Source organism: Neoarius graeffei, chromosome 1 (genome assembly GCF_027579695.1).
Source record: "Neoarius graeffei isolate fNeoGra1 chromosome 1, fNeoGra1.pri, whole genome shotgun sequence".
Lineage (NCBI taxonomy): Eukaryota > Metazoa > Chordata > Actinopteri > Siluriformes > Ariidae > Neoarius > Neoarius graeffei.
Genome location: NC_083569.1, coordinates 1,195,873 through 1,267,961, shown reverse-complemented (window position 1 = coordinate 1,267,961; position 72,089 = coordinate 1,195,873). Strand labels below are relative to the sequence as shown.

General features: G+C 43.2%; 1 protein-coding gene across 1 annotated transcript; it reads left to right on the top strand.

Annotated features, from left to right (window-relative positions):
- The first annotated feature begins 22,392 nt into the window (after nt 1-22,392).
- On the top strand, nt 22,393-68,486 carry prkci (protein kinase C, iota). Its single transcript, XM_060927652.1, has 18 exons — nt 22,393-22,737; nt 44,034-44,155; nt 46,706-46,795; nt 55,629-55,679; nt 55,847-55,932; nt 56,018-56,152; nt 56,403-56,460; nt 56,629-56,684; nt 56,830-57,006; nt 57,097-57,194; nt 57,312-57,398; nt 57,694-57,829; nt 57,921-58,008; nt 58,089-58,214; nt 58,312-58,391; nt 61,216-61,305; nt 61,468-61,583; nt 66,705-68,486. Exons 1-18 carry the CDS (start codon nt 22,658-22,660, stop codon nt 66,790-66,792), a joined length of 1,764 nt encoding a protein of 587 aa, XP_060783635.1. The 5' UTR covers nt 22,393-22,657; the 3' UTR covers nt 66,793-68,486.
- The last annotated feature ends 3,603 nt before the right edge of the window (nt 68,487-72,089 follow it).

Below are 72,089 nucleotides of genomic sequence, written 5' to 3'. Positions count from 1 at the left end.
AGTATTTTATAAACAATACAAAATTTGATATCATATCTGGCATGGTGGCGTAGTGGTTAGCACTGTCACCTCCCAGCAAGAAGGTTCTGGGTTCAAGGACGGGGGCCTTTCTGTGTGGAGTTTACATGTTCTGCATGGGTTTCCTCTGGGTGCTCCGGTTTCCCCCACAATCCAAAGTCAAGTTTGTTTGTATAGCACTTTTAACAATAGACATTGTCCCAAAGCAGCTTTACAGAATCTGAATGACCCAAGACATGAGTCAATTTTATCCCTAATCTATCCCCAATGAGCAAGCCCGTGGTGACAGTGGCAAGGAAAAACTCCCCCAGACGACACAAGGAAGAAACCTCGAGAGAAACCAGACCCAAAAGGGAACCAATCCTCACCTGGACAACAACAGACAACATGACTATAACATTAACAGTTTTAACATGAAGTCAGTTTCGTTGATGTTATAACTCTTCATTAATGGAAACTTGAATGCAAAACTGTTCATGACAACCGCAGTCCTAAAGTTAGCAAGCCAACTGTAGTCCTCAGCCACAAAAGCATTACTGTAAGTGTCCAGAGTGTCTTCCAAGTGTGACTTTCAACTGTCCATATGGGGCCATCCTCCACAGGAGCAATGTGATGAGACTCCAACCAGACACAGGGCACCAGGATGGATCAGGCAGGTCCGAGGAGCAGAAGAGGTCAGCATCTTGATCCCAGGATTGACATGTAACTCAGAGGGACAGATGGGGGCGGATTGACTGCTTGATTTTGTTTCATGCGCACACAATCCACTCTCTCTGCCTCGTCTTCTCTTCCAGAAAAAAACAACCCTCTGGCTTCACGCGCACAACCCACTTGCTCCGCCTCTTCTGCTCTTCCGGAAAAAGCCAATCCACTCTCTCTGCCTCTTCTCCTCTCTCGGAAAAAGGTAAAAGCTTCTTCCTGAACCGGTCCCATTGTTACAGTTCACTGCACAACAATAAGGCATGTTTTTTCTTTGGAAATTCCTGAGCACATGTCTGCACTCAAGCTGAACGGCAATGTAAGTAAACGGAAGTGGAATCAACTCAAGCAGTTTGTTTGGCTTAAATGACGTCACGTGCTGAGTGGTCACGAAAATAGCCGATAGAAATTCGCCACGATCCGCGCTAACTTATTTTAATTATTACTTATTAACAATACTTCTTGGGACCAGAAGAAAATTACAGAGGGTTTTTTTTAACATATAAAGTTTCAAATGTGCATAAAATTAAAACCGTTGCCAATGAGCTTTAAGTACCCTTGAGCAAGGCACCTAACCCCCAACCGCTCCGGCAAGAGTGGTGGTGTACCTTGTGTCTGATAAACCAACTGATGATGCAGATTATCAGTTCGGGCATTGAACCCAACCAACCAATCATTAATTAACATTAATGATACTTATGGTCCCTCTCACATGTGAGAATGGGGGACCCTTCTATGTCGTCGTTCTCTACGATCTTCAGCTCGTTTTTGCAGTCTCAACTCCGACAGTATTTTGCCATCGGAAATGAGGTTTCTCCATTTAGGTCATTCCGCTGTAGCTTCATACCATTTATCATCAAAACCAAATCTGGATAGGACCTCTTTGATACAATCTTTCCACCTTTTCTTTGGGCGGCCGTGGGATCTTTTGCCTTTGGCGAGCTCACTAAAGAGCAGTTGTTTTGGTATCCTATGATCTGGCATCCGGCATACATGGCCTAGCCAACGGAGGCGGTTGCTCCGAATCATGGTCTCTATTGTTGTTGATTTAGCTCGCTTGAGGACCTCAGTGTTAGTTACATGATGCCACCATTTTACGTTCAAAATCTGTCTCAGTGATCTTTGATGAAACATCTCAAGAAGGTGGATGTGGGAAGCAAGAGTGCTCCAGGTCTCACTGCCGTATAGCAGGCATGGGAGGACAATGGCTTTGTAGACTGTAACCTTGGTGGTTATGGTGAGACCTTTACAGTCCCAGCACCTGCTCGAGAGTGAGTGGAATGCGGCTGCTCCTCTAGCAATTCTCCTCTTAATCTCGGCATCAAGTGAGGTGTCATCGGATAGTTCACTGCCCAAATAGATGAAGTGGTTGGAATTGGTGAGTTGGTGGTTCTCAATAGTAATTGGTGGAGGATCTTCGCATCCGAAGTCTTGGGCTTGCTGATTGTAAGTCCCCAGTCGTTGCACGCTCCGTTGAGGGCGTTAACTGCACTTTGCAGTGACTGTGCCGTTGCTGCGCAGTGTGCCACGTCATCCGCATACAGGAAGTCATCCAGTCTTGATTCCTTGGCAGCCTTAGTCTTCAGGCGTCTAAGGTTGAAAAGTTTGCCATCCAACTTGTACCTGATGTCAATTCCAAAGTTTCCCATGGATTTGTGTGCGTGGCACAACATGAAAGAGAAGAACAGTATGAAGAGCGTTGGTGCCAGAATACAGCCCTGCCTCAGGCCCGATGAGACCTCGAAAGGTTTAGTCATCTCACCGTCCACGAGGACCTGGGCTTGCATGTCCTGATGGAAGCTATGAATTATGTTGACAACTTTAGGTGGTATTCCAATGTGCAGCAACAGCTCCCACAAAACCTCTCTGTTTACAGTGTCAAAGGCTTTGACTAGGTCCACGAAGACAAGGTGGACTTCTTGGTGCTGTTCGCAGCACTTCTCCAGTAGTTGTCTTAGGGCAAACATCATGTCCGTAGTGGAGCGGCCTGGCTGAAAACTACACTGGGCTTCTGGTATGAATGGCGCAATGGAAGGCCATACTCTGTTGAGGATGACACGGGCATATAGTTTCCCAACTATAGCCAACAGAGTAATGCCGCAGTAGTTTCCACAGGTGTAACGGCAGTTCTTTTTAAAAAGTTTGATGATTATGCCATTCTTGAAGTCCTTAGGTACTCTTTCCTCTATCCAGATGTTCATTAGTAGTTTGTGGAGTTCTGCAGCTAGTGCAGGGCCACCTTAGCCTGGGCCCGCCCAGCCTAAGCGTGACGCAACACGAGGGCCTGTTGCGAGCTTAGTCTGGCCAGGCAAGCTATCTCCAGCTCTTCCAAGGTCCGGAAAAATCGGGAGCCAATCAACTTTGAGCATCTCCAACGGCCCTGGGTAGAGGCGTGTTCAAGGCAGTGACGTAGTAGAACTGTGACCGGAAGCCATAGATTATTTACAGAATCATGCTGTATTGAAAGCATTCAACGGGAAGTTCTCATTGAAAACGGAGCAAAGAGCAGCCCTGGAGGTATTTACTGAAAGGAAGGACATTTTCGCCTTGCTCCCGACCGGCTTCGGTAAGAGTTTAATCTACCAGTTAGCCCCGCTAGTAGCCAAATCAATGGGGCTCAGCGAGAATCCTATCGTCGCGTCACATATGTCAGAGGAAAGAGTGATATGATTGGTTTAAGCTTCGTCACAGCCTTTTCTGGCTTCGACCAGTAGCAAACTGAGGCATTTCAGGGAGGCGGGTCAACCACGGGCTCTGGGAAACGGTTGGGCTGAATATCTTGGCCAGACCAATAGCTCGTAGAGCTTTGAAGTCGCGTTAGCCAGACTAGGGCCACCTGCCTTTAGGACTTCTCCGGGTATGCCATCAGGGCCGGGTGCTTTGCCTTGTTTAAGTTGTTTAAGAGCTTTGTTTACCTCCTCGATAGTCGGGTCTTGTTCAAGCTCGTGTATAACAGCTTCCTGGGGGATATCATCCAGGACAGACATGTCTGGTGTGCCTGGTTGGTTAAAAAGTGTACAGAAATGCTCTCTCCATCTTGCTAAGATGTCCTCTCTCTCAGTGAGGCGTGTTCCTTCAGAACTGTCGACTGGGTTGATGCCACCTGGCTTTCGCTGGGAGACAAGTCGAAGTGCTTCAAAGAAGCTTCTGGAGTTGTGGCGTTGTGCGTGTGACTCGATCTCTGCGGCTCTATCAAGCCACCACTGATTCTTCATCCTTCAGAGCTCACTCTGGCAGAGGTTACGGGCTGAGCGGTACCGTCTGCGGTTCTCAGGTGTTTCATTTTGAAGGAGGGCTTCAAAACAGTGTTGTTTTTTCTTGAGCAAATCCTTGATGGTGGGATCATTTTCGTTAAACCAGTCACGGTGGTTACATTTCTGCAATCCAAGAATCTCCTTCGAGGTGTCATACAGAGTGGATTTCAGATCTTGCCAGCATTGTTCTAGGCCCACTGAGTCAATATTTGGGAGGCGGGAGGCGATGGCTTCTTGCAGTTGTTGTTTGATCTCAGGTACATCGAGGCACGCGGTATTAAGGCGGGGAGGTATATCTCTGCGTCTGTGCTGGGTGGAAATGTGAAAATGCAGGTTAAGCCTTGCGCAGACCAACTTGTGATCGGTCCAGCAATCCGCGCAACAGCGTACTCTAGAATCTGCAAGGTCACTCCTGTAGTGTTGTTTGATAATGATGTAATCAATCATGTGCCATTTCTGGGAGCGTGGGTGTTTCCAGGTCCCCTTGTGTATATCACGGTGTGTGAATACGGTGTTAGATATAAGGAGGCCGAACCTTGTACAAAGTTCTAGGAGAGTCACCCCTTGTGCGTTTTCATCTCCCAAGCCATTTGGTCCGATGACATTGGGCCAGGCTTCTGTGTTGGTTCCAACTCTGGCATTAAAGTCACCAAGGAGAAAGAGCCTGTCACTAGGTGGAACCTCTGCGAGGACTGCAGTGAGTTGGTTATAGAAGAGCACCTTTTCTTCCATGGGTCTTTTAAACTTGGGAGCATAGATGCTGATGAAGGTGGCATGGCAGTTCTTGTTGAGCTGTAAGCGCATGGTCATTATGCAGGAATTTATGCCCTTGCACTTTTCCACGAGAGGCCGGAGGTATGATTTCATGGCAATTCCAACACCTTCCTGTCTTGGCTTATTGCTATCCCTCCCAGAGTGTAGGAAGATGTAATTTCCATCAGAGAATTCTCCTTCACCAGGGATCCGGCACTCACTGAGGCAGGCAATGTCGATGTTAAGTCTCCCCAGCTTGGAGGCTACTAGGGCGGAGTGGCGCTCAGGTGCTTGGCGCTTCAGTGATGATGTATCTGACATGGTTCGAACGTTCCACGATGCGACCTTGATCTTGGAGATATATTTGCTGCGGCGGCGTCTGGGCTGTTCAGGGTCAGGGGGTCCCAAGGGCTTTACCCTTGATCCGTCATCCTTGCGAAAATGCTGCCCGTCGAACCGACACTGGTTGTGTAAGGTTCTTAATGAAGGGTCTGTAGCGGGTATGTGGTTTCGCTGCAGCGGGGGTGCTGGCCTCGCTGCGGCTAGCAAGCAGGCTGCCCAATTCCATGCCTGCATCCTTCTGCCAGTGGACACATAGAGTGGACTCGCAAGAGACGCAAATCACCATGGCAGAAGAAGCGGTCAATTAGTTGGGTCAGTGGGCTGACCTCGGCTTGAGCTGACCCAGGCAAACTGGCCGTTCCGACTGTTGCCCGAGTGGGCGGTAGTCTCTACGCCCTTGGCCGTTTCGACCAGTATCCAGGTGTTATAGACTGTGGTCTCTACGCCCCTAAGATTGTTGCCCAGTACCTTGTTCCATAACTGACGGTTGGCCTCCTACATGGTGGCTCTTCCCCTCGGGCGTTATGGTACCTCCATGCATGCCAGGTGTTGGCATGCTGTGGACTGTTTTTCATCTGGACTCTCGCCTAAGACCTGATCCGGCATGGTTAAACCTGCCAGGGGTTGCCAGGCCCCCACCGGCATGCGCCCTTGGGGTCTTAGAGACACTCAAGCTGCTACACCACGGCAAGGTAACAGTCCAATGTAGCATTAATGATACACTCTTAATAAATAAACAGTCAAGTGAGAGCTAAGTTAAAAAACACACAAAAAACAGGTTGGACTTGGAAAGCTTGTTGTAGGGTTTTATATTGAATCCTTAATAGCTTTAACCTTTTTTTAAATGAATGGATAGTTTTTCTATTTTCCTCTTCACAATATACCAGTAAACAAATTTACAAAAGTAAATTGTGTTCATCTTGTTATGTGCTTTGTTTAAAAGAAAGTTATTATAAGGGATAATGTACAGCCAGCTGGTTATTATTGTGAAATAATAATGAAGCAGGACATGAAGCGGAGGGTTTTTAATCACCCTGAAGGGGTTTATTTTGCGATAATGACCAGCTTGCTGTACATTATCTCACTTATTACACTACTAAAGAAATCAATCAGTCATTATATTAATTAAAAAACTATGTGGTTCATAGCAGCAGTCTGTTGTTCAGAAATAAGAAACCATAGAATGCTGTAATTGACCGATCAGAATCAAATATTCAACAAATCCATGTAATATACAAAAGTCATGTATGTTTGTATTTTATACAACCCCAATTCGGCGGCACGGTGGTGTAGTGGTTAGCGCTGTCGCCTCACAGCAAGAAGGTCCGGGTTCGAGCCCCGTGGCCAGCGAGGGCCTTTCTGTGCGGAGTTTGCATGTTCTCCCCGTGTCCGCGTGGGTTTCCTCCAGGTGCTCCGGTTTCCCCCACAGTCCAAAGACATGCAGGTTAGGTTAACTGGTGACTCTAAATTGACCGTAGGTGTGAGTGTGAATGGTTGTCTGTGTCTATTGCCGCTTTTCCACTACCAATGCGGCTGAGTTGGGCTGAGTCGAGCTGAGTGGGGCTGTTGGAGTTGCATTTCAACTACAACCGTGCTGAACCGTGCTGGCTGGAAGTGGGTGGACACATTGGGTGGAGTTAGCAAAAGTGGGTGGACGTCACATGATGTCGTTAGCCGGCGCAAACAGTGACATCAGTGATCTTTTAAGCGGTAGTCTCACGACCCAGATAGTAAACAATAAACATGGAGTCGTTAGTGTTGCTGGTCTTGGTGCTGTGGCTTGTTGTCACCGACAACTCCAGCAGATACTGGCAAGAACGTATAGATGAGGCAAGGCGCATAAGGCTTCATAATTCTCGTAATTCGTAATTCTTCTTCTTCCGGGTTTACGGTGTTGACAGATCCCAGCGCGCTCGCGGGGCGTGTGTGGGCATGTGAGGACACTCCTCCTCACCAATCAGTGCACAGGGGAGTGTCTCCTCACGCCCCTAGCCTCACTCGGCTCAGTTTGGCTCGCTTCAGCCCTACTCCAAAACCGTGCGAGTTTTGGGGGCTGAGCAGGGCTGAAGCGAGCTGAGTCGTGCTGCTCTAAGGTAGTTGAAACGCGAGCCATGTCGGGCTGAAGTGAGCTGACGCGAGCTGAAAAAGGGTAGTGGAAAAGGGCCATATGTGTCAGCCCTGTGATGACCTGGCGACTTGTCCAGGGTGTACCCCGCCTTTCGCTCATAGTCAGCTGGGATAGGCTCCAGCTTGCCTGCGACCCTGTAGAACAGGATAAAGCAGCTAGAGATAATGAGATGAGATGAGACAACCCCAATTCCAAAAAAGTTGGGACACTGTGTAAACTGTAAATAAAAACAGCAAGTGATAATTTGTAAATCATGGAAACCCTATATTTCATTGAAAATAGTATAAAGGCAACATATTAAATTTTGAAACTGAGAAATTTTATTGATTTTGAAAACTAGATGCTCATTTTGAATTTGATGTCAGCAACACATTTCAGAAAAGTTGGGACAGGGGCATGTTTACTACTGCGCTGCATCACCTCTACTTTTAACAACACTCTGTAAATGTTTGGGAACTGCGAAGACCAATTGCTGTAGTTCTGAAAGAGAAATGTTGTCCCATTCTTGCCTGATATACAATTTCAGTTGCTCAACAGTTTGGGGTCTCCTTTGTCATATTTTGTGCTTTATAATGTGCCAAATTGTGGCAACGGGGGCATGGCCGAGCGTCGGTCTGTGAATGGAGGGCGGAGTCAGGGAAGGTGAGTGGTCGTATCACTACACCTGTTGTCAATTAATGTGTGTTTCTGTGTCTCTTACAGTGATGGCACCCTATAAAAGGAGTGAGAGGAGGAGAGATCAGCCCCCGAGAACTCGATAGTAGTCCATGTGTATGAGTGTGTGTTTGAGTGTGTCCCCAACGGACAGAGTTGTGCTGAAAAGCAAAAATAAAAATAACTCGGAAGCAAATAACAGCCTGCTGTACTTCTGTGTTCCACCCATATCTGAAACGTTTCTACAGTGGTGCCAAAACCCGGGAGTGCAGAAGGGAACAGCCTCATGGAGTCCTCGCCATTTAAAGACCTTATCCATGCACTCGCCACAGCACAGCAGAACCAGCATCAAGCGCTGATCGCCCTCCGAAAGGAGCAAGAACAACGGTTCGAAGCCTTGGTGCTGGGCCAACAAGAAGACCGCCAGGTGTTCCAGCACCTGCTCGCATCGGCGGGGTCCACGACCGCCAACGGAGCGGACCCTCCCCACCTCACCCTAACAAAGATGGGTCCACACAACGATCCAGAAGCCTTCCTCGTGCTCTTTGAGCAAGCAGCGGAGGTGTGGGGTTGGCCGGTCGAACAGCGCGCAGCATGCCTCCTCCCCCTGCTGACGGGTGAGGCGCAGCTTGCCGCGCTGCAGCTCCTCGCCGACAGCCAACTCGTGTACGCGGACCTCCAAAGAGCCATCCTCTAGTGTGTTGGCCACTCCCCAGACAACAGCGGCAGCGCTTCCGCTCGCTGCGCTTGGAGGAGATCGGCCAACCATTCGTGTTTGGGCAACAACTCCGGGATGCCTGCCGGCGGTGGCTGAGGGCAGACGACTGCGACGCCGAGGGAATTATTGACCTGGTGATACTGGAACAATTCATCGCGTGACTTCCGGAAGAAACAGCAGAGTGGGTCCAGTGTCATCGCCCGGCGTTGCTGGATCAAGCTATCGAGCTGGCAGAGGACCACATGGCGGCAGTTCCGACGGCAGGAAGACATGTTTCCTCTTCTCCTCTTTCCTCTCTCTCTCCCTCTCCCTCTGCTTCCCGTCCTCGCCCCATTCCCCCACCGTGGAGGCAGGGGCCAGCTCCCCCCCAGCCGGCCTGGCACACCCGTGGTGTCCTCCCATTTTCCCCTTCCTTGTCTGTGTCTTCTCCCCCCAGGTGAGTGATGTCCGTAACACCGGTGCAGAGGGAGAGCCTGGGAGGTGTGCTGGCACTGCGGGGAGCCGGGACATCTCCAAAATCAGTGCTCTGCGATGGAGGTGGGCGCGGTGGTCCGGGTCCCCAACGTGCCAGAAACCGCCCTCGATCGGGCTGGAGTGTATCATATACCGGTAAGTGTCCAAGGGGATACATACCAGGCTTTGTTGGATTCCGGCTGTAACCAGGCCTCAAGCCACCAAAGCCTGGTGCAAGATGAGGCATTGGGGAGAGCACGAGTGGTGAAGGTGTTGTGTGTGCATGAGGATGTTCACAAGTACCCTTTAGTGTCTGTCCACATTCTATTTCGGGGTGAAAAGCATAGTGTAAAGGTGGCGGTTAACCCTCGTCTCATCCACTCGCTGATTTTGGGGACTGATTAGCCAGGTTTTAAGGAGTTAATGACACACATAGTAAGGAGTGGGTCCTGCAGTAATCTGTCTGGGGAAGACCCCGGACTAGCATTGGCAAGAGAAGCTGTCACAGAGCCGTCTATGTCAGCACTGCGTCAGGGCGATACACAAAGTGAGATTAGATAGATAGATTAGATTAAACTTTATTGATCTATCTCCCATATCTAACCTCACTCCATGAGGAGCACCTCGCCCCTCCTCCCTCTTTCGGGATAGGTTATACCGAGTGACACAGGACACTCAAACTGGCGAAAAGATAAAACAGTTATTAATCCCAAAGAGCCATCGGGAACTCATATTCCAGGTGGCTCACTTTAATCCCATGGACGGACACTTAGGGCAGAATAAAACACTAGCCCGAATAATGGCCCGGTTCTATTGGCCAGGGATTCATGGGGATGTCCGTCGATGGTGTGCGGTGTGCTGCGAATGCCAATTAGTAAATCCCGCGGCCACTCCAAAAGTGCCTTTGCGCCCTCTCCCTTTAATCGAGACCCCTTTTGAAAGAATTGGGATGAATCTCGTTGGACCATTAGATTGGTCAGCATGGGGATATCGCTTTATTTTAGTTCTGGTGGACCATGCAACATGATATCTGGAAGTAGTGCTTCTCTGCAATATCTCAGCACGCAGTATTGCGGAAGTGCTCTTCTGCTTTATCTCCCGGGTCAGGATTCCGAAAGAAATTCTGACAGACCAAGGCACTACATTTATGTCATGCACACTGCACGAACTGTATGGGTTACTGGGGATTAGGCCTATCTGCACCAGTGGCTATCACCCACAAACTGATGGCTTAGTGGAATGTTTTAATCAAACTCTCAAAAACATAATTCGGAAGTTTGTAAGCAAAGATGCACGTAATTGGGATAAGTGGCTCGAGCCCCTGTTATTTGCAGTATGAGAGGTCCCATAAGCCTCCACAGGTTTTTCACCATTTGAATTATTACATGGGCATAAGCCGCGTGGCATTTTGGACATGCTATGTGAAAATTGGGAGGAGGGACCTTCATCTAATAAGAACGAAATTCAATACATTCTCGACCTGCGCGCCAGACTCCACACACTCACGCACTTAACCCAGGAGAATTTGCAGCAGGCACAAGAACGTCAAATCCGACTGTACAACAGGGGCATGCGCCTTAGGGAGTTCACACCGGGAGACGAAGTACTTCTATTATTGCCCATGTCGAGCTCCAAATTGATTGCCAAGTGGCAAGGGCCCTTCAAGGTCACACGGCGAGTCAGGGACGTTGACTATGAGGTGAGATGAACGGACAGGGGTGGGGCATTGCAAATTTACCACTTCAATCTGTTAAAACGTTGGAATGAGGTCCCCATGGCGTTGGTGCCAGTAATCCCGGAGAAGGCGGAGCTGGGGCCGGAGGTTCAAAAAAGAAAACTGACATCGCCAACCACTCCGGTCCCTTGTGGAGACCACCTCTCCCTGGCCCAATTCACAGGGGTAGCCCAATTGCAGAAGGAATTTTCTAACATGTTTTTGCCCCTGCCTGGCCGCACCCACCTCATAGAACCACATTGAGACGCCCACGGGGGTGGTAGTGTGCAGCCGCCCTTACCGCCTACCCGAACACAAAAAAAAGGTGGTCCTGGATGAACTCGAGGCCATGCTCGAAATGGGCATAATCGAGGAGTCCCACAGTGACTGGAGCAGCCCTGTGGTCCTGGTCCCCAAGACCGATGGGTCGGTCCAGTTCTGTGTGGACTATAGAAAAGTCAACGCAGTGTCTAAATTTGATGCATACCCAATGCCTCGCATTGACGAGCTGCTCAATCGATTAGGCACTGCTCATTTTTATTCAACACTGGATTTAACGAAGGGATATTGGCAGATCCCCTTGATTCAGATTCAGATTCAGAAAACTTTATTTGTCCCATCAATGAGCAATTTAGTTTGTCAGTCCTAGTCTCCGGGCGGCACGGTGGTGTAGTGGTTAGCGCTGTCGCCTCACAGCAAGAAGGTCCTGGGTTCGAGCCCCGGGGCCGGCGAGGGCCTTTCTGTGTGGAGTTTGCATGTTCTCCCCGTGTCCGCGTGGGTTTCCTCCGGGTGCTCCGGTTTCCCCCACAGTCCAAAGACATGCAGGTTAGGTTAACTGGTGACTCTAAATTGACCGTAGGTGTGAATGAGAGTGTGAATGGTTGTCTGTGTCTATGTGTCAGCCCTGTGATGACCTGGCGACTTGTCCAGGGTGTACCCCGCCTTTCGCCCGTAGTCAGCTGGGATAGGCTCCAGCTTGCCTGCGACCCTGTAGAAGGATATAGCGGCTAGAGATAATGAGATGAGATGAGTCCTAGTCTCCATCAATCAACAAAACAATAAATAGCATAAATAAAAAGTAAAGAAATAAGAATACAAGAAATAGGAAGAAAGTAAGACATACATCCAATACACACACATTCAGCCAAACATCACATCCTGTCCTGTCAGTGCTAAACAACCCTTAGTAGAACCAGTCCTCACTGGTGTGCTCTCTGGTGTACTCTACACCTACCATCTTATTTAATAATCTAATGGTTGCAGGGATAAAGGAGTTAGAGTACCTCTTTGTTTTTGTCATGACAGAATAATAGCGCCTCCCTGAGGGCATTAAGGAAAACTCTCCACCTAAGACATGATCAGGCTGACTGATAATACTTCTGGTATTATGGACCGCCTGTTTGTTAAACAGACCACTCAGACTGTTTAGTTGGATTCCAGTAATCTTTGAGCAAGTGTTAACAATGCTACTGAGACTGTTCTTGTCTTTGACTGATATACTGTTGAACCAACATAAAAAAGAAAAAGTTAAAAGACTTTCAATAAAAGACTGATAAAAGTTATGCAAAATAGTTTTAGAAACACTGAAAGAGTTTAGCATTCTCAGTAGATGAATTCTCTGTTGTCCCTTTTCAACAATTGTCTGTGTTTATGTGAAATTTCAGCTCACTGTCAAATATTGTACCTAGGTATTTGTATGTGTCGATGATTTCCACATCCTCCCCATACACTTGCCTTTGGCTCTGCCTTAGCCCTCCCAAAATCTATTATGAGCTCTTTTGTTTTATCAACATTTAGATCTAAAAAGTTGTTGTCGCACCACTCCACAAATGATGTCAATGCTAGCCCATGACTGGAATGCAGACCTTGGAACAATGATAGCAGCGCAGTGTCATCTGAAAACTTAACCAAGTAGCTTCCTTGTTGGAAAGACCTGCAGCTGTCTGTATACAAAATAAATAACAAAGGAGAGAGTACACATCCTTGCGGCAAGCCAGTATTTGAAGTACAACCCCGATTCCAAAAAAGTTGGGACAAAGTACAAATTGTAAATAAAAACGGAATGCAATGATGTGGAAGTTTCAAAATTCCATATTTTATTCAGAATAGAACATAGATGACATATCAAATGTTTAGACTGAGAAAATGTATCATTTAAAGAGAAAAATTAGGTGATTTTAAATTTCATGACAACAACACATCTCAAAAAAGTTGGGACAAGGCCATGTTTACCACTGTGAAACATCCCCTTTTCTCTTTACAACAGTCTGTAAACATCTGGGGACTGAGGAGACAAGTTGCTCAAGTTTAGGGATAGGAATGTTAACCCATTCTTGTCTAATGTAGGATTCTAGTTGCTCAACTGTCTTAGGTCTTTTTTGTCGTATCTTCCATTTTATGATGCGCCAAATGTTTTCTATGGGTGAAAGATCTGGACTGCAGGCTGGCCAGTTCAGTACCTGGACCCTTCTTCTACGCAGCCATGATGCTGTAATTGATGCAGTATGTGGTTTGGCATTGTCATGTTGAAAAATGCAAGGTCTTCCCTGAAAGAGACGTCGTCTGGATGGGAGCATATGTTGTTCTAGAACCCAGACATACCTTTCAGCATTGATGGTGTCTTTCCAGATGTGTAAGCATGCCACATGCACTAATACAACCCCATACCATCAGAGATGCAGGCTTCTGAACTGAGCGCTGATAACAACTTGGGTCGTCCTTCTCCTCTTTAGTCCGAATGACACGGCGTCCCTGATTTCCATAAAGAACTTCAAATTTTGATTCGTCTGACCACAGAACAGTTTTTCACTTTGCCACAGTCCAATTTAAATGAGCCTTGGCCCAGAGAAGATGTCTGCGCTTCTGGATCATGTTTAGATACAGCTTCTTCTTTGAACTATAGAGTTTTAGCTGGCAACGGCGGATGGCACAGTGAATTGTGTTCACAGATAATGTTCTCTGGAAATATTCCTGAGCCCATTTTGTGATTTCCAATATAGAAGCATGCCTGTATGTGATGCAGTGCCGTCTAAGGGCCCGAAGATCACGGGCACCCGGTATGGTTTTCCGGCCTTGACCCTTGCGCACAGAGATTCTTCCAGATTCTCTGAATCTTTTGATGATATTATGCACTGTAGATGATGATATGTTCAAACTCTTTGCAATTTTACACTGTCGAACTCCTTTCTGATATTGCTCCACTATTTGTTGGCGCAGAATTAGGGGGATTGGTGATCCTCTTCCCATCTTTACTTCTGAGAGCCGCTGCCACTCCAAGATGCTCTTTTTATACCCAGTCATGTTAATGACCTATTGCCAATTGACCTAATGAGTTGCAGTTTGGTCCTCCAGCTGCTCCTTTTTTATACCTTTAACTTTTCCAGCCTCTTATTGCCCCTGTCCCAACTTTTTTGAGATGTGTTGCTGTCATGAAATTTCAAATGAGCCAATATTTGGCATGAAATTTCAAAATGTCTCACTTTCAACATTTGATATGTTGTCTATGTTCTATTGTGAATACAATATCAGTTTTTGAGATTTGTAAATTATTGCATTCTGTTTTTATTAACAATTTGTACTTTGTCCCAACTTTTTTGGAATTGGGGTTGTAATAGCTTGGGACAGGTGACCATTTACTAAGACTCTCTGTGTTCTATCTGTTAAAAAATTTAAAAGCAGCAACAGTAGTTGATTTGGTAATTGAAAAACATGAGCTAGTCTTTCAATCAAGATATGCGGCTGCATTTTGTTAAAAGCAGAAGAAAAATCTGCAAATAAAAGTCTAACATGGGAGCCAGGCTTCTCCAGGTGTTTATGTATTGTATCTAAAATAAAAAGTTTCGTGTCATCTACACTTCTACCAGTTTGATAAGCAAACTGTAATGGATCCAGCTTACCAGTGACCAAAGACATAATTTCAGCCTTAAGGATTTTTTCAAAATTCTTCATCACTAGAGATGTAAGAGCTACCGGTCTAAAATCTTTTAGCTCCTTGGGTTTATTTAATTTAGCTAATGGTATTATGGTGGAGCTCTTCCATATTTGGGGAACCTGGCCTTGTTTTGCACACATATTGAAGAGGGAGGTGAATACTCCACTTAGCTGGTCTGCACAATAGCGTAGTGTGCCGCCACAAACAGCATCAGGACCAGCGGCTTTCCTAATATTGACCTTCTTAAACAGAGATGTTACTTGCTCCTGAGATATCATTAGGTCATTATTAGGAACCAGAGTGTTTCTCCACATAGAAATATTATCAAGAAAGTCAGAGGATTCAAAACATGAATAAAATAAATTGAAAGCATTTGGAAGATCACATGACTCAACACCATTAACAGTAATAGGCATTCTACGTTCAGTATGTTGATTTAAAGATGCCATTGACTTTATTCCTCGCCAGGCTGCTCTAAGATCCCCTCCACTATATTGTTCTTCCACTTTCCATCTATATTTCATTTTAGCCTTCCTAATCTCATTTTTTTACTTCTTTGGACACAGCTTTAATCTCCCAAATGTCCCCAGTGTAAAAAGTCCTCTTTTTCTTGTTAATCACAGACTTAAGTTCCTTCGTCACCCATGGTTTATTGTTCGGAAAAGTGACAATCTTCTTAGTTGGGATGACCATGTCCACACAGAATGTGATGTATGATGATACAGTGTCTGCTAGTTCATCAATGTTCTCAGACCCCTCCTGAAAGCACTCCCAGTCAGTACACTCAAAACATGCTCCTCTATCCTGAGAGAAAACGGCCTTTTCCACACCGTTTGGCTTACACCAATTCATCACACTTCCTTTTGGGTTATTTGGGCCTCTCGCGACATTCCAGCGGCTCATGGACAGGGTTCTCCGCCCCCACAACACCTACGCAGCCACATATCTCAATGATATTATCATCTATAGCAATGACTGGTCGTGGCACCTTGAACATCTTAGGGCCATCCTAAAGTCGCTGAGGCATGCGGGTCTCACAGCTAACCCAAAAAAGTGTGCAATTGGGCGGGTGGAAGTACGGTAGGGTTTCCACTTAGGTCAGGGGCAGGTGCGTCCCCAAATTAATAAGACGGCAGCGATTGCGGCCTGCCCAAGGCCCAAGACCAAAAAGGGGGTGAGACAGTTCCTGGGGCTGGCTGGCTACTATCGTAGGTTCATACCTAATTATTCAGACGTCACCAGCCCGCTGACTGATCTCACTATAAAGGGAGCACCAGATCCAGTCCAGTGGATGGAGCAATCCCAACAGGCTTTCTCTAGGGTAAAGGCTGCACTGTGTGGGGGGCCACTGTTACACTCCCCTGACTTTTCTCTCCCCTTTATTTTACAGACAGACGCATCGGACAGAGGGCTGGGGGGCCATTCTGTCCCAGAGGGTGGAGGGGGAGGAGCGTCCTGTGCTGTACATTAGCTGGAAGCTGTCAATGTGAGAAGGCAGAAGGAGGAGAGAGGAGGAGAGATCAGCCCCCGAGAACTCGATAGTAGTCTGTGTGTATGAGTGTGTGTTTGAGTGTGTCCCCAACGGACAGAGTTGTGCTGAAAAGCAAAAATAAAAATAACTCAGAATCAAATAACAGCCTGCCGTACTTCTGTGCTCCACCTACATCCAGAACGTTTCTACACAAATGTTTTAGTTTAGCACCCGGACTCTTTTACTACAGAGCCATGCAGTTTTAATATGTGCAGAAAGCAGTTTGGTGTTGTCTTGCTGAAAGAAAGAAGGCCTTCCCTGAACAAGATTTTGTCTAGATGGCAGCATATTGCTCTGAAATGCATTTATATCATTCAGCATTAATGACGCCTTCCCAGATGTACAAGCTACTCATGTCATGTGCACTAATGCCCCCTCATACCATCACAGATTAGATTAGATTAGAGATTAGATAAAACTTTATTGATCCCTTTGGGAGGGTTCCCTCAGGGAAATTAAGATTCCAGCAGCATCATTACAGATAAACAGAGAAAAGAAATAGAGACAAACTTCTATATAAATTAAAATAAATTAAGTATTTACATATACATGTACAAATATAAAAGAATAAGATATGGGGAAGAGAGGAAGGGGGAGGGGGAAAGGGAGGAGAAGTGGGGTTAAGGTAAGTGTGTGTGTCTGTGGGGGGGGGAGCAGGAAAGATATTGCACTTTATATTGCACATTATATTGCACATTGTCCAGTATTGCTTATTGTTAGGCTAGGCTAGGCTACTGCTCCTTCCCGTCCTCTGTCCTCCTGTTACCACTCCTCCTCCCCAGAGAGGAGTTGTACAGTCTGATAGCGTGAGGGACAAAAGAGTTTTTGAGTCTGTTCGTCCTGCACTTGGGAAGGAGCATTCTGTCACTGAACAGGCTCCTCTTGTTGCTGATGACGGTGTGCAGAGGGTGACTGGCATCGACCATGATGTTCAATAGTTGAACATGCTGAATGCTTTTGAGCTGTGTGCTGATAACACGCCGGATGGTCCATCTCCTCTTTAGCCTGGAGGACATGGTGTCCATGATTTCTAAAAAGAATTTCTACTTTTGATTCGTCAGACCTTGGGACAGTTTTCCACTTCGTCTCAGTCCATCATGAAAGAGCTCGGGCCCAGAGAAGGGGGTGGGGTTTCTGGATATTGTTTATATCTGGTTTTAACTTGCATTTGTGGATGCAGTAATGAAGTGTTTTCACAGACGATGGTTTTCTGAAGTGTTCCTGAGCCCATACAGTGATTTCCACTACAGCCACGTGTCTGCTTTTAATGCAGTGTCTCCTGAGGGCCTGAAGATCACAGGCATCCAATGTCAGTTTTCAGCCTTGTCTCTTGCATACAGAGATTTCTCCAGATTCTCTCAATCTTTTAATGATATTATGGACCAGAGATGATGTGAGCCTCAAATTCTGTGCAGTTTTACATTGAGGAATGTTATTCTATAAACTGTTGCACTGTTTGCCCACACAGTCTTTCACAGAGCGTTGAACCCCGCCCCATCTTTACTTCTGAGAGACTCCGCCTCTCTGGGAGTTTCTTTTTATACCCAATCATCTTACTGACCTGTTGCCAATTAACCAAATTAGGGTTATTTTTTCAGCATTACACAACTTTTTCAGTCTTTTGTTGCCCCCTGTCCCAACTTTTCTGAAATGTGTTGCTGGAATTAAATTCAAAATGAACATATATTTTTCAAAAAACAAATAAAAAAAATAACAAACAAACAAAAAAATTCTCAGTTTCAACATTTAATATGCTGTCTTTGTACTATTTTCAATGAAATATAGGGTTTCCATGATTTGCCAATCTTCACATTGTTTTTATTTATGTTTTACACAGCATCCCAACTTTTTTGAACTGGGGTTCTGTTTATTTTGCACATCACCTCAGCACACCATTCAAGGTGAAGGTGAGACTTCATCAAGGACCTGCTTTGAGTCCCTTCTTGTTTGCCATAGTGATGGATAGCTTGACGGATGAAGTGAGGCAAGAGTCACCATGGAACATGATGTTTGCGGATGATATTGTGATATGTGGTGAAAGTAGAAAGGAGGTTGAGTTGGGTTTGGAGAGATGGAGGTATGCATTGGAACGAAGAGGAATGAAGGTGAGCCGTAGCAAAACAGAATACATGTGCATCAATGAGAATGGGGATGAGAGTGTAGTGAAGATGCAAGGAGTAGACGTAAAGAAATTTGGTGAATTCAAGTACCTGGGGTCAACTGTGCAGGAAAATGGGGGCTGCGATAGTGAGGTGAGAAAGAGAGTACAGACAGGGTGGAGCAGGTGGAGAAGGGTTTCGGGAGTCATTTGTGATAGGAAAGTCCCAGCAAAAGTGAAAGGTAAGATGTATAAGAGAGTAGTGAGACCAGCTGTGATGTATGGATTGGAGACCGTACCCTTAACGAAGAGACAGGAGGCAAAGTTGGAGGTGGTGGAGTTGAGGATGTTAAGGTTTGCAATGGGAGTGATGAGGTTTGACAGGATAAGGAACGAGTACATCAGAGGGACAGCACATGTGGAGAGCTTTTAAGCTAAGAGAGATGAGACTGAGATGGTATGGGCACATCCTGAGAAGAGATGCAGAGCATGTTGGAAGGAGAATGTTGAGGATGGAGCTGCCAGGCACACGAAAATGAGGAAGGCCAAAGAGGAGATACATGGATGTGGTGAGAGAGGACATGAAAGTGGCAGGTGTGGTAGAGAAGGATGCGGAAGATAGGGAGCAATGGAGACGAAAGATCTGCTGTGGCGACCCCTAATCGGGAGCAGCCAAAAGAAGAAGAAGAAGACCTCAGCACACCATTCAGCCAGTATATTACAGCTAACAGGAGCAAACATTTTATTAACTACAATATCAAACTTTAACACAAAAGTCACAAAGACAGGCATCAAACCATAATCAAACAAAATGCGCATATAATAAATGTGTCAGAATGCAATAAGAAAACTTATCCTAACCCTTACCTGTAATCTGATTTTTTAAGCTAATGATCGGATCATGCGCCTAAATGTACTCAGTATCTGAATTTCTGTGATCCTGATCCATTAACACTCTCGGGGTCTAATAGGGAACAGTCGTATTTGGTTGAAAAAAAATCAATTTCCTGGACTGATTTCCATCCCGAATTTCTGAACAGAACCAAATTGAATACTGACCAATTATCCTGAAATATGAGGTGAGAAAAGGAGAGTTCCACATCATTATACTTCATGTAGTTTATGGAAAATCAAAACGTTTTCACAACAGTTTCAGCAGAGGCACCAAATAACCAAACTCTCTATTCACACTTGAATTAAAATACATTTTATTAGCAAAGTAAAAAATTTTATCTGTGTAAATCTGGTTTTTAAATGTAATTTTCTTTTTAAAAATAGCTAGAAAAAAGAACTGTTTGCAAAAAGCTGTTTTTGCATGCATGTGTTACCAATCTTAATTAGAAATTTTTTAAATGTGATTTTTTTTTATTTTATTGTGACTTCACATCTGTATGTGTAGTCATGTTTCAGTGTTGGTTCTTTTTTTTTTTTCTTTTCTGCTTGACTGTCACAGCTGCACCAGAATCCACTCTGGACTCCACTTCCCAGAGCATGCTGTGGCCTACAAACATGGCTGCCATGGACTACACCACTCTCACGTTCATGATAACCCCTGGGCTGTGGTCACTTGCTGTACCAGGCTGTTATCTGTAGGATTGCAGGGGCAGGGTATGGAGGAGAGGAGGGCGTGGATGTGTGTGAGGAAAGAGTCGAATGAGTCTCAATCAGCAGATATTTGAAAATGAGTACAGTTTCACAGACTCCCACTGAATGGTGGGGGCTAGGGTAGGTGGGCTGACACCTCTGGTTAGAGGGTGTTAACCAGTTTTAACCAGTGGAATTAGATATTGATAAAGAAAGGCTAAAGCAACTTAAAATCAAGACATCCACTCACCATTATAGCATATGAAGGGTTTTGAATCGAGACAGGATTATTAGGTTCTCCACTGGCCCACGTTCTTAGGGTTATATTATTTAACAGGTGAGCATCAAAGAACCAGTGCCAGGTGTCTTAGTTATTATACAGCCCCATCCTGACAGGCCCTGGGACATTTCATCTTGCTAATGTGTTTCTTAGTTTCGGTATAAATGACTGATTGTTGCTATTTGACATTTCTAGTCCTGCAGTAAATCTGTGCATCTGTCCACGTCATGTTGTTTAGGCATTGGACAGATGGTTTGGATATGTACTCAGAATCTGAAGTTAAAGTTACTCTTATACAGTTAAATCATTGGTACACTGGTACATTAAATTCATCTATGCATTTAAAGTAATAAGACAAGTTAATTCCAGAGCATACCACTTAGAAATACCACCATAGACTTGTGCCTCCATTCCACGTATCTTGACTAAAGCTTGTTTATTTCATCCACCCACAACCAGTGACCAGAGCTGGAGATAAAGTGAGCACCAGGCTACGGCATTCACGCTCTACTGAATTCCAGGAAATGGGGCAATCAGATATATTTTTGTCCCAGTAAAGGACATTCTGGACAATTCATTCACCAAAACCGTAAAGAAAAAACCTAGACAGCCCAGCTGTCAACTAGTACAGTGTGAGGGAAAGCATCAACACCTAACTCACATCTGCAGTCACTTAAGTTTCCTAAATGAAAACTGTTCATTAGCTGCAATAACTCAGTACTTTAACTTTTGATACCGAAGTACATTTCCAAGTATTTTTGTACTTTAACTCAAGAAATAGAAATAGAAAAAACTTCTACTTTCATTCAAGTATAAGATGTATGGATGCTGTCAGTCCCCACTCGCTTGCTCACTCGAGTTTGTTGACGGTGTAGTGGCTGCTGCTTTATGTCCCGGGGCTCCCTCATGCCTGTGTTACCTTCTGGCTCTCCCCTTTTAGTTATGCTGTCATAGTTAGTTTTGCCGGAGTCCCTGCTTGTACTCAGTGCAATATGTATACTGTTCCTACTTATTCAGGTGACACTGGGCATACCTAACAACCTGTGTTTTCTCCCCCCAATCTGTCCCTCTGAGTTACAAGTCAATCCTGAGATCGAGATGCTGAACCTCTTCTGCTCCTCGGACCTGCCTGATCCATCCTGGTGCCCTGTGTCTGGTTGGAGTCTCATCGCATCGCTCCTGTGGAGGACGGCCCCATATGGACAGTTGAAAGTCACACCTGGAGGACGCTCTGGACTCTTACAGTAATGCTTTTATGGCTGAGGACTACAGTTGACTTGCTAACTTTAGGACTGCAGTTGTCATGAACAGTTTTGCACTCAAGTTTCCATCAGTGAAGAGTTTATAACATCAACGAAACTGACTTCATGTTAAAACTGTTAATGTTATAGTCATGCTGTCTGTTGTTGCCCAAATGAGGATGGGTTCCCTTTTGAGTCAGGTTTCTTCCTCATGGTGTCTGAGGGAGTTTTTCCTTGCAACATCATTGGGGATAGATTACGGATAAAATTAGCTCATGTTTTAAGTCGTTCAAATTCCGTAAAGCTGCTTTGGGACAATGTTTATTGTTAAAAGCACTATACAAATAAACTTGACTTGACATGTTTGCACTTTGCTAATTATGCTACTGGACACTGGGATGAATGTTCCCAATCTAAACTTTCCCAGAAACCTTTCCCTAAAGGGTGATGGGACCAACTCCCATGGTTTGGAATGAGATGTTCCACAAAGACATTCTGAAGCTCACATACTCTTCAGCATGTCGTGTAGCTTGGTTTTTAATAGACCATGCCTTCTTAAGTACTGTACAGCATCTTCTCATAAACAGTCGAGAATATGGTGAGAATAATGTAGTTATGATTGCTCTTCTCATGGGTGTCAGCCAGCCTTCAGCCCCTCCCCCTTTCCGCTGCTCAGTTGGTATAATCTGAATGTGGATCGTACATTCAATGCAAAAAAATATATATATATAAAACATTAAATCCTTGGATATTTATCACAACCACTAATTCGTTGACTCATAATATCATATCCAGAAACGTCATTTCAGCTATTTTATGTATGTATGTATTTTTAACTACGGATATATTTGCACTCTCATCCCTGCGCATTCCACACTTGGTTCAGTCCAACTGGTTCCTCACGGATTGAATTCCAATTGCATCCCTCGCCAATACGTAGTGCACTAGAATGAAGTGTGGATACAATGCAAGGAAGTGCGCGTCTGCAGGAAGTGGGGATTTATTTGGAATTCTACCTTCAGCCGGAGAAGTTTGAGGTGTTTAGTTGGTCCTGTGGCTGGAGTTCCGGCGCTCCTCTTTATACTTTTACACAACGTACGCTGTTTATTCAGGGAGTTCGTTATTTTTAATTATTATTTATTCTCAACCGTGAATAAAAAGGTTTATTTTTAGTTGTTTGTCGCTTAGCTGAGTGGTGGTTAGTGCAGTTAGCTAGCTTAGCGCTTAGCTTAGCTTAGCGCTCGCTTCCGGCGCTGAGGATGCCGACTGTGCGGGACAGCAGCGCGAGCCACCCGGGCGAACATCCTCACCAGGTCCGGGTCAAGGCCTACTACCGCGGGTAAGCCTGTGGCAGCAAATTACTCCTTATTTAAGACACTTTATCACTGTTTAAACATTATATATAATGATAAAATCTACCGGTTAGCCGTGAGGCTAAACTTAATTAGCGTTGTCTGTTGGTAGTTCAATCTCGCGTTTGTTATTTATTTTTAATAGATTTACTATTTATTATTTTGTTGTTTTTGTCTTTGTATCTAAAGTTTACCAAAAAGTTTTTATTTTTATCACGTTTAGTTTGTTTTTACTTATGAGAAGTTTATCACATCTAAAACTAATAATAATAATAATTATTATTATTAATCAACTGATGTGAATAATAAAACGGATTAATGGTAGATTTCCTCTAATTATTAATCATATTAAACATTTCCCGTTGTTACTGTCTACTAACCTTAAACGTGTGTGTGTGTGAGATTTTATATTATACAGTACCAGTCAAAAGTTTGGAAACACCTTCAAATTAGATGTTTTTTTCTTTATTTTAATTAACTAAAGCACTTCGTGTCTGAAAGCAATGACTGACTGTTGGGTTGTTTTACAATCAGGGTACGCGAGCTAAAAATCACATTTAACACTTATTATCTTCAATATCAAAAGGCTTGACTAAATAAACTTGGTTGTTTATTGTAGCGCTGTGATCGCTCTATTTACCATGCAAAAAAGATTGGTGATAACGTTATTTTTGGTGAATGTATGGCAATATATGTCATATTTAGCAAAATTACTTGTGTCCTTTAGAAAAAGTGCTTTTTTTGACCACAAAAGGGATGCACTTAAATCATTCTTTATACCATAAAACACATATTTGGTTCCATATCATTGGAAACGTAGTTAAGTTTTAATGTTGAATGCCAGTAAGTTTTCAGACTATTTTGATCAAATTAGTGTCAAAAAAAGTCCTCTCCGAGACAGCTAATTTCTCAATGTAAAATAAAACAACATGTCTAAAATGATTTTCATCCTCAAATGTGGTCAAGATATTGGGACATAAATATTAGAGACAACTAACACGAAGCTTACAGCCTTATATTTAAAAGCACTATGGAAGTAGTGGATTCTGAATTGTCAAAAAAAAAACGTCCTCTCCGAGAATCACTTCATTTGTTTGTCCCAGCCCTGCTTAAAGCTACACTTCATCATCTTATAATACAAACTATTACACACGCCTATGTTCATATGTGTATTAATTTCCAAAAGTGCAGATTTGATAGGTTTAATTTGAATTTTGGACCCCTGTGAGACAAACTTTGTACCCTGATTGTAAAACAACCCTGTTATTTCTCTTTACTTACTTGAGTGGTTCTTGACATAATATGGATTACTACAGTTGTCGAACAGGGCTATTTACTGTATTTTTATTATTTACTCTTTACTGGTTGATGGTGTCAAATGCATTAAGAAGGCAAGAAATTCCATTTTTGACAAGACACAGCTGTTAATTGAGAAGCATTCCAGATGACGACCTCATGAAGCTGGTTCAGATAACTCCAATAGTGTGCAAAGCTGTTATCAAGGTAAATAGTGACAACTTTGAAGAATCTAAAAGATGAAACGTTGTTTTTTTAACACTTTTTTTTTTTGTTTACCATATAATTCCATATGTTATTTCATAGTTTTGATGAGTTCAGTATTGTTCTACAATGTCGGAAAAAAAAAATTTCGAATTTGAAGGGGTTTCCAAACTTTTGACTGGTACTGTGCTTTAATCAGAGTGTTCTGCTGGTAGAGGCTTTATTTAACGTTTACAAAATAGAAAACACCTCCTGCACATCTGTATTTACTAATTAGTTAAATGTACTCACGCTGTGAGAGAAAGAATGCAGTGTTCATTCTGTCTCTGTAATGCAGAGGTGACAGTGCACATTAATAACCACATGAGACATTATTCATCACACACACACACGTTTACATTCTCAGTATCAGTGTTTCTGTTGTTCTGTAAGACGGGAATAGCTGTGTGTTGTAGTCACGCTGTGTGTGTGTGAGAGAGAGTGTCGTCACTCAGAACCTGATAAACCTGTAGTGTGAGGAAGTTGTTCCCATTCCTCTGTCTCCTCTCTCTCTCTCTCTCTCTAACCAGTTTACCATTAACCTACTTGATGCACGATTTGAAATTGTGAACTAAAACTCAAGTAATAGAAACCGTTGAGCATGAATGCAGGTCTCATGGTTTGAGACCAAAGGGAGTTTGTGGTTACTTTAAAGGATATGGGACATGGATTTTTTTCTGGGCATAATTATGTATAAAGGACATAAGAAATGCCATCTAAATCACTGCAGGGCGTCAAAAATGTGAAAATCATCACATTATTCAAGTTTTTTTATACATCAGTGTAAAACAAGGATTCGTTAATGAGCTAGGTGGTCACGTGACCGTGACGTCACAAAAACTTTCCAAGGAGCCAGCGCTTGGGAATCTAATGCCGCTTTTCCACTACAAACGCGGCTGAGCCGTGCCGTGCCGAGTCGAGCTGAGTCGGGCTGAGCGGGGCTGTTGGAGTTGCATTTCGACTACAACCGCGCTGAACCGTGCTGGCTGGAAGTGGGTGGACACATTGGGTGGAGTTAGCGAAAGTGGGTGGACGTCATGTGATGTCGTTAAGCAGCGCAAACAGTGACATCAGTGACAGTGGCGGAACAAGTCAGAGCCGGGCCGGGGGTGGGGCAAATGACCGGGCCCTTTATTAAAGCCTATCATAACATCATTTTAGGCTACAAAATGTCCGCAACTGCGGTGTTTACCAATTTCAACACTACCGGGTGCAACTATGTTATTTAGTACATCAAGTCCTTCAAACGAACATGTAACTCAGAAACAAAAAACATTAGGATACTGTACATGGCTCATAATAAAACATCAATAGCCTATACTGCGCACATTATTTGAAGGGCATACGAATGAGCGCTCAGAGGTTGCAACGGTGACAGGAAGAGTCAGAAATAAAAGGAGGGCGGTGCAAACCTCACTGAATGCACTGTGTTTACCAATTTCAACACTACGGGGTGCAACTATGTTATTTTGTACATTAAGTCCTTCAAACGAACATGTAACTCAGAAACAAAAAAACATTCGGCGACATACTGTACATGGCTCATAATAAAACATCAATAGCCTACTGCGCACATTATTTGAAGGGCATACGACGAGCCTTGCGCTCCGCGAACTCGTCCACGATGCTCTGTATGTCACTGATTCAGTGATCTTTTAAGCGGTAGTCTCACGACCCGAATAGTAAACAATAAACATGGAGGACATGGAGTCGTTAGTGTTGCTGGTCTTGGTGCTGTGGCTTGTTGTCACCGACAACGCGGACAGATACTGAGATACTGGCAAGAGCGTATAGATGAGGCGAGGCGCATAAGGCTTCAGAAATTCTCGTAATTAGGGCCCGAGCCCTATGGGCGAAGGCCCTATTGTTCTTGTAAGAGTTCACTATTATTATTCTTCCGTCTTCTTCTTTATTTTTCTCCGCTGTTGGGCCATTTTCGGGGCACTTGCCATGGGCGAAAACGCACGAAATTTGGCACCAGTTCCGAGAATTGCCACCGCTACTCAGACCCAAAAGCCCAAACTTGGCCGGGGCTCAGGGCCTCTATGGCGCCCCCTAAGTCGTTGTGATTTTGGTCTCCCGCATTAAGGTGCCTGGTTGCCATGTAGTTTGTAGTAGTGGCATGCCATTTGGTACGCATATGTATCTCACTAAGCCGGACAAAAATGTAATGCCAATGCATTAGCCACGCCCAACAGGAAGTGAGGTAATTTCACTTTTGTGCGAAATGCATGGCCACGAAGACGGCGCAACTCCTCCTAGACCGTTCATAGGAATGTCACCAAAATTGATACACATCATCTACAGACATGGCTGACAAAAGTTACTAAATACGTTTCACGTAGAATAAACCGTTCAGAAGTTATACGTCAATCAATTTTCGATGCAAAATTTTACATGCTTAAAAATTCATAACAAATCTTCTGATTGCTCAAAACTGCTCATACTTCACACGCAAATCACTCATTGGGCTTCTGACATGTTACCCAATTTCTGTGATATTTCGCCACTGGGGGCGCTATTTTTGGGCAATTAATCCAGTCTTTCCTCAAATTTGGTCAAACTTCACGGCCACCCTCTTACTACCTCCCATGTCATGTATACCACATTTTGGGAATTTTCGTCCATGGGGGGGCGCTGTTTTTGGCCGACGCAATTGCTCCAAAACGGGTTTTTGGTAAATAATTCCATAATGCTTTTCCTTCACACCACTACCTTGTGATAGTGCGTTGCTGTTGTAGACACTTACTTTTCCAACTCATAATCGCTCATGTACAGCATAGCGCCACCTACTGACATGGGAAAAACCAAAAAATTTATTCTTCAAAAATCTATATCTCCTCTTCTATTTACTCAATTGTCATCAAACTTCAAACGCAAACTCTTCATACCTCACCTGACATGTACACCAAATTTTGTGCTCTTTCGCCCCTGGGGGTGCTGGTTATGGCAGAAATGATATTGCAGCTTCTGATTTGTCAGACTTGGCAAGCAAACTCTTTACAAGACCCTTATTGGGGCGCTTGCCATGGTCGACAACGCACGACATTTGGCTCCTTTTTCTTAGACTGCCACCGCTACTGAGAACCAGAAGCCCAGATCCAGGCGGGCCTCAGGGCCTCTACAGCGCCCCCTAACTCGTTGTGATTTTGGCCTCCCGCATTAAGGTGCCTGGTTGCCATGTAGTTTGTAGTAGTGGCATGCCATTTGGTACACATATGTATCTCACTAAGCCGGACAAAAATGTAATGCCAATGCATTAGCCACGCCCAACAGGAAGTGAGGTTATTTCACTTTTGTGCGAAATGCATGGCCACGAAGACGGCGCAACTCCTCCTAGACCGTTCATAGGAATGTCACCAAAATTGATACACATCATCTACAGACATGGCTGACAAAAGTTTCTAAATACGTTTCACGTAGCGTGAACCGTTCAGAAGTTATACGTCAATCAATTTTCAATGCAAAATTTTACATGCTTAAAAATTCATTACAAATCTTCTAATTGCTCAAAACTGCTCATACTTCACACGCAAATCACTCATTGGGCTTCTGACATGTTACCAAATTTCTGTGATATTTCGCCACTGGGGGCGCTATTTTTGGGCAAAAAATCCAATCTTTCCTCAAATTTGGTCAAACTTCACGGCCACCCTCTTCCTACCTCCCATGTCATGTATACCACATTTTGGGAATTTTCGTCCATGGGGGGCACTGTTTTTGGCCGACGCAATTGCTCCAAAATGGGTTTTTGGTAAATAATTCCATAATGCTTTTCCTTCACACCACTACCTTGTGATAGTGCGTTGCTGTTATAGACACTTATTTCTCCAACTCATAATCGCTCATGTACAGCATAGCGCCACCTCCTGACATGGGAAAAACCTAAAAATTTATTCTTCAAAAACCTATATCTCATCTTCTATTTACTCAATTGTCATCAAACTTCATACGCATACTCTTCATAGCTCACCTGACATGTACACCAAATTTTCTGCACTATCGCCCCTGGGGGTGCTGGTTATGGCAGAAATGATATTGCAGCTTCTGATTTGTCAAACTTGGCAAGCAAACTCTTTACAAGACCCTTATTGGGTCGCTTGCCATGGTCGACAACGCACGAAATTTGGCTCCTTTTTCTTAGACTGCCACCGCTACTGAGAACCAGAAGCCCAGATCCAGGCGGGCCTCAGGGCCTCTATAGCGCCCCCCGAGCACCGTACAGTGCGAGACCCTATTGTTGCCATGTGTCCAATTCTGTGCTTTGTCGCCATTGTGGGAGTAATGTGTCTTGCCGAAGAAGCTGTGGAAGGTCTTTCGCGGGGACGCATGCCCCCGCCCCCCTTGGCCGCTGGCGCGAGGGCCCGTCGAGGCCGCTAGCGGCTTTAATTCGTAATTCTTCTCCTTCCGGGTTTGCGGTGTTTACAGATCCCAGCGTGCTCGCGGGGCGTGTGTGGGCATGTGAGGACACTCCTCCTCACCAATCAGTGCACAGGGGAGTGTCTGCTCACGCCCCCAACCTCAGTCGGCACGGTTTGGCTCGCTTCAGCCCCACTCCAAAACGGTGCGAGTTTTAGGGGCTAAGCAGGGCTGAAGCGAGCTGAGTCGTGCTGGTTTTTGGTAGTCGAAACGCGAGCCGTGTCGGGCTGAAGTGAGCTGAAGCGAGCTGAAGTGAGCTGAAAAAGGGTAGTGGAAAAGGGCCATAAGGCAGCTGGGCCATAGAAGGTTCACGCTGCATGCTGCACGCTACACGTTCACGTGAAGAACCGGACCCTGGGCCATTAAACTTCATGCTTGGATGTTCACATGTTGCGTCTGTTCTACTTTGATCGAGTAACCAACAATATGGACTCTTCGGATGACGACGATTGCCTCATTCTGCTTTTACTGAGACAGAGGAAGAGAAAAAGGAACAGAATTTGGAGCCGAGAACACTTCCTTCTGAGAGAAACCCGTGGTGAATTTCACCGAACATTCTATAATCTGCTTGACAATCCCGATGAAGAACTATTTTTCAATTATACCATTCAATTATATTTTTTCTGAAGTTTTCCCCTGAAAGCATAGAGTTATCTCCCTAGACCCGTTCTGATTGGCTGGCGCGGCGGTGACCGCATGCATTGACTGGAATTTCCATCTTCACGCCTAGAAAAAAGTGTGCATGTTCATTTCTCGCTTCACGCGTGAAGTGTGCAGCGTGCAACGTGAACGCCATTCTATGGCCCAGAGCAAGTCATGCTACGTTTGTCCACTTTTCTTTACACGCGTGCAGCGTGCAGCGTGAACCTTCTATGGCCCAGCTGCCTAATGTAAACAGGTTACTGAAATGGACACCATCGACAGTGACATTCCCGATGTTTCACAGAGATGTGAAGTTAGACCCTATCAATTCGAACCGATAGCTGGAAATTCACATGAACATGGATCTTGTCTTTACTCTGACGGGTCAGATGATTCTGAGAGTGAGGGTTCATTCAGTCCCCATGAAACTGAAAGCGGTCGGCTGGATAACACTTCCTGGTAAGTTAAAAACAATTCTGCTCAAAGGCTAATGATCTGTTGAAAGAAGTATTATTTTTGTATCATACATTGAAAGTTCATCATAGATCTAGCTAAAGTCCGTTGCAGGCTATTTTTTTTTGCTGATATTTTTCGAGATTGATTGAGATACAATGCTTCCAGAGTCCGAGATGAAAACATTCAAAATGGCGAAACGAGTCAGAATTATGATAATCAATAATTGATACACCCAAAATTATAATACTAATCCTTACCTCGGCTTTCAGTCGCTTAGTGCAGAGGTCTTCAACAGGGGGGTCGCGAAATCGCACCGGATCACTCATATCAACAAAAATATTCCTGCCCTGTCCCCTGGCCTCCGTGCAGGGATGCAAACAGCGCGCCTTTCGGCGGATGCCGCCTTTTTCACGGCTGAATCGCGCAGATCCGATTTAAAAAAAAAAATAGCGATGTTGGTTCATGGAGCATGAGGCATGAAGTGTAAGGATGAGAGAGAGGCGGTTTGGGTCGGGAAGCTGCGCGCATTTGTGCAGCCTGGCGCAGGTGTGCGCGGCTTCCCGATTTTAACTGTTTTTTTTTTTTTTCCTCACCCTTATGCTTCCTGTTTCATGAATTAATATCGCTCAGTACCCGAGTATTAATGTTGAAAGAATCCTCAGTGAAATGGTCCAAATACAGTTTGTGGGAAACAGTAGGTGCAAAGTTTTTTTCAACAGGTGTTCTGTAAAGTTATCCTACCTTTTGGATTTGTCCTACCAAGCCTACTGCGCATGCGCAGGTGAGCCCACACTTTCCTCAGCTTCGGGTCCTTGGGGAATGCAAAAAAACTTACTCCAGGGCATTTCCCATTGGAATTATTGCAACCATAAGCAGCACAATACACCATGATGTCCAATGTACTTTAGAGACTATAAAAACAATTTTCTTGTCATCCACTTCTCCATTCATCTACCCGCTTGTGCTGTGCCCGAAAGTTTTTGTGACGTATGATCACGTGACCGCGGCTCTTCCGGTTGCAAAAAATGCATATCGGAAGTCGAGCAGAAATGCCATATAATCATCACGAATATAACAATTTTGCTGAATTTAATAGATGATTTTGTATTTGTTGATGCAATTAATTCATATTTTTAATGGAAAGAAACTGATATAGCGTGCTTTTATGTTTCATGTCCCATGTCCTTTTAATGAAAGTGCAGGGATGTGAGCCATGACAAACGGACAGGTCGACATAAAGTCGAAGCAGATCGGGTCCGGCCATGGGGCTCTGAGAGCTCCGTTTTAAACCGTGCCACACACACTTTGTTAATCTAGCCAGCATCAGCTGTAGGTCATTTTAAAAAAAGATCTTGGACCACGAAGTGTCATGTCGTGCTGTAAAGTTGAGCCATTTTAAAGTGCATATCATGGGTAAATTTAGGAGCAAGATCAATGTAATTCTCCTATTTTATATTAAACTTTGGTCAAATATCTTTCACATTTTGCGCAATACCAGAAAAATTCAGTTGAAATCAAGCCATTTGAGGTGAATTGGTCCGCCTCCGAAAAAACTTGGCATTTGGAGTTCCCAGCAAACATTTATTTTCGTGACGTCGCGTGCGGGACGCCTCCCTCCGAATCCTACGTCAGCGCTGGTTTGTTTGAGAAAACGACCTGGTGGTTTTCTGCAAAGTTCTTCAACGTTATCGCGTAATTATTAAAATTGTTAACAGATGTATCGTAGGAGGGTGTAGCATCACCAATCATGATGGGATTAGTACTCATCGATTCCCAAAAGACCGGACAGTGAGAGAGAAATGGGAGCGCTTGGTCTACACAGGCTGTGCACTGAAACCGTGCAAAGCTCGCGCAGCCTGCTGGCGCTTCCGCAGGTGACGTCACGAATCTGGCTCCAGACTCCCTTGGGGTTTTTCCAGACGTGTTTTTTTTTCTGCTGTAGACAGATGGCCTTGTGCAAAATTACCCTTCTGGATGAGTGTGTAAAGGGACATACTTTCATATTAAAAAAATAAAATGAAATTGGTCCAGGATATGCACTTTAAACTGAGATTTTAGAGCACACACACACACTGCACACCTCTCTCCCGGACCGAGAGTCCATCATTTCAGTGTATCCAGAAGTGTCCTGGCAGTGCCCAAAAAAAACAAAATACAAAATCCACTTCACCTCAGACTGCACGAAAGTGTCCGCTTGCCTAATAGGGGTAAAATAATGGCGTTACACACTGTACTGTTTGTAACAGTGACTTTAGCATTGCCCATGGCAGGATAAACAACTGTCAAAGGAAGACAACGCAACAACAGTTCAGTAATGGTGATAACACAATACTTAGCACTGTGTGGGTGTTAGCAGTGTCCTTTTATGCGCATGCTGATTGCACTTAATCCAGAGCAGGTGCTTGTCATTAGAGAGACACGCGTGAGTGAAAGTCCAATGTGTGCAGGTGTGACAACCACTTTCCTTTTACTGAACTAGTAAATATAGAGTAATAAAAAGGTTATGGTCAGGACAAGTGAAAAAATCTTGCTTCTTGCCCAACTGGACAAGTGGATTAAAAAGTTAATGTCGAGCCCTGAGCATGAGGTCTCGTGTCTGATCTGGTTTCTGTCAGTGACACGCTGTTCCAGCTGATCAAGCACACTTTGCATTTTCTCTGCGGAAATGCAGTCTAGTTCCAGCTTGTGCTTTTCTTTTTAGCATCATTCTGGCATTTATATGCTACACAACGAGGCATACTTATTTAAAAACTGATAAATTCAGTAAAAATACTTGTAAAATTAGCAGAACTACGATATAAACAGAGAATATACAGCTGAGTTGCTCCAAGCGACCGCTACCTGACGTCATCACATACATCGCCGCCGCAGGAAGCCCATCTGGCATTTTAAAGAAAATGTATTTTTCTTGAACACTATATTTGTTCTCTGAAAATAGAAGTTTGAATTTTTGAAATCTGCGACTACTTAAAATAAGTTTGAGGAAAAATCCGCTGGAGGATCCCTTTAGTAGTTCATACAGAAATACTTTTTATTACACTCTATACACCAGACAGGGGTTCAGAGCATACAGAAGTATTCATTACGTTAAAAGAACATCATTACTGAAATATGTGTAGTGATGGGTGGAGACTGGACTTCCACAATACGGTTCACTAAAGACAGGAACAGAGAAAAGCTGCACCATCAGTCCAGGGAACATGAAAGACCTGAGACAGTTAACAGCCATGGTCTTTGTACAGACCTTTCCACTGCTGAAGGCAGTACAGAACTGTTCCAACATCTTTCACAACTAGACCCTTCACAGAGAAGAGAACTGAAGTCCACCATCATGTCAGATGAACTTGCCTGGGTCACTCGGAGTTTTACCGGCGTTTCTGGACCGTCTTGAGAGGAGACATTTATAATGACTTAAAGCTCATTGGCAGCGGTTTTAATTTTATGCACATTTGAAACTTTTTATATGTTAAACCCTCTGTAATTTTCTTCTGGTCCCAAGAAGTATTGTTAATAAGTAATAATTAAAATAAGTTAGCGCGGATCGCAGCAAATTTTTGCTTGGCGATTTTTGTGACCACTCGGCGCGTGACGTCATATTTTAGCCAAACAAACCGCTTGAGTTGAGTCCACTTCATGTTACTTACATTGCCGTTTGGCTTGAGTGCAGACGTGCGTTCAGGAATTTCCAAAGAAAAACCCTCATGCCTTATTGTTGTGCAGTGAACTGTAACAACGGGACCGGTTCAGGAAGAAGCTTTTACCTTTTTCCGGAAGAGCAGAAGAGGCGGAGCGAGAGGGTTGGCTTTTTCTGGAAGAGCAGAAGAGGCAGAGAGAGTGGATTGTGTGCGTGAAGCCAGATGGTTGTTTTTTGTTTTTTTTCCGGGCGAGGCGGAGCGAGTGGATTGGCTTTTTCCGGAAGAGGAGACGAGGCAGAGAGAGTGGATTGTGCGCGTGAAACAAAATCAAGCAGTTAAAGAAGAAACAGGGCAGCAACGCTCAAGCAAAAAGGAGAAGATTGGAGGGAAACATTTTTGCTTGCAATTGACAAGTCAAGAATCCTGAGGGATCCTGTACAATCATTGTGGAAATGAGACAAAGGGATATTTCCTCGCTTGGACTCGGCTATAAATAGTATAATGCCGCGGATGGCAGGCTAATGTGGCCTACCAGCGCACTGTCCAGTAATCGTTCCCTATATCCACTAGGGAGGGCGGTTTAATTATTCTTCAAAAGGGCTCTTACTTAGTATTACGACGAAAGTAGGAATTTATCATAACTACCAGGATAGATCGTTTGGGCGCGAGTCTTGTTGAGGTCCGGGGTCACCGCGATCAGAGTCGGCCGAGTCGCTGTCCGATTCCGAGGCCGCACGGTCAAACCAGTGAGCCACATTCACCGATTGCTTCGCAACGGCCATAGGGTCATAAATATATGGTTTCACCTCTCGATATTCAATTTGGAGAGTTCCTACTTCAAAATCGCTCTCGCTTTCAGACATTTTACACAACCTCTCTCGACCAAAGTCCGTACACGTGTGCTCGGTTCGCAGGTAAACACAGAGCTGCTCCCGGTCTGTTTGGCTTAAATGACGTCACGACGACGCCCCCTGGCACTGAAAGTGCACATAAGTGAGATGTAAACAAACCTTCGGAAATTGGGCAAAACAGTATATTTTAACTGTTTTAGTCTTTATGACTAAAGATGTCAGCCTGTGGCGCTGACATCTTTAGTTATGAAGACGTTAGAGAAGCTCATTAAAAAGGAAGTTTTATTACAGGTAGAAGAATTTTTGGACCCCCTACAGTTTGCTTATAGGCCAGGTGTAGGTGTGGAGGATGCCACTGTCACACTGCTACATTTTCTGTATCGCCACCTTGAGGGATCCAAAGCTCAGGCAAGACTGCTGTTTGTAGATTTCTCATCTGCTTTTAACATTATCCAGCCACATCTGTTAGCAGAGAAGCTAATCAGTTTTTTTAATTGGATTTTAACAGGGTTTCCGCGGAGTCTTAAAAAGTCTAAAATTTGATAATCCTAATTTAAGGCCTTAAAAAGTCTAAAATACGAGCATATTTTGCATTGTAGGTCTTAAATGTAATTTTGTGAAGTCTTAAATCCTTACGTCCATTTACCCCATTCGCTTTTTTTTTGTGTTAAATGCGTTGGTGATATTCATAATTAGTCATATAGGCTAGGCCTACTTAGTATCAGTAGGCTACGCTGCAAACTACAAATGAGACAGTGGAATCCGGCGTCTCGCCCGGTTGGCATGGTGATGCACAGGGCATGGCACGTGCACATTTGGACAGTAGAGCCTAAAAGAAGCGAGGGAGATTGTCACGGTTTGTAGCAAAATGGGCAAATGCAAGTTTAGCGACTGCTGGCTTGAACGCAGTGATTTCGTAGACTGGTTAAAACGTGTACCAAACAATCCGTTTGAGGCGTACTGCACATTGTGCAAAAGAACACTCAAACTCGGCACCCTGGGTGTAAAGGCACCGGAATCGCACGCGAAAGCGGAGAAGCACCAGGCTGCCCATAAAAGTCTGCAACAACCGCATGCCATCACTCAATTTTGTTCACCGTTGTCAGGTCCAAGCACATCTCGAGACGGTGTATCAGCTAACTCCGTGCGAACTGTAACGTTACAACACACAAACCGTACGGAATCGAATGCCTCATCCTCAAGTGATTTGCGGGATGTCTTTGGCTCCACTGCAACTTGGTTCCTCATTAATGCAAGCGCGCACCCTGGGGATGTAATGAGTTCATTGGTGAATGATAATAAATTTTGTTATTTTGAAAGTAATTCAGGCTCTCCCAATTTTCTTTATTTTTTTGTGCGGCATAAGTCTTAAATTTAACCTGTTATGGTCTTAAATTGAACTTGTTCAAGCCTGCAGACACCCTGTTTAATCTTGTTGGTTGGATACTGGATTTTTTGACCAATCGGTCCCAGTGTGTGAGGGTTACTGGCTGCTTTTCAAATCCGCTGCAGTCCTCCTCTGGATCTCCTCAAGGTTGTTGTCTCTCCCCATTACTATACATTCTGTACACTAATGACTGTCGCAGCAACTATGCACATAGACACAGTATTAAATTTGCTGACGATTCTGTCACTGAGTCTTCTTGAAGGGGAGGAGCTAATTCATGGGCCTGTTGTAAATGATTTTGTATCTTGGTGCGACGAATCCTTTCTCCAACTAAGTGTCTAAAACAAAGGGTATGATGATCAGGTTTAGAACGTCCAGTCCTTGTCCTGTAACCAGCATTAAAGTTGTAGATATTGAGCTGGTAAACAGCTATAAATACCTGGGAGTGGTCGTGGACAACAAATTAAGCTTTGATGCTCACGTTGCTTCCACAGCAAAAAAAAAAAGTTCAGCAACGGCTCTATTTTTTGAGGAAAATGTTCTCTTTTAATGTTCGCTCAGAGATGATGACCCTCTTTTATAGAAGTTTTATTGAATCAGTTTTTATGTTCTGCATTGTTGCTTGGTATGGAAATCTGACCCTGGCCAATAAAAACAGGCTTGGTAACCTTGTTAAAGTGGCCAGTAAGGTTACAGGGAGGAGTCGAGTCCAGTTAACTGATCTGTATAACAGACAAGTGTTCAGGAAGGCTTCTTTGATCTTAGTGTGTAGATCATCCTCTTCAGTCTGAATTTGTACTGTTGCCCTCAGGCCGTCGGTGGAAGGTGCCTGCTCTTCGGACTAAGGCTACATCCACACGACAACGGCAACGAGATGTTATTTAAAAATATATCGCGTCCAAATGGGCAACGATCAGTAAAATATCAGGTCCATATGGCAACGCAACGCTTGCTGAAAACGATGCAATACACATGCCACACCTCTAGGGGCGCTGTAAGACGGTCCCTTCGCAGACACCAGAACAATAGAAGTAAGGACGCATGCGCATAAATTATGCGCGAGACTTCATATTAGCCACAAAGTCAGGAAAATCTGTTTGTAAAATTACATTATAATGACCAAATACAATGAAAAGTATTTTTCCAGTCTCACCTGTGAAAGGTAATCCCATGTGATCTCGTTTGGATGGCAAACCTGTTGGTACAGTTAAATGCAGCTAATCTTTATTCTCCGCTTTGACCTATCCAATATGGCGGCGAGGATGATGTATGATTCTACGCGGAAGGCGGCGTCTTTAATGGTCCGGAATAAATTGAATGCTACACGTTGATGGATTAATTTGTTGTTTCTCACCTGTGAAAGGTAATCCCATGTGGTCTCGTTTGGACGGTAAACCTGTTGGTACAGTTAAACGCAGCACATGAATCTTTATTCTCCGCTTTGACCTATCCAATATGGCGGCGAGGATGACGTATGATTTTGTTTATTTAACTTTGCCTTAGAATAATTAAATTATGTAAAAGCATAATATCGACAACAACAATGACAAAAGAAAAAAAAAAAAAAAAAAAAAAAAACTAAGGCAGGGAATCCGCAACAGCTGAGCCATTTACTGCAGACCCTTCTATAAAGTGAAAGTATAACAATAACGTCATAATTAATTCTAAAATATTTAAAAACAACAAGTCAAAGGCTTATGAAGACTTCGTGCAAAATTGCACTTCACACATATTGTTCTCCATGAGCGTAGGTCATCTGGATCGTAAGTAGACTGTAAGGATAGTATGTAGTACTGTAAAAGGAGCGACTTGTAAGAAGACAGTGATACTTTGAGTTGACGAGTTTCTTGCGGAAGTGAATTCCAAATTCTTGTCGTTCTTATCAAAAATGACTTCTGGTATGTGGAAGTTCTGCAAAATGGTTGTTTAAACAGGATTTCAGCTGAACCTTGGTTTCTTGTCCTTTTTCTTGGACTGATTACCGATGGTGTGACTTTGGGATCAATCTTAGCTATCCCAGTGACAAGCTTATAAAATAGTACCATGTCAAGATACTCGTGCCAGTAACATAAAGGAAGTAGTTCTGTTCTTAATAATCTTTCCTTGTAGTTAATATCACAGATGTATGGCAAACCAAGGATGTATTTTGTAGCCCGTCTTTGAACCAGTTCAGTTCGTCTGATGAGTTCTACAGACTGAGGAGCCCATACCTGCGTCGCATACCCTAAATGCGGGCGTATGATGGTGAGGTAAATGGTACGTCTTGAACATTGAGAATTTAAACATTTTGTAGACCGTCTGACATAGCCCAACAGCTGATTAGCTTTTGCACACTGTGTGAGTACTTGCTTTTTCCATGAAAGGTCAGAAGTAATCCACACTCCAAGGTCGCGTTCTTCTTTGGTTCGTTTGAGATGGATATTATTCATTGAATAGGGATGAAAGACATTATTCTTTTTTCTACTGATAGTTTGAACTTTACACTTGCTTTCATTAAATTTTAGTCCAGATGACAGAGACCACTGGCCCAAATCTTCAAGGTCTTTCTGCAGGGAGGAAGAATCTGTCATGTTTGAAATTGCTTTAAACAGCTTAGTGTCATCCGCAAATGTAGCTACTCTAGAAGATGATACTGTCTCTGGCAAGTCATTGACGTACAGAAGAAACAGCATTGGACCAAGGATTGAACCTTGAGGGACACCTGATGTAACTGATAAAGGAATAGAAGTAGCGCCAAGTACCGTGACTCGTTGTTTACGGTCGTGCAGATAAGACTGAAACCAGTTTAGGATATTACCCCTAAAACCATATTAACTAAAGCCATATAATTTTACGCGGAAGGCGGCGTCTTTAATGGTCCGGAATAAATTGAATGCTACACGTTGATGGATTAATTTGCTCTTCTACGCCCTTTTTGAGGAATGTACTGTAGGACTTAAACCAACATCTGAAGAGGTGAGATCGCTCCTTTTTTTCCCTATTTTTGCTGGCGGGATTGACTCTGCCCTAAGGGCAGAGTCTCTCTCTCTCTCTCTCTCTCTGCACCATTACACAATAAATATTCACAGTGAAAATATTTTGTAAGCACGTTTCATGAACCAAGTTATAGGATTTGTTGACAACTCGCATCGAGTTCGTTACACTTCTACCTGGCGTGAAGCACTCACAGTCATGTGGTTGTGACGTCATCGTAAACAAATCCGTTCTACTCATCCAGACGACTTCACAACGGCAACGTTGCCAGATCTTTCCACTCTGGAACCCGTTCTCAAAAAGATTGTGTTTTGGGCACCCAAAACGCCGGTGCCATGTGGACGCCAGGCCTAAATGATAAGCAATTGTATCGGAGTCACCTGAATCCGTTGCCGTGTGGACAGGGCCTAAGAGATTTAAGGTTTCTTTTGTCCCCACTGCCATCCAGGTGCTGAATGGCAGTTAGTTCCATGTTTGTAATTGTCTAGTGCTCATGTTTAATTTGTACAGACCCTGCCCATGACGTGTTATCTGTTGTTGTGTGTATCTTTCTGGCTGCAAACCCATTTCCCTGTTTTGGGACAATAAAGATACTTTGACTTTTAGGGTGCAAATTAGACACCAGGAAGAATTGAATTTGTTTTTGGGTGGTTCTTCTAGACAATAAAGTTGATATTCTCCGTTTCACCTCTGACCCTTGCCTATGACCTTTAAGAGAGTGTACTTGCACTAGGACAGAGTGCTTGAGCCCAAGTGCACTTCTTTCGAGTGGTCCAAGTAAACTGCACCCAGGCACGGGACTCGTGTCCCTTTTCCACCAAAGCAGTTCCAGGGCTGGTTCGGGGCCAGTGCTTAGTTTGGAACTGGGTTTTCTGTTTCCACTGACAAAGAGCTGGCTCTGGGGCCAGAAAAACCGGTTCCAGGCTAGCACCAACTCTCTGCTGGGCCAGAGGAAAGAACCGCTTACGTCAGCGGGGGGGGGCGGGGTTGTTAAGACCAACAACAATAACAAGACCGCGAAAGATCGCCATTTTTAAGCGATGAGAAGCAGCAGCTGTACAAACGCGAAGTCATCCATTATTATTGTTGCTGCTGCTTCTTCCGTGTTTTTGCTTCGATATTTGTGCTAAGGTTTATGCAAACGTAGCGATGTAATGACGTATACAGCGACGTAATTGACGTATACAGTGACGTAATGACGTGTCTTCTCTTAGCACCGCGAGCTATGGAAAAGCAAACTGGTTCTCAGCTGGCTCGCGAGTTGAACGAGTTGTGAACCAGCACCGGCCCCGAACCAGCCCTGGAACTGATTTGGTGGAAAAGAGGCATCACTCAGTGATCACACTAGTCACATAAACTGGACTTTGGGGGGTGTCAAACACTTTCGGGCACAGTACGGATCACCTAGCACGAGTACACCCGGAGTCTCTTGTAAGAACGACTCATTAGCCATCAGCTGTGGTTGAGCCATCCTGTCCTCTCTTCTTTGGTAGAATAACCTGGGAGCATTAAAGTGCTGGAGACCAGTCTCCTGATTGTTTCCTGATTTACAAAATATTATTGAAGTGTCAAATAGATTTAAACACTGTTAAGATGCAATAATTCTTACAGACCATCAGTGTAGGAAATTCATGGAAAATATCAGCCAGACCACAGGGCAGGCAACTCTGAAAAGTTGCCTGCCCCGCTCAAAAGTTGCCTGCCCCAATTTCAACTATAATCCGCGTAATATCGCATAATTTAATATGCAGCTCTACACACCTTACAGTAGATAGTTTGTTTGTTGTCATCGGATACCAGCCAGTCAAACTCTTGCTTCCAACTGTCTACAACAGTTCTCCTTCTCTTATCTTTATCATATTTCTGTTGTGCTTTCTTTCTCTCTTCAGTTTTTCGTTTTTGAGAGGTCTTTGGTTCAGGTGGTTTTATCCCAAGATAGTCATACAACATTTTCAGATATTTGGAACAATCAATTTTATGTGATATTTTGATAAAACTCATGTGGTAGGACGCTGGTTTTCAAAGTCACAGACATAGATGTGACTTGGGGTGGATTTCACTGAGCTGTGTGTATCGAGCTCTCTGATTGGCTGAACCTCCGAAGCAACAGCCAATCAGAGCGCTCGTTTCATTTCTAAGCGAAAACAATATGGCCGCGCCCGCGTCGGTAAACAAACCAACAGAATCTAGTGAATGTCTTGAAAAGTCCTTCAATATGATGAAATATCGAGAGAACGATGAACCCCCTCAAAGAGGGACCGCCCGTGGGGCTGGCAACTTAAATTAATTCCGCCCTTGCTGCAAACTGACCGCAACGGGCGGTGGGGCGGGCACCCGTTTCCTACACTGAGACCATACATACTGTGTCTCCAACTAGATAATAACGGACGAGGCAAGATGAGACGTAGCTCACATAAGCAAAATGAAGGACAATATTGAATTCTATCAACAGTTCAAGAGAAAACTCTAAGAGCATTTGAGTGTGGAGAAAAGTTTATATCCTGGATCAGACTGCCATATTCAGAAGTGTGCGTGATGATGGTAAAGATCGGTGAGGTCCACATGTGTCAGTACCAGTGACCAGAGGTATCAGGGATCCTCCATCAGGATGGTGCAAACTTAGGAAGAGTTTGTCCCCAAATACAGTCCTGTGCAAAAGTCTTAGGCCCCCTGTTTTTTTTTTTTCATCATAACTTTGTTATAGATTTCTATTTTATGATTCTACATTATTGAGTCAAAACATTTGCATAAACATTTTAGAGTTCCAAATGTTTGTTTGTTTTCCAGCACAAAATTAAATGTTACAGGAAAAAAAGTTTGTATCTGAGCAGCATATTCCATAAGAGAGCACTTTTCAGATGAAAAAAGAAAACGTAATGAAGGCTGCTGGCAAATTTTTGGTGCAAAATGAAGACGCGAGTGTGACAAAGTGTCCAGAAGAACTGTGGCTGGTTCTGTAAGATGCTCAGTAAAACCTACAGCTCATTTCCACATAAAACTGCACTCACTGGACCTGAGACTAAAGCAAAGGGTCGTCTCACACCAAATACTGACTTTGTTTCATTTGTTGTGGCTCACTGATTACTGTTTATAGTATTCTTTTAATGTCAAAACATTTCATTTCATTTTTTTAAGCCATATTTGGTCGACAGCATTTCTTTACGTGTCTACGACTTTTGCAGAGGGCTGTACGTCCCCAAGGTGGTATAACATACAAGGATAGTCTTAAAGCATTATAAGGAAGCATCTTCAGCCAGGGAATGCTGAAACAACTGCGAGGAGAGATATCTGATTGGTCAGTGGTCCTTCCACCACTGCCTTGGTCTGGGGGAGAGAGATGTTGGGTGTGCACTTGGGCAGTAATTTGCTTCAGCAGGAATCCGAGATGGGATTAAACTAGGGCTGTGCGATTATATCGAATATACTCGATATATCGCCGAAAATTGTGTGCGATACATAAAATTATTATATCGTAACTATCGAGTATTTTATGGTCATCTTCCGACTTGCGTTCGTTTCGTGTTTGTTTAAAACCTTTTCCGGTGGTTTTCTCCCTGTCCCTCAGGCAGTAACGTGAGAGGCTGCCTAAGGGGAAAGAAAACAATAACGTCACGCACTCACCAACCAATCCTGGGCGACATCTCGGTGCTGAAAGGAACTTCCGGGAAGATTTTCTAGTTTCGGTTGTGTTGCCAGATTGGGCGGTTTTAAGTGTGTTTTGGCGGGTTTTGAGCATATTTTGGGATGGAAAACGTCAGCAGTATCTGGCAGCACTGCACGGGAAGATTTCCTAGTTCCGGTTTACAGCGCTGACTCAGTTCGTGCAATCGCTGATTTTGCATAGGTTACCGCAGACCTGGGCATTTTACGGCCCGCGGGCCGCATCCGGCCCTTTGGTTCATTCTGACCGGCCCGCGTAAGGTTAATTAGAAATTACAAAATAAACGTATCTTCTAATTTTACCTCATGCATGGACTGAATGTGCATTGCTTTTATTTTGAAGTTGTGTTCAACAAAAACGCAACGCGCGCGACACGAACATGACATGAAATCCCACGAAACCTAATCCCACGATAACTACTTCCGTAATTTGTCCAGATCAACCACAAACTAGTACGTCATCCTTCAAACGGTCCAGCCAATCACATAGTGTGACGTCACCAGCAGGCGCCGGAGCCCGAGCCGATCTGTAGATCTGATCCCTACACCGAATCGACACGGCATCATTATTATAATATGACGTATCTTGCTTGATATTTGGAGTAGAAAGACAATATTGTGATGTCTTTATTGTGTTTTGGGGTGAATGTGACTGAAAAAAAAAGGTACAAACGTTCACATTTTGTTAACCATTGTTTTGGGAAATTTGATTGAATAAATGACATTTTTTTTTTGTAAGGCAACCTCTTTTCTTCCATACTCTTACCAGTCTTAGCAGCTTGTAAAAACAGTGTTATTTACTGCTTTATATAAAGAAATACAATTAATATTACGCAGAATTTAGTTCAGACTTTTGGTCCGGCCCTCCACAAAATTTTCTGTTTCTCATGTGGCCCCATGGAAAAAATAATTGCCCACCCCTGGGCTACCGTGTAAGCTCTGTCAATTTCAGCGACAAATTAAAAATGGAAGCGGACGAATTGGTTCCTGAAAGAACTAGTAAGGGGTCAGTCATCTGGCATTTTTTGGATATCGCGAGGAGGACGTGGAACAGCAAATGCCAGTTTGTAAAGTGTGCAAAAAAAACCTGTCATCACGAAAGGCAGCAGCCGGAATTCTACACATCTGAGAGGCGGAGCCAGAAAACATTCAGTTCAAAAGTGTGCAAAGAGGAAAATTATGTTTTGCAGATCTCTCTCAATCTCTCTCTCTTTCTATTGTGAATGTTCCAGTGGTTCTCAGTAGTCAGGTTAATAGCTTGGAGATCTATTTTTTTTTAAATAATTTAATGAATGAGCACTTTTCTTATTTATTCTAAATGTCTCTCTCAGTGTTGAGCTTGCACTTTATTGCAATTTTCAAGATTGTTTTTGCAGTTTGTGTCACATCTTTGTTGAATAAAAATAGTCTTATTTCAATTCAATTGTGATTAATCACTAACATGAAAAATTAAAATGTGTTGTTGAAAACCACCTGTAAAGTTAACCAAGAATGTTATTTAATCTGCAGGGATTGTAGTGAAAAGAGTAAAAGTTAGATTTCATGGGGTCCTGTAGAGGAGATTTAAATATATCGAGATATATATCGTGAAATGGAGAAAATGTATCGGGATATTCATTTTTTTCCCATATCGTACAGCCTAGATTAAACAATTTCTAATACTGTGTCAGCAGTTTGTTTATTGTGTGTGTGTGTTCTCCTCTTCCTCACATCGCCCTCAGGGACATCATGATCACGCACTTTGAGCCATCCATCTCGTATGAGGGTCTGTACAGTGAGGTGAAGGACATGTGCTCTCTGGACAATGACCAGCTCTTCACCATGAAGTGGATTGACGAAGAAGGTCTCTCTCTCTCTCTGACACACACACACACACACACACACACACACACAGAGACCTCTACCCCCTTCTCATCTTGTATTCTCATATCTTGTATTCTCATATCTTGTATCCACGTTCGGTCCTGTATTAAATGTGGGTCTCATGACTTGTAATTAGACTCCTCATGAACTGATGATTGGCATGTTTTAAAGGTCTCCTTGCATCGTTTTTTCATTAATTGTGCGGTGGTCTCTAGTATGAATGAACGCCCTGTGAGCCGGTTTTGGTGAAAAAATTCTGTGGTTCTCCTGTTTCAGGCTGTTCTAGTTTGCTGGAGGAGCGGGTGGCGGGAGAACGACAGGATTTCAGCTCTTACTCGTTAATATTCATGACATGTAAACGTGTTACCTCTGATTGGCTAACAGCACTGTGACGCTACCTCCAGTGAGTCAGAACAAGCGGATGTGGGTGTCTTACTACGGCGAGAGAGAAGGAACAAACCGCGAAGGGGGAAATACCGCGCGCTGACGTCATTGAGGTGCGACGCGAAGAAATAAGAAAAATTCAACAAATGTTTGGGGTTTTACTGAACAAACAAACGAATAAAATGAACGAGTGACTTAAAAAAGAATGTGGGTGTCTTTGTAAAAACGGTTTTGATTGGCTATTATGGTCTCGACGTCGATGTTTTGACCAATAACAATATAGATAACACGAATTTTGCATCACATTCAACGAGATTTAAACGAGACTAAAGATTGCGACTTACAAATAATGTGTAAGCATCGTTGGAGTTAATAAAGTTTGAACAGCATGAAGGAACACACCCCAACCCCCTGAAATTAATAAAATTCTCAACGGATTTGGCGTAATATAAAAAGGTCGTTTTTTACTCAGAAAAAGTGGGAAAAACTCATCCCTGCTGAGCTCGTGGCCATGTCATGCATGCTAACGTGGAGAATATGAACATGCTGTTTTGTAACACAAACCTTCGAACAAAAAGTTCATGTTTTACTTACAGCTTGTGAGCTGGTGGTCGATCGTCTTGACGGTACAGATCCAGGGATTAAATGCAACCTCGAAGCAAAACCACTACTGAAGGCACCGAAGTTTGAAAAGTCACTGTGGTTGAAATGATCAGAACACAGCACTAATGCTGCATTACACTGCGCTGGTGGCGTTCCAAAGATAAATTCCAGCCGTTTCTTCTTCAGCTCTTCTATTTTGGGCAGGAAATGCAACGTTGATGTGTTACTGCCACAAATAACCCAGGCACGAACTTGTTCAGACATGTTTTCAACTTGCTGTTAGGCCCTCTTCGTTAGCTACTGACGAGATGGGCTCTGCTCAGCATTGCCAGATACTGCTGACCGTTTTCCAACCCAAAATATGTTCAAATCAGGGCTTTGAACCAGAATTTTTTTCCTATTAGTTCGTTCCGAACAGAAACGGAATTTTAACGTTTCCGGTTTTGGGTTCCACCATTAAATAGACGTTCCCGAACCAGTTAGAACAAAAAAATTTCGTTCCTGGAATGGTTAATTACGTTCCCTGTCAGCTGTTTAACAAATGGCTATAAAATTATGTCTCAGTCTCATCCAGCTTAAGCCAAATGTAGGCTAATTCTATTACAACCTTCATTAAATAAGACAAGAAATAATTCAAAACAATTATTATTTCAAATGTTGGCGATTTGGATTCTCAGTATGTCTTCCCATCTACACAAACAGAAAAAGTGCCAAAAATGAAAGATAATTCGTTTAGTGTGTTACCAAAGGCTAGTCAGGCCCTATGCATTGATAGGCTAACAGAGGTTAACGTCATTTAATGTTCGCGAGCCTCTCATTAACGTCGACAAATATATTGATATCGTGTTTGAAATTGACGTTTTTGAATAACGATAGACTGCAATATTTACCTCTTATTTAAGACGTGGAGACGTGATAGTAGTCCACCCTCCCGCTCTCTCCATTCAGTCAGCGAACGTCACACAGGAAGTGAACCCCAGCGGGTCATAGAAACTTGCGCAGGAGACGAATGACTTTTTTTTATTTGTAGGCTACGGAAACTTTGAGGAACGAAATAAAAACCGGTATTAACCGGTTACCATTATTTTTAATAAGCGTTTCTGTTCCAGAACATAAAAAATAATAAAGTTTCTGGTTTCGTTTCTGTTCCATGTGAAATAGAAAAAGTTCCCGGTTTTCGTTCCTTGAACCGGTTCAAAGCCCTGGTTCAAATCCACCAAAATGCACTTAAAACCGCCCAATCTGGCAACACTGGCTCTGCTCTCTCTCCTCGCGCTTAAATCCGAACTTCCTTCCTGTGGGCAGTCGCAAGCCAAGGTGGGCGGGGCTATGAATACTAATTTACGAAGTGACGTAAGATCGTATGGCTTTTTTAGATCCACTCGTTTTGCCGACTTTTCTTTCATAAGCTCATACAGGGAATGGGGGTAGAATTACATTTTCGCATGCATATGCAACTCGGAGTGAACTATGGTATTTCAAAAAGAGCCAGTATTAAACGTTTTTGGTGGAAGGGCACCTTTAATTGTGTGTGTGTGTGTAGGAGACCCGTGCACCGTGTCGTCTCAGCTGGAGCTGGAAGAAGCTCTCCGTCTCTACGAACTGAACAAAGACTCAGAGCTCATCATTCACGGTGAGTTTAGCTCCCAACCCTGATCTCTTCACTCGGTACAGCAGTTTTCTGTTCCACAGACCGAGATCAGATCCTGTGTGAATCAGTGGTATGTTGTGAAGCAGGTTTTCTTAACCCTATGTCATTTCACATCGTGTCCTGGTGAATAACTCTGAAACAGTGGGAGGTAGAAACAATCAGACACAACCATGTGAAAGACTGGAAGTTTAGTTTTCGTCTGATCTCTGACGTCTGCGCACAAAGTGGAAGCTGCGATATCGAGTTTTAAACATGATTACAGAATTATTGTCCGCCTGTTACTTTGCCAAGTGCACATCTGTGCCATGTTTTGACACACACGGGATAAAGAGGAAAGGCTCTCAAATCTGATGTGTATGAAGTTATGAGTGTATTTACTCAGCCCATTAACCAATCAGGGGTGGGTTTCCCGAAAGCCTCTTAAGGCCAAGAGTGTCTTTAATTACCTCCTAAGACCCATCATCAAGCTAACATGGTTTTCCCGAACCGCATCGTAACCCAAGTGGTCCTTTAGTTTGCTCTGAATTTGAGAGACCCGGATCACTCTTTCAAAACAAAGAGCGACTCGCTCACAGCCGAATACGCAGACTGCGCTGCACCGCCGAGGGACGCTCCGTGTCGAATCTGCTGCTGGCATTTAATTATTTTTCTTGTACATTGTAAGTTCGAGTTAATTATTAAATATACGAAAAACAGTATGAATATTTCAATGTGTTACGGAATTTATGTATGGATATCAGAATGTCACATTGATATCGCCACATTTTAATCACATTTAACTTCATTAGGTGAGTGATTTTATCTCTGTCATAAATGAGACACATTTCTACACCTCTAACATTGTGTGTGGTGTGTGAGAGAGGTTTTGATCTGTGTGTACCTAAGGAGGCGTGTGTGTGTGTGTGTGTGTATATATATATATATATATATAAGAGGTCAATTCAACCTCCTTAGGTACACACAGATCAAAACCCCTCTCTGTGTGTGTGTGTGTGTGCGCGCGCACATATAAGGCATTGCCCACTTGGCATTGTGGAGAACTCCTGAAATAATCCTGGCTGTATGTTTGGGTAACAGTGAAATGAGCGAGCACAGGGAACACATTCACTTAATTATTTAGTTTATTATTTGCTCGTTTGTGTGTAAACGTTTATTCATTTAATTAACACACTTGGAATAAAAAAATTGCCCAAAAAATGTAAAATAGTTTCAATTAATTACCACATTATATATGTAATAACACTATTTTTTTCGCAGTCCAGTTTCCATCAAATCCTGCGCTCTGATTGGCTCGCGAGCAGGTCCGTATCCTACAGTACGGACCCTGGTTACGGACCTCTGGCAACTCGCTCATTCACAACAACAAACATAGTAGCAATTTTTGTCAACGTTTTCGCATTTCTCAGTAGAATAGCATTAATTTTACAGCATGGATAGCGATAACGACAGTGTTCACAGCGAAAGCGAGTTTTACTCCCCTGAGGAAGAAGAAATAAAATAAAACATTTCAGGAGAAAGCTAAAAACCTGTAACTGTTGCTAACGCCAAGCAAACACATGGCTGAATCCTGAATGACTCCTATTTGTATAAATAGGGGACGACATAGGCGGCAAAATGTAGTTGGTTTTTTTTCCTGCCATGGAAGTGCACTTGTATACCGAGGAGGAAGCCATTTGCATTACAGCCGTGAATGAGGATTCAAAATGGCGGCTCGGCTCGGCTTCCCCTTTCGGACGCTTTTTTTTTTCTGTAAAGAAAAAAATAAATATATTATTTACACCCCCAATTCCAAAAATTTGAGACGCTGTGTAAAGCATGAATAAAAACAGAATGAGATAATCTACAAATCATGGAAACACACTATTTCTTTGAAAATTGTACAAAGACAACATATCAAATGTTGAAACTGAGAAATTTTATTTTATTTTTTTGAAAAAAATATATGCTCATTTTGAATTTGATATCAGCAACAAGTTTCAAAAAAGTTGGGACAGGGGTAACAAAAGACCTGAAAAAGTTGCATAATGGTAAAAAAATAATAATTTGGTTAATTGGCAGCAGGTCAGTAAGATGGCTGGGTGTAAAAAGAGCATCCCAGAGAGGCGGAGTCTCTCAGAAGTAAAGATGGGGCGGGGTTTACCGCTCTGTGAAAGACTGCGTGGGCAAACAGCGCAACAATTTAAGAATAACGTTCCTCAATGTTAAACCACAAAGAATTTGTGGCTCACATCATCTATAGTCCATAATATCATTAAAAGATTGAGAGAATCTGGAGAAATCTCTGTATGCAAGAGACAAGGCTGAAAACTGACACTGGATGCCTGTGATCTTCAGGCCCTCAGGAGACACTGCATTAAAAGCAGACACGTGTCTGTAGTGGAAATCACTGTATGGGCTCAGGAACACTTCAGAAAACCACCGTCTGTGAAAACACTTCATTACTGCATCCACAAATGCAAGTTAAAACCAGATATAAACAATATCCAGAAACCCCGCCCCCTTCTCTGGGCCCGAGCTCTTTTATGATGGACTGAGGCGAAGTGGAAAACTGTCCCGAGGTCTGATGAATCAAAAGTAGAAATTCTCTTTAGAAATCATGGGCACCACGTCCTCCAGGCTAAAGAGGAGAGGGACCATCCGGCTTATCAGTGCACAGTTCAAAAGCATTCAGCGTCTGTGATGGTATGAGGGGGCGTTAGTGCACATGACAGGGGGAGCTTGTACATCTGGGAAGGCGTCATTAATGCTGAATGATATAAACACGTTTCAGAGCAACAGGGAAGGCCTTCCTTCTTTCAGCAAGATAACGACAAACTGCTTTCTGCACATATTACAATTGCATGGCTCTGTAGTAAGAGTCCGGGTGCTAAACTGGCCTGCTGCAGTCCAGACCTGTCTCCCATTTAAAACATTTGGCGCATTATGAAGTGCAAAATACAACAAAGGAAACCCCGAAATGTTGAGCAGCTGAAATTGTATATCGGCAAAGAATGGGACAACATTTCTCTTTCAGGTCTACAGGAATTGGTCTCCTCAGTCCCCAAACGTTTAGAGTGTTGGTACAAGGAGAGGTGATGCAATACAGTGGTAAACACGCCCCTCAAATTTGACATCAAATTCAAAATGAGCATATATTTTTCAAAAAACAATAAAATCTGTTTCAACACTTGATATGTTGTCTTTGTACTATTTTCAATGAACTATAGGGTTTTCATGATTTGCAAATTATCGCATTCTGTTTTTTTCAGTTTACACAGCGTCCCAACATTTTTGGAATTGGGGTTGTATCAGATTTAGGTCGGTCCGTATGGTGAAATACTGTGACCCCGGCCTTGAATACTGACCTTGGCCTACAGGGCCTTGCTCAGTACTTTTCAAGACCTCGGTCACGGTATTTCACCATACGGACCTCCCAGCTGGTAAAGAACATTTATATTTCATTGCTTGTTTGTTTTTTTTTTGGTAAAAAATGAATACCATGTGACTTCCATAGAATGCCTTTAGCAACTACTAATGCCTACCATATATCGGGGACACATGTTGCAAAGAAGCTCTTGGTAATGTTGCTCTTCAGACTCTTTTTAAACGAGTGAGTACGGGAAAACCACGTACAGACAACGTCCGTTGCTTAAGAGTCTCTCAGCTCTCTCTTTAGCCCTAAAGGTCAGTGTTATCAGGAAACCTACCCAAGATTTGATAAAATTAGTCACCTGATGACCGAATGAAACAAATTTAGTGCCGCCCACTCAGTAGTGAGGAGCAGAAGGAAGCATTTGTGACGCAAGCGAAAATGGTTCCGCGATTGATTCAGAAGTATTTGACTTTGTGCTCGATACTGACATCTGCTGGACAATGAGTTCTTACATGATGCGGCGCAGCTTTCTGTAGCCTCGTGTTCAAAGCATTTTTAGAAGAGTCAAGGCTTCAGACTGTGAGTGATTTAACAGCACTGTCATATTTTAGAATTTTCTTACATAAAGGGCATTATATGAAGGTGAGATTTTTAATAATTGGTTCATGATTTGGAGCCTTATTTTGCAGTGTTGTGTCTCGGTGAGGTTTGATCTCCATAAATGCTTTTTCTTAATATGCTATTGTTTTTAATCAATGGCTCTGTACTAGTTGTAATATTTATCAGTAGTTAATTTTGATGACGGGAGGAAAGCTGTGTGAAGGCACCATGAGCTGAATCTGCTGATCTGACCTTCAGGTATTTTTATGCAGGAGCTCCTGCGTTTTTAACATTGGAGTACACTGCTACGAGTTATCACTCAAAGACCCAACCACCAATCGAGAGGAGTTGACGCAATCGACCAGTCAGCTTGTTTAGAATAAAACAGGGCTGTGAAAAATCCGCGGAATTCCGCGAATTTGGCCGCCAAAAATATAATTTTAGTAAATTATCTAATTTTGCAATAACAAATTGGGGGGTAGGGGTTGTTGTCTACCGACCGCTAGTAGTCACCGAGCCGGCGAGTCTGGGAAAGAGCCTACCGCAAATTGTTCTTTCTGTAACGACATTGTAATTTTTTTGGTATCTTTTTTTTTTTTCTTTTGCGACAATGACAGACCAGTTTACGGCATTTGTGCCATGCTTACAAACCATGGCGCGAATTAGGGCTGGGTATCACCAGATACCTCACGATACGATACTATGGCGATATTTTGCCCATGATAACGATAATATCACGGTACAGCGATTCAGCGATAATCGATATATTGCAAGAAATTTCAACCACATCACGATATCTGTGTCACTGAAGAAAATCAGAATTTATTGACCACTGTAAAATTACATTTCACATACATAACTACACACTCTTGCCAGACATATATTTGTCTCTATTCCACTGCTGGCAAAACCAAGAGTCGCTTCACTACAACATACAGAAAATTCCCATTTCTGTGCTAGTATTCTCAACTTTTCTGTAAGCATGGACACATCAGTGCTGCTTAACAAGCAGAATCAAATTGTTTTATGAAAACTTAAAACTTGCACTGCAGACTGCACAGACATTTCAGTGCTAACACTAATATCAATTTGTTCTTTGTAAACTTGAGAACATATACCGGAGAACATTTAACTTGTGCTTAGTACTTGTGTAAAGTTTAATCCAAACCTGTACTGTGAGCACACATTTCAAAACTGCATGTTCTTCAGGAAGAGCAACTGGTCAGCATGCTCAGAGGTGAGACAGCTCCTCTGAGAGCTGATTATGTCACCTGCAGTAGAAATTGAATATCTAATTGGAGCGAAACAGGGTTTGCAAAGTGCGTACTCTTTGTCCAGCTCACTGTTTTCTTTTCTCCTTTCCTTTGGAATCCAAAGTGCCTCCAAACATCCGCCTTAAAGTTCGGCGGCGTCTCTAGGTTTACGTTAACAGCCATGCTTGCTTGTTTTTTTTTCCTCACTGCAACCACCGGGAAAAAAAAAAGAGAAGACGAAGAGTGCCTTGCAGTGAGAGAGCAGCACAGCGACACCTTGCGGAGCGGAGGTGCAGAAGTCGTACTGGATTTACAACCCGTCTGAAACATAATTTATTATTTGAAAAAATATCGATTTATTCAAATTTTGAGTATCGATATTGAATCGGAAGACAAAGTATCACGATATATCGCCGTATCGATATTTTTGCCCACCCCTAGCACGAATCTTGTGTTCTTTTCGTTTTACCATTGTGCTCTTTAAACACGCTTTCGATATCAACGGTTTTGAAAAGGAGAATTTCGCGGTATGTCCGCGTCACGGAGGGACATCGTTCAGAGGGAGGATGGTGAGACCGACGATGCCAAAAACATTGACAAGGAAAACGGCATCAAAAATCCATGGAATTGGCGATGGCTGGAGTTTAAAGCCGGTAGTGAATATCTCCATGAGCACATACGGAAGATAAAAGAACCAGGGAAAGCTTACCGCATCTTGTGCCATCAGGATGTGAAGTACGGTTCTGGTGGAAGAACACGTTTGGTTGACCATGTTAAAGGGAAAAAAAAAAACGTGGAATTGGTGAAATTGAAGCTGTTGAACTATAGATTACCAGGTAGACCATCTTGTTCACATTTATTATGTAGTTTTAACTTGTTATTGTTCATAATGTTCATTATCATGAATATGTAATGAAAGAGAGACCAAAAGAGCAAGGAAAAGCCGTATAGAAAGTCAGAAAGAAAAGGGTAGGCTTTCTAAGCTGAAGAAACTGCTAACAAAGAAAAGGAAATAAATATAAATATTGACTTGTAAATGGTTGTATATATTTTTTGACTAGAATCTGTCTAACATGAACAAGAAAGACATTCTGGTATTGAATCAGTTCAAAAACAAGAACATTAGTGACTATTATTTAATAGTCAGTCTAGAATTTCCCCCCTGGAAAAGACATTATGGTACCTAATGAATTGATACGAATCGACACAAGAATATAAGTGAATTTACAATATGAGGTATGTTATTGATATATTTTCATTCTTCAAGTGAACCCTTATCAGTTAAACGGTAAATCAGTTCAAATTGTATTACAACCCCGATTCCAAAAAAGTTGGGACAAAGTACAAATTGTAAATAAAAACGGAATGCAATGATGTGGAAGTTTCAAAATTCCATATTTTATTCAGAATAGAACATAGATGACATATCAACTGTTTAAACTGAGAAAATGTATCATTTAAAGAGAAAAATTAGGTGATTTTTAAATTTCATGACAACAACACATCTCAAAGTTGGGACGAGGCCATGTTTCCCACTGTGAGACATCCCCTTTTCTCTTTACAACAGTCTGTAAACGTCTGGGGACTGAGGAGACAAGTTGCTCAAGTTTAGGGAGAGGAATGTTAACCCATTCTTGTCTAATGTAGGATTCTAGTTGCTCAACTGTCTTAGGTCTTTTTTGTCGTATCTTCCGTTTTATGATGCGCCAAATGTTTTCTATGGGTGAAAGATCTGGACTGCAGGCTGGCCAGTTCAGTACCCGGACCCTTCTTCTACGCAGCCATGATGCTGTAATTGATGCAGTATGTGGTTTGGCATTGTCATGTTGGAAAATGCAAGGTCTTCCCTGAAAGAGACGTCGTCTGGATGGGAGCATATGTTGCTCTAGAACCTGGATATACCTTTCAGCATTGATGGTGTCTTTCCAGATGTGTAAGCTGCCCATGCCACACGCACTAATGCAACCCCATACCATCAGAGATGCAGGCTTCTGAACTGAGCGCCGATAACAACTTGGGTCGTCCTTCTCCTCTTTAGTCCGAATAACACGGCGTCCCTGATTTCCATAAAGAACTTCACATTTTGATTCGTCTGACCACAGAACAGTTTTCCACTTTGCCACAGTCCATTTTAAATGAGCCTTGGCCCAGAGAAGACGTCTGCGCTTCTGGATCGTGTTTAGATACGGCTTCTTCTTTGAACTATAGAGTTTTAGCTGGCGACGGCGGATGGCACGGTGAATTGTGTTCACAGATAATGTTCTCTGGAAATATTCCTGAGCCCATTTTGTGATTTCCAATACAGAAGCATGCCTGTATGTGATGCAGTGCCGTCTAAGGGCCCAAAGATCACGGGCACCCGGTATGGTTTTCCGGCCTTGACCCTTACGCACAGAGATTCTTCCAGATTCTCTGAATCTTTTGATGATATTATGCACTGTAGATGATGATATGTTCAAACTCTTTGCAATTTTACACTGTCGAACTCCTTTCTGATATTGCTCCACTATTTGTCGGCGCAGAATTAGGGGGATTGGTGATCCTCTTCCCATCTTTACTTCTGAGAGCCGCTGCCACTCCAAGATGCTCTTTTTATTCCCAGTCATGTTAATGACCTATTGCCAATTGACCTAATGAGTTGCAATTTGGTCCTCCAGCTGCTCCTTTTTTGTACCTTTAACTTTTCCAGCCTCTTATTGCCCCTGTCCCAACTTTTTTGAGATGTGTTGCTGTCATGAAATTTCAAATGAGCCAATATTTGGCATGAAATTTCAAAATGTCTCCCTTTCAACATTTGATATGTTGTCTATGTTCTATTGTGAATACAATATCAGTTTTTGAGATTTGTAAATTATTCCATTCCGTTTTTATTTACAATTTGTACTTTGTCCCAACTTTTTTGGAATCGGGGTTGTATTTCAACATAACAGTTCAAATTAAATGGCATGGTTGAAAAAATATTTGCTTTCAGGAGATGCTTCAAATCTATCAATATACACAAAATCTGTTCAGCTTCTGGGGCCCTGCGGCCCCCAGGCCCCCTGCTAAAATTGTTTCCTCGGATTTTGTCATTTCTATTTCAGTCCTGATAAAATCAAAGTGTAGACACTAGAGATATTCACACCTCAATTTGAAATATTTATAAATCACCAGGAGGGGGCGCTATCTTACAACAAGGACGGGTCTAATTGTTATAAGAAAGTGGCAAGGTTTTTTTTTTTATTAGCAATTAATAATGTTTATACAACTTTTTATTCTGAGGAAATTTATTTCATCAGCATTTCTTTATCACAACAAATCATGGTTGTGTTTGTAATCCTGAGAATATAAAAATATCTTAAAGATGAACATTTGTAGTCCTCAGATTTTCCACTTAAATGATCAGTACATCACACTAGGCATTTTGTGTCACGCATCTATCGTGGGACTTTTTCCATTCACCGTGAATGTGCTTCTCACTCAATACACTCTGATTATGGAAATTCTCCTTTGATGTTTTGGAACTGACTTGTTCACGCAACTCATCTTAATGTTTAGGGTTTCTGAAATAGACCAAGTGTTCTGCGTGTTATGTTGTTTGTGTGAAACTGTGTGTGTTTTCCTTCCATAGTGTTTCCATGTGTCCCGGAGAAACCTGGGATGCCATGTCCAGGAGAGGACAGTGAGTCTCCTCACACACACACACCTTTATTTATAATTGGCTCTTTATTTGTAATTAAATGAATGTGTTGATGATTCGGGAGTGTCGTAAACATGGAGTGTGTGATCTTAATCGAACTTAAGCCTCAGAGAGAGAGAGAGAGACGGACACTGTGTGTGTGTTTTCAGAGTCGATTTATCGGCGTGGAGCTCGACGCTGGAGGAAACTCTACTATGCTAATGGACACGCTTTCCAGGCCAAACGCTTCAACAGGGTACTGATCATTAATAATAATAATACTTAATAATGAACAATCTTGGGGAGACTGTGACTTTTTTTAATACATTTTGTGTGTTCAGCGTGCTCACTGTGCTATCTGCACTGACCGGATCTGGGGTCTCGGCCGCCAGGGCTACAAGTGCATCAGCTGCAAGCTGCTCGTTCACAAGAAGTGTCACAAACTCGTCACAGTGGAGTGCGGCAGACAGATACAGGTATTGTGTTAATTACAGGTGCAGGTACTGCTAATTACAGGTCCTTGTACTGTGTCTACCATGTTAATTACTCTTACGTTAAGTACACATACATGTAGGATCTTCATTATAGTGTTAATTTCAGTGAAGCAGGTTAATTACACACACACAGGTATGGTTCTAATTATTGCTGCTTACACAGACAGAGGTACGACGTTAATTACAGCATAATATAACTGATTCTAAGTAGCCATTCGTTTTTGTTGAGCAGGAACCATTGATGGAGCGAGTAGATCAAGTGCCGCACCCGTCCGAACACCCGGAGCCAGGTAATTAACCCTTTCCTGGGACCACAGTGTTCTGATTTGGTCCTTTAGGTTACTGACTGGAACCCTGTGGCATGATGTGCTGATCTGTACTCAGCAGTGCGTCTCCAGTCTGTCTGTGTCTCATTTCACGCTGCTGAGGATCTAATGTTCACTTCTTCTCTTGTTCAGTTCTCCCTCATAAGAACTCCAGTGAGAGCATCAACCACATGGGAGAGGAGCAGGAGGTCAGAGCTCAACAATGATGTAACTGTGTGTGTGTGAGAGAAATGGTGGAAGTGTTGCCATTGTGGGGAAATATGATTTGCACAGTAACTCGATCCAGTTAATGAGAATATCCACAAAGATGGTAATAAAGGTGTATGTGTGTAGGCGGTGAGCAGCAGGGACCCAGGTAAAGCCCCTTCCAGTCTGGGTCTGTCCGATTTTGACTTACTCAGGGTGATTGGCCGAGGAAGCTACGCTAAAGTCCTGCTTGTGCGCCTCAAAAAGACCGAGCGCATCTACGCTATGAAGGTCGTCAAAAAGGAGCTCGTTAACGACGATGAGGTAATTAATACCTCATACAAAGGTAGCTTCTTAACACCATGTACAATATCAGATTCACAGTGATTCCGTGTTAATTCTGTGTGTGTGTAGGACATAGACTGGGTCCAGACAGAGAAGCATGTATTTGAGCAGGCCTCTAATCACCCGTTTCTGGTGGGCCTTCACTCCTGCTTCCAGACTGAGAGCAGGTCAGAGACGCACACTTCTCTACAGTGGAATGTGTTTGTGATCCCTGTATGAATAAGGTGTGTGATTTGGGACACGCCCACAGTTGATTTTGTGTGTGTGTGTGTGTGTGTGTACAGACTGTTCTTTGTGATTGAGTATGTGAATGGAGGAGACCTGATGTTCCACATGCAGCGACAGAGGAAGCTTCCAGAAGAACACGCCAGGTAGGGAACATGTGTGCACTACACTACAGACTTGAGGATGTTACCTGTTCACCTATGTGTAGGTCAGCCACACACACACACACACACACACACAGGATACAGTACTGTTCTAATCTTAAGGGTGAGATTTGGCACGGTGTTCATGCTTCACCAGGAAGTAGGAAGTGAATATCATGACGATTTAAACATGAGGAGAATGTTAGGTAGTGGCCTTGTCTCCTTGTACACAGGAATTAAATAACATTACAGACCATAAACATTTGTTAGTGTGTGACTAAGCTGAAGTGTGTGTCAGGTTCTACTCAGCTGAGATCAGTCTGGCTCTGAACTACCTGCATGAGCGAGGCATCATCTACAGAGACCTGAAACTGGACAACGTCCTGCTGGAGTCTGAAGGACACATCAAACTCACTGACTACGGCATGTGCAAGGTGTGTGTGTGAGAGACGGAAAAAGATGAAAATTCATATCTAACTGAATATCTACAAGGTGACTTAATGCTTCACTGTGTGTGTGTGTTAGGAGGGTCTGAGGCCTGGAGACACCACCAGCACGTTCTGTGGGACACCGAACTACATTGCCCCTGAAATCCTGAGAGGAGAGGACTATGGTACATACACATGCATACACGCGTGCGCTATATAGTAATGTACCTTGCACACTGATTGCCTCTAGTGTGTATGTGTGTAGGGTTCAGTGTGGACTGGTGGGCGTTGGGGGTGCTGATGTTCGAGATGATGGCGGGCAGGTCTCCTTTCGACATCGTGGGCAGCTCTGACAATCCAGACCAGAACACGGAGGACTATTTATTCCAGGGTAACACACGCAATCAAAGAATTACATGGTCACACAAACAGCCACATGGATAAATAGAAGGATAATACAGAGAGGTGTGTGTGTGTGTGTGTTTCAGTGATCTTGGAGAAGCAGATCAGGATTCCCAGGTCTTTGTCAGTGAAGGCAGCCAGTGTACTAAAGGGGTTCCTCAACAAGGTACTCTCTCTCGTCCCTGTAACGTTACTGCTACTAATAAAATATATTTGAGTTCTGCTCTAATGCTGATCGAACTCTGCCTGAGTAAGTGGTTCTGTCTGACTGTCGCAGCACCCCTTAGTGATGAACAAATTCAGACTATCCGTTTTCATGACAATAGGGAGGGGAAGTGAAACACAGCGATCCTATTGATAGCGTTCCTAAGCCGAGAGCCATACTATTGAAAATCCCATAGACCCGATTTTTAAAAACATCCCACGAAGTTGTGACGTGGAACTTGTACACCTCCAAAAAATATGTTGTATATGTTGGGATTATCTACTAACTGTGAAAGTATCAGGTGAAATTTTGCTGTCTTTTAAAAGATCGAAATTGCACCTAACCTGTCAGAAACGGACTACAACCAAACTGTCTAGTCAGAGTCGCTCATGTTACATCAGCAGTAAAGGCTTAACCCTTCCGAGTGCTGACAGCGCTCCCTGTGAATAGCGGCAGCTGACTACATGCGCCAATCTGTAATGGTTATCCCCACAAGGGATGCGTTTCTTATTGGTACAGAAATACTCCGCCAACCACGCTACACAAATCAGCATGTTGATGTAGGCTACTCGCCGCCGCTACCTGCTACAGATTTGGAAAGGCGCTAGACTTGCGGTGACGTCACACTTTTTTTTTTTTTTTTTTCGTTTCCGTTTCTGGTTGAGAGTACGTCGTGCGCGTTCTGGCTGCCGCTTCTCACCAGAGCTTTTTTTTATTTTATTTATTTATTTTTTTCTGTGTGTTTGTGTAGTTTGATGTTTATTTGAGTGTTTTGTCCGCCGGTTGTGGTGTAGCTCCGGACCCAGTTTTGGGCGTCGGTTCCCTCCAGGCCTTGGTTCGCTGTGGGTGATGCCTGTGCTCCCAGCTATGGACTGCAGTGAGCTCGTTGCTCATTTTACATCGTGGTTGTCCAGCGCTTTGCGCTTTAAAGGAACAGTCCACCGTACTTCCATAATGAAATATGATGTTCTCTGAATTGAGACGAGCTGATCCGTACCTCTCCGAGCTTTGTGCGACCTCCCAGTCAGTCAGACGCGCTGTCACTCCTGTTAGCAATGTAGCTAGGCTCAGCATGGCCAATGGTATTTTTTGGGGCTGTAGTTAGAGGCGACCAAACTCTTCCACGTTTTTCCTGTTTACATAGGTTTATATGACCAGTGACATGAAACAAGTTCAGTTACACAAATTGAAACGTGGCGATTTTCTATGCTATGGAAAGTCCGCACTATAATGACAGGTGTACTAACACCTTCTGCGCGCTTCGGCAGTGCATTGATACCTGCACTCCTCTTTGGGCACGGCCAGGCGGGCGAATGCCCTGGTCCGTCCGCCCTGTCTGAAAAAAAAAAAAAAATGGTACAACTCGAGCCCCATAATAAAACTGGGACTTTGTCATTTTTTCAGCCTAAGGCCCATGGTAAAAATAGGACGTTGTCATTTTTCCGCATGAGGCCCATGGTAAAACCACACTTCCAGGAGGGGCTGCCGTCTGCCTCCCAAGCCGGCCGAGAGCGCTCCTTGTCGGGCACGGCCAGGCGGGCGAATGCCCTGGTCCGTCCGCCCTGTCTAAAAAAAAAATGGTACAACTCCGAGTGAAGGTATCAATGCGCTGTCGAAGCGCGCAGAAGGTGTTAGTACGCCTGTCATTATAGTGCGGACTTTCCATAGCATAGAAAATCGCCACGTTTCAATTTGTGTAACTGAACTTGTTTCATGTCACTGGTCATATAAACCTATGTAAACAGGAAAAACGCGGAAGAGTTTGGTCGCATCTAACTACAGCCCCAAAAAATACCATTGGCCATACTGAGCCTAGCTACATTGCTAACAGGAGTGACAGCGCGTCTGACTGACTGGGAGGTTGCACAAAGCTCGGAGAGGTACGGATCAGCTCGTCTCAATTCAGAGAAGAACATGTTTCATTATGGAAGTACGGTGGACTGTTCCTTTAACGCTTGGCGTGATGTTCCGAGCGATGTTGCTCGGTGGTGTCGCGGTGGCTGTGCAGGCGGTTTGGGACATACCAGCGCTCTGCGTAGCGGAGCTTCTCTGGTGGCTTTGTGGATCCATGGCATGGTGTTCGAGCGATGTTGCTGACGGCGTCACAGCGGCGGTGCTGGAGATGTGGGACTTGTTTTTGTGCGCCTTTTGGTGGGACTGTGGCTGCTACACCACGGGAATTGCATCCTGACCCCTACTTGGTGGACTTTTTTATTTATTTTTTTTCTTTCCTTGTCTATAATTTTAAAGCGTCCTTGGGTTTTTTGAAAGGCGCTATATAAATTTAACATTATTATTGCATACGCGACGTCAGGTCCGTGTAGTCTTTGATCAGCTTATTAAAAAAACATTCAAAACGATTCAAATCGGTGGAAAAAATAAAGTATGATCACCAGGATCGATAGAGCTGCCTGACATGCACAACATATGGAAGCCATTGTCTTAACTTTGAAGCGTAACCCGAAATGTAATTTTTTTTGAAAAGATATTCCCATTCATTTTGCCATAGAGGTTGGAACGCATCCAGTAGGGGGCGATGAGATTACTTTCCCTCCCTATGCTGGACTTACTGGCAGATTGTGGCTGTATTGTTTGCAGAGTGACCAAAATTACACTGTAAATCAGCGCTAGGATTATTTTTGCTAAAGTAGGTTGTGAATCATTCAAAAACTCTGAAAGTTTAGTACTTGGGGTCCAAACATGTAGCACTGTGTTACAGCGCCACCATCAGTTCACAAAGTAATTGGACTGCTGATAACTTGAGCTGTCTTACTCTGTGTGTCAGGACCCTAAGGAGCGTCTGGGTTGTCATCCTCAGACAGGTTTTGCTGACATTATGGCTCATCCTTTCTTTCGAAATGTAGACTGGGACCTGGTGAGTCACTCTGCCTTTGTGCCTGTCTGTCCCTCCTGTTGTCTGTCTGATTTAATGACTGCAGACAGATGAGTTATTGTGAAACTGATGACTCCTCAGATTCATCGTGTGTGTGTGTGTGTGTGTGTGTGTGTGTGTGTGTGTGTGTGTGTGTTTTTACAGATGGAACAGAAGCAAGTGGTTCCTCCCTTCAAACCCAATATCTCTGGCGAATTTGGACTTGATAACTTTGATGCACAGTTCACCAACGAGCCCATCCAGCTCACCCCCGATGATGAGTGAGTGTCCGTCCGTCTGTCTGTGTGCGTGTCGGGTCAGCCAAGATCAGATGGACCTTATAGGTTCCAAAATAACAAAAAACCCAAGGTTACCCAAAATGGTCAAAATGGCTTGAACATATTGGGGTCCCATACCTAAAATTTCATGTAGCATTCTCTTTCTGTTTTGAAAATATACCTCATTTTATACATGCCCCATTCTGCTAGGCTGTTGATGTTACGGACACTACATTAAAAGATATAACGGGATAGATCCACTTAAAACACCTCAAAAGCAAATGTTGATGGGGCAACGAACTGTTATGCCATAAAGTGCCCTGTCGAATGTTACAATTGAGTATAGTTACATATATTTGCTGGGTCTTCTAGTTATGTGACACGTTCTCAGGGACCCCGATATTAGACAGAGAAACACAAAATTTCACAACGCTTTATTAAAGCTCCAATTATTGGGCTCACAAAACATTTTATGCGTAGTATCGGCTTATTATACTAGTTCCTTAATTAATTGACAGTTGGTTGTCCTTTCCATCAAAGATTACATACCGTAAAATACCAAATAATAGCTCGGGCTATTATTTGTCTCAATCACGTAAGAGACCCGGCGCGTATTAGAGACTAGGCGGCTATTTGGAACAGGCGATTAATTCCTTCTTCACAAACACCTTCCCCAAAATCTACCTCAAAACGGGGAAAAAATCATTCTCAGATAGGCCTACTTTTAACCAGTATAACTTACAGTTTGTTTAGAGTTAGATTACAGATAGCACGGTGCCGACTTCGGGGGATTTTGAAGACGCAGAATGCATCTTCGCATGGCACAGTCGGGGTGGATAAAGGATAAATCACACACCTTTTCCTGTTAATGACTAGTTAAGCGCATGCTTTACAAAATAATCAAGAAACCACACCATTGTCTGTGCGCAGCACTGTGATTTAATTACTCTGCAAAGTTATGGTCACTTGCTATCACCCTCACCCATGCAGCCTCCACCCTTTGCGCTTCGCGATGTCTGTCAATCTGAAATTGCATGGAGGGCGTGACGCTGAAGCAACATAATTAGGGTGCGAAGTGTCAAACCAAAGGGTTTTTTCTTATGCTGAAAAATAAGTGACCTGCAGTGGCTACATACTGTCATCTTGCATTCTCACGTTTCTCTCCAAGACGTCTCCCTATTTGGCGGATATGAGCCTATTCCCCGAGTGAGTTGGTACGGTGGCTCGACCCCGTAGAAAACTTAAAGTTCGGATGAAAGTTAGTTGAATAGGTTACTGACTTGTAGGCCTACATGTTGCCTGCCTGACGCGTGCTTCTGCCCAACTTGCACGACAGATTACTTGTTGAAAAGGCCCCTTGGATTAGATTGGCCGTGAGCAGACTGAAATGCATGTTAGAACGCTCTCACCTTTTTTGTAAAGTGTCTTCCAGATCCGAATGGGTAAGGGCAAGTGAAATGGTATAAGGTCTTTAATAAAACTCAGTGTGTGTTTTGACACATGCATTCGGCAATTTAGGTCGTTTAACAGAAGCAGCAGTCCAACCTTGGAAACCCGCAGTCCTCAATGTCACCACACACGCTGGCTTTCGTTGGGTGAATACCCCAAAGGGGTATTCCTCATTCGATGACGTAAGTGATATCCCACACACCCATGTCAAACGTAATTGGCTAAGACATCTGTCAAAAGTTACGGAGTTGCATTCCTCAAGAAATATTACGGTAGACCAAGATTATAACATTGAAATGGCATGTTTATTATCACGTAACAAAATGTTGTAAACAGTATTATAGAAATAATTTCATTCATTCATTCATTCATTCATATTGTTTCGGTAGAAAACTATGCAATGCAAAATCGTTTAAACACCAGAAAACCAGAAAAGTGCTGGGCCTCAAGATTCTAGATAGAACGTTCGGACGCTTTTTTTTTTTTTTTTTTTTTTAGACCCCAGCGAGTATTCGGAACCGGCCTTTGTCACAACACACGCGTACACCCGGCCGTTAAAGGGAACTCGGCGGTTAATTGGAACTCGGCTATTATTTGGTATTTTACGGTAGCTTATATACTTGTTGAACAGTGTTACACATAACGTTACGGACACTACACAATGTGTCTTGGGTTATTCCCAAAGTCACAACATGGGACGTGTTTCAGAGAAATGTTTTTAGTACAATTAGTCATGACACACTGCATCTACTACACATTACACCTTAACGAATTATTAAAAAACAAGGGTGACTACTCAAACATTGCATCATGCAGCAGGGCGAAACCTACCGGGTAATACTAGTATATCAATATCAACACAGGATCAACACCACATGTTATACATACTTAAACACGCTTTTGGAAAATACTAGTAATTGTAATGCCTCTCTAGAGAGGTCACTTATGTGAGCAGCCACCTCTTATGAAAGGCCACATTTGGCTGTCTCACGGATGCATTTGGACCTCTCGTGAACAACCACCTCATTTATAAGGCCACTTTTGGCCGGCAATAGGGGAGGCCACTCAAATGAATAGCCGTCTCAAAAACAAAAGTGTTAAAAAGCACATTATGTAAAAAAAAATGTTAACAAGCCAGGGCTGTATCTTGAATGGTCAAAATATGTCTTGGTAACATCTTGATTATAATAATTTAGTGTTCAAATAGTTGGCCTGTGGGGTCCTAATTCAATCAATTACAACTTTGAGAGAAGAATATGATTAATTTGCGTCATTCTCACATGAAGGTTTCATTTAAATTTGTCAAGAAGTCTCAATTAACTGGCTTTACCAAAATATCAATTTGGCGTTACGGACACCTACATATTGCAAATATATCTATTAATATAACAAAGACGTATGAATATGTAACTAGAGCCCTACATGAGGCCAACAGGACCAATGCATGTCATAATCACCAAAAATTCTGCAGCATTCTGTTACAGCAAGACCGTTACGGACACTACAGAAAACAACGGAAATGACACGCAAAATCTTTGGCATGTGAATTTTGCAAACATATGCCCCCAGCAACAAGGTTTTTGTATCAAATCATATCACATACTACATAAAATGTACGTATTTAATTTAAAGCGTTTATTAAAATGCATTAAATAAGATTTCTCAGGCCATTTTCAACTTTGCAGTGACAAAGAAAACAAATTAGGTTCAGCACCCCCCATTGACAAAACTATTGTGAAAGGTTTCATTTTTATCGCAATTCCGTGATTCAGCTGTCAATTTGTTCCTCAAAAATCTGCTGATTTACTAAAACAGTTACATGGATTAAAGTTTTGCGTCGTGTGACGGATTTCCGTCAACTGAACTCTCCCAAGGCCAAATGTGAGGTCGGTGCTGATCCGAGGAGAATTAAAATGACGGGTGGTTGGGTAGAGATTGGGTTATAACACTGATGTGTTGCAACACCATCGACTATCAGCAGGGTTTATTTAACTTTTTTGTTTTTGAGCCATGCTTTGTGTCGTTCATTTCCTATGTTTGATCATGTTTAAACGTTCGCTGTCTACGGTGCGGCATTAAAAAAACATGCGCTGTCAAAATTGGCAAAATACATTCCCGTGTGCTTGGCGTGCTTGTGTCTGACCATTTTCTGTTTTGTATTAAATTAAATCTCGCCAAAATGACTTAGTTCAAACCTGGACATATAGAAATAGAGCATGTTAAAAAAATAAACCCCGGAAAGCCCGCTCCTCTGCTTCAGCCAGACTTGAAGACCCGACGGTGCAATGCTTGCAGACTGTCAGAAGTAATTAGACCTAAATTTCTAGCTAACAAATCAGCAGACGCCCCAACAATTATTATTTTCGTTAGGCCAGTGTGTAAGGTATGTTAGAACCGTGCCTTATAGCCTACGTTATATCACAATTTAAAGGACGTTGGAGGCTGCGAGCGCAATGATGTTCCGACATGCGCTAAACTTTATTCCCTGAAAATCCTACACCAGCGTTCAATGCCCCAAACAGCCAAAATGTCTAGAAGACTACGGTTAAATAATAATCATAGCCTACTAAGTTAAATTACGTCAAAACATCTGTTTCTGGCCTATGGAATGATGGAGGGAAATGAGAACGAACGCAGCCAACTTCACGCGATCTTTTAGGTAACTTAACACTCGTGTTGGCCACAATATTTCTCTTAATAAAATCTTGAATTGTTTTTGAAGTCGTATTCAACACAAAGTAAGGTCAAATTATAATTATAATTTTAATTTAAGCGAAGATCCAAACTTTTTTCTATATTGACGTGGAGCACAGAGGAGCATGTCGTTCTGCTTTCGGTTTCGGCAGCATGGATGCGCTTTACATGAAAGAAGGCACTGATGTGTCTGCCATCGATAAAGGTGTAAAACAAGTGGAGGTGGGCTCGGCTGTACGAAATAGGTGAAAACGGAAAGCCAGGTGCAAAAAACTAAACATTCCAGGCGCTTGCATTTGTGTGGTTTGCCACAAAAAAAAATGTATGGAAGCAATGGAAAGAGAGTGCAATAAATTGAATATATTAATCCATTAATTGATAAAAGTTATCAGTTCTAAGTTAATCATTCTCAGAATTTCATCGAAATCCACCCATAACCCCCACCACCACCACCACCACCACGCCCCGTAAATTTTCAGTCAAATTTTTTTTGCTTTAATCCATGCAGTTAGTGTTTGACAAATTATTGCCAAGTTTAAGCAGCAGTGATGCATTCTGGGGTATTAAATCAAATGAACATACGTTACATGGTGAAAATGTGCAATATGAAGAGTTTGTCTGATTTAAAAAAAAAAAAAACTGAAACATGGATTCAGTGGTGGTAAATTATGATCTGGCTTTGAAACGTCATACATTGGCAATGATAGTCTACCATTACAACATATGAAATAGTTTAATAAACATAAATAGAAGGCTGTTACATAGTGTTACATGATCTCAAACAAGTAGGTACATCTGATTGTGGCTGACCCGTGTGTACGTGTGTGTATCTTGTTGGAGGGTATAAGAAATGCCTCCTGGGGGGTGTGGGGTGTTTTTTAAGAAAAAGAGAGCTCTGCCTCTAGTTCCGGATCAGTAATGGTGTAGTGACATCACCTGTACTGCTACAGCTCATCACCTCTGTGTGTGTGTGTGTTTCAGTGACGTGGTGAAAAAGATTGACCAGTCAGAGTTTGAAGGCTTCGAGTACATCAATCCACTGCTGATGTCAGCGGAGGAGTGTGTGTAAGAAGAGTGTGTGTTCTTACACGCTCATTCGACACCCGAGACAGACGGGGACTGTCCATCTGTGTGCGCGCGCGTGGACATGCGTGCACGTGTGGATCTACAACTGTTATTACCAAATCGTTGTTTTTTTTTAAATCCACAGATCCGCTCCTCACACTCCATCTGTCTCACTCTCTCTCCTGATCGGGCTCCCTCTGACGGTCTCATTCTACTGGACTTCGGACACTAATGACCAAATTACACACTACGTGTGTGTACATGCGCGCACACACCACACATGTACACAGAACATGTATTAACAAGTCCATCCTTCAGCTGATTATTCATTCCTCACACACTACCTGCTACATACTACTCTACTCTCATTCTTGTGTGTGTGTGTGTGTGTGTGTGTGTGTGTGTGTGTGTGTAAGAGCTCTGGCATTCCCTCCTCTGTTTTTAGATGAAATGAAACACTAATGGAATTCCACTGTTCTTATTCGGTTTTATTATTACCGTTGTTTGTTTGTTTTTTCCTGTTTCTCTGATGAAGCTGTTAAATGGGGAAAAAAATCAGTTTTAAATAAAACCACATGGGATAATAACGATGATCAAGCACTTATTACACTACTCCACAGTTCTGGATTGTGATTTGATCAGGTGTTGATCGATTATCATTTATTCTCCAGAGGTGATCAGTGTGCACAATTTCCTATTTATATTTATATTAACTTACTATAACGGCAGGTTTATATTAATGCACTCGTTCTAGCAACAGCTCACTCACAGAGGCCTATACAGCGAATGCTCAACATAAACAGGTTTAAAATAATTGTTGCTGAAGTTTTCTGTAATTTGTGTAACATTTCTGGAAGGAGTCTCCAGTGTCAGCAATGTGTAACCATCAGAACTTTTTTTTTCTTTTTAGGCTTTCTGACATCTTCAGGACTGAGGAAGTAATCGGATGAAGTCAGCATGTTGAATACGCAAAGATAGGGTTAGAAATTAGTGCTCAGCTCTGTTTATCTGAATTCTAAGCCTCGTCCCTGATCCCTAAACCCTGCGCAATTTTAAATGCTTAACTAAATCATGATTTACTTATTTTTTTGCCAGAAAAGAATCAAATATTTTGGCAATTTTGTTTCCAGACAGTATAAACTGAACATCCTATACCATAGAACAAACACACGCGTGCACACATGACTGTAAGACTTGCTGTCTCACTATCTAGTGCACTAATAAGAAGCTACTGATTAGCTATATTAGGGACGTTTCACTCCTAAATCCTATTCCGTTTCAGACATGTAGCAGTAAAACTGTTTAAAAACAAAAGTCAGGTTCTGCAGGTTGCATCTGAATTGCACCCAAAGCTAAATGCAGATGTGTGTGTGTGTGTATACACACACACACACACACACACACACACACACACTGTAGACTTAACAAATGGTGCCTTAGCTTTGACCCATGTGAGCTGAGGTCATGTGACTGCACAGACCAGCAGGAGTCAGGAGGTCACAGTGGGAGACGCTGGGGTCAGGAGGTCAGTGCGAATCTGTGAACTTTAAAGAAGTGTGTGTGTGTGTTGAGAGACGTGAAAACCTGACTGTATAAAACACACCATGGCTGTAAATGTCACACTTGTTTGTGTTTGTTCTGTTCTTTAAAAAAAAAAGTGTTTCTTAAACATGCAATAAAACAAGAATGCAAACTTGATCATGTCACACATCACCATTAGCTTTTATTTTCAATTCTTAGCACAGATGTGCTGTGTAGACTAATGTTGTGGGTTTAATTGTACAATAGTTTCCTTCCCTAAATTAACTACTGTGTCAACACTAGCTTACCAGTTTAAAAAACTAACTGGTCCACATTTCAAGAAACTTTTTTTCTGGTTTTATGTAGTTAACTGGAAAAAAAAAAAAGTGGAACAAATTCAGCTTCTATTAAGTATAGAATAAAACGCTTGAGAATTTATTATAGGAAAATAATCCATGATGCAGTAGTATTGAGAAACAATGCAAAGCGGAGTTACTATTACCATTACAAAGTTGATTATTTTTCAAATAACAGCATATCCACAAGTGTTTTTTTCTCTTATAGCACAGCATTATAGCACCTATAAATAGTCATTCCCTCACCAGCCTCTTTTTTTCTCTCTTGAGGTTAATGCGACAGAAAAATGCAGCTTGAAATGTTAGAGAAACTGTTAAAGTGTAAATTCCTCTGTCCTGAAGACATCAGAAAGCTTAGTTACAGCTTCACCTCTGACTGTTACACAGCGCTGATACTGGAGACTCCTTCCAGAAATATTAAACAACTTCTTTTGGCTGCTCCCGATTAGGGGTCGCAACAGCGGATCTTTCGTCTCCGTTGCTCGCTGTCTTCCGCATCCTTCTCTACCGCACCTGCCACTTTCATGTCCCCTCTCACCACATCCATGTATCTCCTCTTTGGCCTTCCTCGTTTTCGTGTGCCTGGCAGCTCCATCCTCAACATTCTCCTTCCAACATGCTCTGCATCTCTTCTCAGGATGTGCCCAGACCATCTCAGTCTCATCTCTCTTAGCTTCATTCCCAAACTCTCCACGTGTGCTGTCCCTCTGATGTGCTCGTTCCTTATCCTGTCCAACCTCCCATCGCAAACCTTAACATCCTCAACTCTGCCACCTCCAACTTTAGATTAGATTAGAAACTTTGTCTGTTCTTCAGTAAAAAAAACAGGAATTTGTCTTAGACACGGCTTCAACAGAAATTAAATACACACAAACCCATTCACTCACAACAACAAGTAGTGCAACCTATTTTGTGCTGTTTAGAACAGTTATTGTAAAGGGGATGAATGATTTCTTATAGATGTTTTTCCGGGCCAGTGGGGTTCTGTATCGTCTGCCAGATGGCAGCAACATGAAGGAGTGGTGCAGGGGGTGGGAGGGGTCTTCAGTGATGAGGGTGGCTTTCCTCATCACTGAGCGCCTGTACAGTTCAGTCAGAGGTAGTTGGGCTGTTCTGGTTGTTTTACTGGCCTGATTTATTATGCGGGAGAGTTTTGTTTTGGTGGTAGTAGTGAGGAAATTGAACCAGGTTGAAATATTGTAGATGAGAGTGGATTCAGGGGCGGCATGGTGGTGTAGTGGTTAGCGCTGTCGCCTCACAGCAAGAAGGTCCTGGGTTCGAGCCCCGTGGCCGGCGAGGGCCTTTCTGTGTGGAGTTTGCATGTTCTCCCCGTGTCCGCGTGGGTTTCCTCCGGGTGCTCCGGTTTCCCCCACAGTCCAAAGACATGCAGGTTAGGTTAACTGGTCAGCATGTTGTGCAAAGGACAGGCAGGTGTCGATCTCTTAAAAGTCTGTACGTGCTCCACCAGCTGACCGTGGATGCTGAGCGGTTGGAACAAGTGCTCTGGGTTTTTCCCCCTGGACCCACAGCACAGTTCCTTCGTCTTTGAGATATTCAGCTCTGATGAGCTTTCAGCAAAGGTTTGGACCAGGGCGTGAACTTCCTGCTGACAATGTTGCATTGCCTGGGAGTCAGTCAGATGGGCTACCAAGGCCATGTCATCCGCGTACTTTAAGAGTCATTCCTTCTCTGCTACAGGAGACGCTGTTGGTATAGACAGAGACGAGAATGGGAGACAGAACACAGCCCTGGGGCAGCCCTGTCTTTAAAACCATTGTGCTGGATTTAAAACCGTTTTTAAAAGACAGGCCACAGCATGTGTTTTTAAAGTCCTTTATCCATAAAATAAGTGCAGGGTCAACCAGGAGATCAGAGAGGCAGCGCAGATGAGAAGTCCATAAATAAAATCCGTGTGTATGGGTGTGTAGAGTCCAGTTGTTTGGTGACTGTGTCGAGAAGCATGAGGCTTGCATCCTCAGTGCCTCGTTTTGCTTTGTAAGCAAACTGGAGTGGATCCAGTTTGTCTGACAGCTCACCTAACAATAATGTACACACTGCTCTTTCCATACACTTGCACAGGATCGATGTCAGGGCCACTGGCCTGTAGTCCTTCAGAGCCTTTGATCATGTCCTCCTTTGGAAGTGGAATGATGGTGGATTTCTTCCACTGGTCGGGGACACTGCTAGTATCCAAGAGGTGCTGGAACAGCCTGGTTAACACCCCACCTAGCTGGGTTGAGCATTCCTTGAGCACCCTGCCTCTAAGCCTGTCAGGGCCAGTGGCTTTATCAGGGTTTACTCTATGCAGGATGGAGATTACCAGCTGCTCATCAATGGTGGGAGCTGAGGGTTTCAGGAGTCCAAGTTACTGGTGTATCGTTGTTGTTGAAACGGGTGAAGAAGCAGTTTAGCTGTTCGGCGAGGGAGGCGGGATCTGAACAGGCAGCCACTGCAGGTTTGGATGCTCTGCTCATCATGATATTTAATCCCTGTCATGCCTTTTTCGCATTTCCTGATGTTAATTTCTTCTCCACGCTGTCTTTATTTTAGCCAGACTGGCTTTCCTCCTGAATTCCTTCTGCAGCTCCCTCACTCTGACTGTATCACCCTGTTGAAAAGCCTTTTTCTTCTTGACTAAACAGGCTTTCATGTCCTTGGTAATCCACTTGTTATTTGGATAAATAGTTGCAAGTTTAGTGGGAGTGACAGTTTCTTCACAGAATAAAATGTATGCAGTAAGTACATGGGAAAGCATGTTAAAATCATCCCAACAGTCATCAAAGAATACATCCCAATCTATCAGCTCAAAACAGCCCTTTAATGTCTCTGATGCATCCTCATTCCAGGTACTGATGGTTTTTGTTATAATTTCCCCCGTCTTAAATTGTGACCTGTATTTTGGTAGCAGCAGGATGACATTATGGTCAGACAGACCCAGAGGTGGGCGTGGTTTTGAAATGTATGCTCCAGGTATATTCCCAAAGCACAAGTCAAGCATGTCATGTTTCCTTGTTGGAGTTGTGACACATTGCTCCAGACTGGGAAGATATATGGAGATATCACACCTGTTAAAATCACCCAGTATGAATACTGGCTGCTCTCCAGTCTTAATAGTTTCAGCTATGCGCTCAGCCGCCAAGTTAAAATCAGGACCTGGGACATACACTAAAATAAGTGATCTGTGAGAATTCTCTAGGTAAATAAAATGGTCTGAAGGACACAGTCAATATTTCATAATGTTTGCAGCACTCCGTCTCCCTCACTGTGTAATTGGTAGCCCACGCCCTGTTGACTGCCATGCAGAGCCCGCCCCCAATCGACTTCCATGTTTTGACTACATCTCTGTCAAAGCGGATGATGTCAAATCCTTCCAGTTGAAAGTCCATATCTTTAGAGAGCCATGTCTCTGTAAAACAAAACAAAG

Excerpts from the sequence above, each read along its gene's own strand:
- prkci (XM_060927652.1), top strand. The coding sequence starts at position 22,658 with ATGCCGACTGTGCGGGACAGCAGCGCGAGCCACCCGGGCGAACATCCT. Across the intron at positions 55,680-55,846 it reads GCCATGTCCAGGAGAGGACA|AGTCGATTTATCGGCGTGGA; the intron begins GTGAGTCTCCTC and ends GTGTGTTTTCAG. Across the intron at positions 58,392-61,215 it reads TAAAGGGGTTCCTCAACAAG|GACCCTAAGGAGCGTCTGGG; the intron begins GTACTCTCTCTC and ends TCTGTGTGTCAG.